The 66150-nt window shown below is 44.6% G+C and overlaps 1 protein-coding gene across 1 annotated transcript; it reads left to right on the top strand.

Moving 5' to 3' along the window:
• Positions 1-36483: 36483 nt before the first annotated feature.
• On the top strand, positions 36484-51678 carry Irf4 (interferon regulatory factor 4). The gene is made up of 9 exons (XM_021180706.3): positions 36484-36524; positions 37698-37945; positions 38883-39069; positions 39900-39988; positions 40659-40800; positions 42320-42427; positions 44730-45083; positions 48708-48820; positions 50855-51678. Exons 2-9 carry the CDS (start codon positions 37730-37732, stop codon positions 50993-50995), a joined length of 1350 nt encoding a protein of 449 aa, XP_021036365.1. The 5' UTR covers positions 36484-36524; positions 37698-37729; the 3' UTR covers positions 50996-51678.
• The last annotated feature ends 14472 nt before the right edge of the window (positions 51679-66150 follow it).

Genomic DNA, 66150 nt, shown 5'->3' with positions numbered 1-66150 from the left:
TTATTGTCAGCACATCTGTGTTTTGACTTTTGCTTGTCACTTGAGATATCAAGTATGGAATTTCTCATTTGTGGGAAATACCAGAGCTCAAAAAAAGTTGGATTTGGAAACAGTGTGGATTGCACGTATCAGGTTAAAAGCAATCTACCTACAGTGACAGCCAGTTGTCACTCACAGAGACCGCTGTGCATGTGTGCTCCTTGACTTCTCAGCCCAGTGTTTCTCACTGGTCTGTTCTCATCTCCTGTGGCTTGGTCCAGAGGCGAGAGTTTCTTCACGAGGAGCTAAGTGCTACAGATGCGTTCCTGATAATGGTGATGAGAACCACCAAGAGGGCAGGTAAACTGGAGTTGAGAGAAACTACAAGAAAAGGGAATTCAGTGACTGTTGGGAAAGTGAGGGTTAGGGTCACTCTCTGGGACCTTACTGCTTACTGCCAAAACTTACTGGGAGCTTACTGTCAAAACTTGTACTTTAGTATTCTACACTACCTGGTTGTGTGAGCTTCTGCCAGGTTCAGGCTAGATGTAAGGGAGATGCTGAAGAAGAAACTGGCAGATCTCCAAGGAGGCAAACAGCTTTGCAAAGCAAATACTCAAGCCTGCCTACTCACCTAGAACTCAGTCCCAGGAACCAGACTCACAAACCTTCCTGTACAAGTCGCTCTCCAATTTCCTCATCATTGAGAGAGATACTGGCTTTTTCCTTGCCAAGTTATTTGTCTCATTGTCAGAACTTCTGGGAGATCAACTTAGTCCTTGAGCTCCTGATTGTCAGCTTCACCCAAGATGAGGTCACCTGGGGAGAAAGTACCTCATTTGAGAAAATTCCTCCATCAGATTATCCTGTAGCTCTGTGGGGGCATTTTCTTGATTAATGATTGATGTGGGAGGGCCTGACTCACTATAGGTGATGCAAGCCCTGGGCACATGGTCCTGGGAAGTCTAAGAATGTAAGCTGAGCAAGCCACGGAGAGCAAGCTAGCAATATTCCTTCATTGGCTCTGCTTCAGTTCCTGCCTCCTGATAACCTACCAGCTCCTGCCCTAACTTCCTAGGATGATTAACTACAAGCTTTGAGATGCCATAAACCCTTTCCTCTCCAAGTTGCTTTTGGTCATGGCATTCGTCATGGTAATAGAAAACATTAGGACAGGGCTGTAGAGCAAGCATGGAGAATCAGAGCGTGAGCTTGTGAGCAGCAGCCCTTGCCCTACCTGATCTGTCTGCATACCCTGGCAAGAGTGCTGCTGACTCAGCCAGTACTGTGCACAGGGAAGACCTGCATGTTTCCTGAAGGCTCCATCTCCCCTTGCTAGGCAGGGCTGCTAGCTCCAGGAAGACATTGTTGGTGGGTTTCCGGCAGGTCACCTGTGTTTATACCACATGCTCTACCCAGGATGAGTTGACAGTAAGTCGTGTTTCTCAGAGTACTAACCTGAAACTTTGGCATTTGCAATTTTCCTTGAGGAAAAGATCCTCCTTATGGTTTAGTTGACTGTGCAGTGAAAAGTTCTTTCTTGTTTCTGTCTTGGCAGGAGACAGATGAACTCGGGTGATGGGGTTGGGGGAGAGCCTGCGTGCACTCAAGGTATTTGGGGTTTATTGGTACTTTTTGTTTATTCATGTCAAAGAAATTCTTAACCTCCAGGGGAGTAACACGTGCCAGGCAGATCTACGTCTCTTTTGCCAAGCTCAAATACCTGGACGTTCAGGCCCTCAGTTCCTTGGCACCTGGCAGTGGCTTGGGATGCCTATGAGTCCATATTCCACAGTCAGAGCTGGTTACCAACTATCACTTTGCATGCTAGCCTCTGATCATAGAAATAGGGAACACACAGAGAGTCACACCCTTGCCATCCCACATCAGCTGGCTCCTCCCATCCTGACCCTGAGTTATTAATAATTTTATTAAGAATGTGCTTTCAACACTCTTGTATATATATGTACTTAGCAAGAATTCACCAAGACTGCAAAGGGCGGTTCCGCTTCCCTTATTGCCAGAGAAAGGGAGAAACAAGAAGCACTGCCCTTGACTCCTTACATGGAAACATCTTTCCTTTTTTTTCCCATTCAGTGGCATTCACTGGTCCTCAGGTGCAGTGGAACACACCCAAAGGCGTGAACAGTGTTATAGACAGGCACCGTCTCTTGCCCTGAGGCCTGGTCACTTTCTTGTTTCCCTGTCCCAGCTCAAGACCTTGAGACCTGCGATGCCAAGAAACAGCATGAGATATGTCCATGTCAGGTCTGCCAGTATCACAAATTACCGTCACTTCTCTCTGCAACTCAGGCTCAAGGGGCTGCGGGAAACATCTGATGGTGCTCTAAGCACTGAGCCTGTGTCTTTCCATCATGGGAAAGACTTGCCAGCACATGTTCGAACATCTGCCAGCTGAGGTTTATTTTGGCTCCAGGTCTCTATGCAAACTATCGATCATAAGAGTTAGTAGCTCACAGTTAATTTTCCTGAAGGTTTTAGTTCAGGTATTAGAATCTGGCCACCAAAAGGGCTACTTAGCAGGTGTCTGAAAGTGTGGGCAGTTCAATATTCTAATTGCATGAGGTGGTGGCTCTTGACTTAGAAGCTGAGTGACTACAAGAGGAGTTTGGAATGAATTGTTCATGTATATACCCATGTGCAACGGTCTGTATTTTAAAATGGTGTCAAAGCCTGGGGAAGGAAGGGCCTTTCTGGAGCAATCCCTTCAAGGAATAATGCCCTTTGGGACCATTCTAGTTGGCCAGGCTGTCTGGCCCAAGGAACCAGAAAAAAAAGAAAGGACTGTGCCTTGCTGCTCAGCACACATCCAGTTATAAACTCCGTGTGCATGGGAACATGTCAGAAGCAGGACAGCTCACTATCTCTCCTCTCAGGATCCTCCTACGGTTTTCTCTGCTCTCAGCCTTCATTCTTGTCCCCAAGAGCTGCTAAGGTAGTACAAACAGGAACCAAGGGTTCTGGTAAGATGCTGCACCCTGGGGAAACCCAGGGCACCACTCAAAAGCCATGTTGGAAAATGAAAATCAGAAAGCTTTCTATGTGCATCAGAGAAATGCTACCTTCTGCTTTGCAAAGGGCATTGTCCATCATGGCTCCAAGCCTGAAGGGTACACATCTCCCTCAGACTTCAAGTGTAGGAAGAAACCTGTCATGTGCCTGGGCCCCTAGGCTAGGATCCTCTTCGGCCTTCTGTGAAGCCATCCTGAGGTGGAAGAGGGAAGATAAGTGTGAGAAGAGGGGAACTTTACTCAGCTATGGATGTTGGCCACTTGCAAATTGGGCTCTGTCTGACAGCATGGCATGCCATCCCACAAAATGCCCTGTTCTATGCATTCAGAGCCTCTTCCAGTCACCTACATTCCTCAGGAGGGAGAGGCAGGGGTCTGAGGAACACAGTTGTGGGAAAGTGCTTCCTTTGCAGGTGGTTCAAGGCTTTCAGTGTCTGACCAGATAGGTCTGGCAATCACAGACCAGCTTGGATGAGGCCCAGTTTGATCCAGTTCTCTAGAACATCTGGGGGAGTCCCAGAGCAGGCCACCCATTCATGTGAGGAAATTCTACCACAGACTGGTGCAGCAAAAATTCCTTATAAGACACAAGAGAGGGGAGGACCCAAACAGTATCCTAGCTACTGGACAATGATGTGGCCAGAACCAGCTTCCTGGGTACTATTTGTGTTTGTGAATTCTCTCATTACTAAGCACCTTCTCATTACTATGGCCAACTGTCACTGAACATTAAATGTGTGCCCTCAGAGCGATGGTTGAGACATTTTACTTTTGAAAAATTGTCATGCCCCTCTTGTGAGACAGGCCTTACTAGCATCCTCATTTAACAAATGAAATTGAATTGTAGTGACACCGCCAGAAGACAGTGAAGTCATAGTTGCTGGCTAGAAGTGCCCTAAATTCCTAGTCCATTTAAAATGCCAACATCATTTGGGGGTGGGGGAGAAGGTGACTCTTGCCAGCAATGTCCAGCTGCACAGGATGCCCCCTGCAGGAAGACAGCTGCCTTATGTGGGGAGGGGGGGCACTTAGCTCCAGACCATCACCAGAGGGCTTTTTCTATGACCCAAGTTCCATTATTTCTACAAAATAAGGAGTGGACTGCAGAAACTTGAAGACTCCTATCAGGAAGCAGGGACTGCTTGCTGCAGCAGCCAGGGTCTGCCAAGAATTCCTTCCACCCCTGTGTCCAAGGGTAGCGGCTAAGTGTCCCCAGAGAGAGATGGCCCTCATGTAGAAATATGCACAGGCTGCCCCTTAAGAAGTGCAGTGATTCCCGAGGACCTGGACGGGACGTCCACTGTGCCTTGCCCGCCTGTCTGTTTGGTCTGAGTGTGGTTAGCAAGTGCACGGATACGGCCAGAGATTCGGTAGTTGCTGCCAGCTTCCAAGAAACACCTTTAGAGTCAGCCAACCATTAAGCTAAAAGTGATCTGGGGTGGGGGTAGGGTAAGGGGCTTTGGTCTGCGACGACACATTTGCCCTAGAACGCTCCAGTCAGAGCTTTTCTTGTCACTGCTTTCTGCCTTCGAAAGCATTCTAGAAGCATCCTTAGTTGCCCCCCACAACCTGTGCATTTTTTTATAGCCTGTTTGGAGAAGTGGCGCTCTTCAAGCATGGGGCCATGCACTGCGCTGCATCTTCCCTAAGAGGCCACCCTTTTACAGAGTAGGGGAGAGGGCGGTCTGCTGTGTCTCCATCATCTCTCTAAGCCACACTAGGTACAGTCTGCCACAAGGGTAACAGACTTTGTAAACAGTCTGACTAGAGTGTTTTATCACATGAGCATACACTAAGCTCAGGATGTGAGCACAAGCCCAGGGCCCTTGGGACAGGTGCTGAACACGAAAGTGGAAAACTTGGAAGAAGGGTCAAAGGCGAGGATTGTGGGTGTGGATCATGTGAGCCAAGGGAGAACCCTGCATCCTTGGACTGCCCTTGGACCTGACAGGAAGTGACTGTGATCCACAGGCAAGAAGGAAGACAACCGAAGGGGATTTCTCTTCTGTCCTTTACCATCTTCCACTGTGACCGTTGTCATAGAGCAGAGCGTCAGATGTACCTGCCATATCTCTGTTCACAGGCTCCTTCTCGACAAACGAGAGAAGCTTGCATTGTACGTTACTTCCCTGTAAAGCCCCCTTTTGTGGGAACCCAGCTAATTAGTGATTTCCTGGGATGCCTACCTCCCTGTTTTTAAATTTACTTTTATTAGAGCTCTCCAGATCATGGAACTTGGCCAGCTGGCTCCATCTCATTGTTTCTACAGAGAGAAAATGCAGTCTCGACTTTTCATGTTTCTGACCCCTCAAAGACAACCGAATATCACTTTGGTTATTTTGGAGACCTTGGTGAGAGCGCTGCTGTTGCCCTTCGTGGCGCTCCTGTGGCTTCCCCTCCATGAAAAGAGCCGACAGAGGAAAGTCTAGCTGTCACAGGAAAGAAGGCTAGCCCTTAGCCTGCTCTTTTTCTCAAAGAATTCCTATTGGTGTGGTTGGATATTGTTGGTCCCTTGAACATTTTCAGAGCCATATTTAGAATCCTTCTGTGTGGATACAGTTTACTAAGACTACCACTCCCATCACAGAAATAGCTGATTTCTTTTTTTGTGATTCCCAATCATTAAACATTCCCTCTGAGCTGGGAACTGCCCTGCATATGCCTATGTTGTAAGGCTCCAGCCTTCTGGAAGACTTCATGCCCCATGATGGCAGGACCTGGGTCTTAATCACAACTTAGAGTGGCCCAGCACAGAAGAAGGGCTCAACAAGGAGTTCCAGGGGATCCATGCCCTGCCCCCTTCACCTATTGTCAGTTAGGGTCAATGGTGCCCCAATGGTGGAAGTGCACCGGATCCCCTGGACTGTTTTGGCTTAGTTGGTTGGTTGGTTGGTTGGTTGGTTGGTTGGTCAGTTGGTTGGTTAGGGGTGATTGTTGTTATTTGGGGTTCCATTTGTTTTATTAATTTGTTTGTTTTTATACTCCTGGGAGCATAAGAGAAAAGCCTGGTACCATTAGCTCTATTTTAGCAGCCACTCTGGCTGGGTCTTCCCCAGACCTTTGACCCAGACCTTTGACATTATTCTTGTCACTGTTTACTCGGATCCATGTGCTTATGAGTGAGAGCCTCTGCTTCCACTGTTCATTCACCACCTTTCCCACAATCTGCTCACAATTTGCTGTGGAGCTAGCTGTTGACAAAAGTTCACTGTGGTAGTTCCCAAGGTCCCTTGAAGCAGCTTTTCCTTTAGCAATACCAAGAGTTCTGCTCTGTTGAGGATCTGAACAGACATCACCCCAAAGCCAACACACTGACAGCCAGGACCAGACTGGCTCCTTGAAGATCATATAGCAGGGTCACTTGGCTCCCAGGTACAGAGCTGCTCACAGTATCTTTCACCCAGGGTTCTTTGGGGGGAGGGGGAGGGGAGAAGAACTTGCCTCACGGTTTCCTGACCTGAACTTTCTGGAACTACTCAGACAGGGACATTGGAATGTGACTTAGGTCAGGCTCATACCCCAGTAGACAGGATGGACTGGCCCCCACGCCACTGCCAGGGAGAACAATACCCTGGCTGTGTTTTAAGAATATAAAGCTATCCAACCTAAGGCAAAGCCTTCAAACTTAACTGAAAATAATTGTAAAACCACAGTGGATGTCCTCCAACCTCAGAGGTGACATCACTTTGCTCCAAAACATTGAAACCCAAAAGCTCTAGTACCTGAAAAAAAGGATGACCTTTTCAGAGAGATGCTTGGGTAGGAAAAGATCCCATATAAACCTCCCCTCCTCCCCCTCCCCCCCGCCGAAAGTGCCAACTCACAGGCCAGGAGGGGATCAATGTGGCACCTCACAACTCTCCATGTGAACGTCTTTCCAGGGCGACCTCTACAGCTTACAGTTATAAAGCTGACAGGGAGGCAGGAACATGAGCCTTGCTACTGGGCTTTATGAGAGAGACCTTTGCTTCTAAACCAGTGAATCCTGCCCAAGGACACAGGGCCAGGAAGTGAAGAAGCGTTTTTTTTCAGCAGTGCATGGGAGAAGCTGTACTGTGTGGCGCCCTCAGCACCTGTTGATCACTGCAAATCAAGATGTCTTTGTGGCCCTCCCCGAAAGCTGAAGAGATCCAGTGAATTAGCTGATATCCTCTAAGTCCAGATTTCCAAGTCAGGCCTAATCAGAAATGTTTACTTAATCGGCTTTTTCTAAAGTGGTACTAGGTGCTAGGTAGACTCTTAGCTGCTTCCCCCTCCTCAAACAGACCCAGAGCTTCAGGCCTCAGTTTGCTGAGCCAGGGAATGGGGCCAGCCTTCCTCAGTTTCAGTAACATCAGATGGATGATCCACAAGAGAAGAAAGTGTCTTTTCTGTGTGACTGTTAGGAGTCTAAACATCCTAACTTACCTCTTCTCTTCATTGACCACACAGTTTCCAACTAAAGAGATGAAATGAATTTGCCCCAGTAACCTTTTTTTAACCCCAGACTTTACCAAAATGAGGTCTTGGGAAAATTTGCCCCAAGCCCCGGTTTCTGAACTGTTTTTCGCTTTGTTTAGGGATTGGACTGAAGATTCTAAAATTGCTTCATGTTCCCTCTCACAGGGCTGTGTCTTCAGTCAGGTCAGTGTCTATAGCCAGGCTAGGGAAAAGACTCCAGGAAAAAACACAGACACACAGACAGACAGACAGACAGACACACACACAGACACGTGCACACTTGGAGACACACACACAGACACACACACCCCACCACTCTCCCACGTTGAATGTCTTTGTAGTGATCTTGACAGCAGCTAATGTTCTCCAAGGAGACTGCTGCTACACCATATTTAAGGGGAGTCCCTGGGATTTCTTTGAATAATGTCAGCAGCTGCCATTTAAACCAAAGGACAGAGAAAGAGAAAACTGTGTTTGGTGTTGTTTTTTTGTTTTTATCTTGCTATGGCAGAGGTTTGAATGGGGAATGGGGAATTCTGCATGGTTTCTAACATTTTTTCCCTCTAGATATCATGTTATATCAGATATACTGGACCACTGGTTCGAATTAATTCACATCCTCACAGAATACAGACTGCTTGTAAGACCCACCCATGCTGGTGGCTTGCCACCTTCCTGGCCATGTTGAACATGAGTGACCATGCATACAGACTATTTTCCATAGAAAGATACAGGCCAGGGCTAATTCAACAGCCTGTTGGGTTACATCAGGTGCTAACAGACACTGCAGCTGTCTGGCAGCAAAAATATTGTGAGCTTCTTGTAACCGTCTTTTGGGCAGGCAGAACACAGGGAATCTGACCTCTCACCATGAAGGGTATCCCTGTGTTGGCCCTCTCCTCCTTTTCTACATTGCCAACCACCGATTTTGCATACTTAAAAGAGAAAGACTGTTTAGCAGGATTTTAAATGCCATAAAACTCACCCACCCAAAGTGTAAATTCAGTGTCTGCAATGAGTCCACCAAGTTGCTTGGCCAGCTTCAGAGTCTGGTTTCTGAGTACGTTCATCACCTAGTGGGGACTGGCCTGCCCTCTGTCTGCACTTAGTTCCTGTTCCAACTGTCAGCTCTGCCCCACTCCAACTCCCTCTGTCCCTGTAGAGTTGCCGTTCAAGGACATTGCATTGACCCAGAATCGTACAGCACACACTGTGCAGTATTCCCTGTCTGGCATCGTGTCTCCTGTGTAAGACAGTTGAGATTTGCCCTGCTGTGGCCTGTAGCACCAAGTCTTTCCCCTTACTTGACTAGTCTGTTGTTGTTGTTGTTGTTGTTTGTTGTTGTTGTTGTTGTTGTTGTTGTACTGGGCTCAAGGGCTTACACTGAGCTGGGGGGAGGGGAAGACAACCATAGACTCCCTGCCTGAACTGGCTGTGCCCCTTTAGGGGAACATGTGGCATCATGTGGAGATCTGTTTGCTTGTCACACCTGGGTTAGAGGATGCTACTGGCATTTATCACAGAGGCCAGGTTGCTGTTGATGACAGAAACACAAAGAACAGCCTCTCAACTGAGATTCACTGGCTGGGGATCCTTCCCTGGAACTCCACTTGACCTTAGGGCTTCTCCTGTCAATTAGAGGGACATGGTGCCTACCTTCCCGTTGAGTGATTTGCAAGCCATTTGAACTGATATTTTGTCCAGTTTTGGTGTGTATCTAAAACATGGATGCTTGTGAAATTGATCTCTTTTCTTTTAACTGTTTGAATAATTTCTGGAATCCTCTGATGTATTATTGACTTGTATATACTTTTCACCCGAGGGAGAAGTGGGGGAGGGGGAGGGGTAACTCTAGTCTCCTGGTTGATATCTAATATATATCTGTTTAAAACATTTAGAAATGTTAAAAATAGGAAGTACTTGCTGGCACAGATAAACCCCCAAGATGACATGGAACAATCAGGAGTTTGGATCTGTGTTGCTCTTAATAAGAAGTGGTAGTCTGCACAGGGGTAGAGCTGGAAAGAAAAGAGGTCTAAGAAAACAAACCTAAATCCCTTATCACCCAGCCTTTGGCACAGCATAAAACCCTGCATTGGCAAGAAGATTTCAGCCAGGATTAAAATATTTCTTTTATCTCAGACCAGGGACTTGCCGGCTGCTTGAGTCTTCTCTCTAGGGTGGCCAGGATGCCAAGAGGCAGAATTCTGTCTCCCAGTCCTCCGTGGCTTTGTGCAATGATGAATTAGCAACAAAGGGCTCTGTCTGCAGCTCACTAACGTAAGAGGAGACTGATGCAGCAGAGGGACCTTTGGGAATTTATCAAGTAAACAGCAGCAGTTCAGTTAGCCTGGGGCAGCTTCTCCTCGCTCTGACCCCTCTTTTGCTCCAGTGGGCAGCTCTGCCTCCACCCTGTGAGGCTCCGTGGTGACAAGAAAACACAGGCAGCCTAGAGGAATGTCTGCCTGGAGAGACAACTCTGTGAACCAAAACAGAGGGCCGGAGCTTCCTTCCCAGTGATCATGCCAGGGGCTCGCACCTGCCTGTAACTCCAGGTCAAGAAGAATTTGAAGACACCTACATTGTGTATACACGTACACACACACCAGAGAGAAAAAGAAAGGGAGGGAGGGAAAGAGAGAAATATAAATACACATATATAAATATGAATGTATTTATATATTATATATGTATAAATATATATCATACATGTGTATGCATATATAATATACATATACATATATATCCATCAATAGTGCAAAAACACTCTAGCTCTGGCCTTCAAGAAACTTCCAGACCTCCTTGTTCTCACTGCACAATTGGATGATGACTTAATCTACCATCTTCAAATAATAGCAGATGCATATGATCTGAGTGGTGTGTGTGCCTCTGAAATACGAGAAGCAAGCAAGCATTGCCTCCATCCTTCCCGAGAGAGAAGCAATCCCAACAGCTGGCCAGCCTTCCTCCAGCAGATTGTCAGGCAGTGCTGGAACAGATGGACAGATGGACAGGTGGACACAGACCATACTCTTGATGGACAGTGACCTATGGTGGGTTGTCCTCGTTCACTGATGCATGTTAACATTCTGTGTCAACATGTCTAATTCTATGTCATTATAATGGCCATACGAATTTAAACTAGTATCTGCTTGATATGGTCTCTCCCTCTTCTTCTCCCTGTACTCTCCCCTCTGAATTTGGAGCCATGTTCAAGCCCCATGGATTCTTCCAGCAAGTAGTGGCCGGATGTCTGTGCTGTAGTGTGTAGTCTTCTTCCTTTTGTGGATGTGCCAGCTGGTCCCTCACCCTGGGAGCACCTACACACTAGTGAAAAAAGGGATGAATCAAGGCACAAGGAATAAGAGACAAAGGGGAGCACACTGCCTGCACCCTTCTTTCGAATATTTGGGAAAACATCTTTTGCTCTTTAAAGCAACTTTCCAGAAATACCACAGAGTCACAGGAACTGAATGTTTAACTGTCCTCCAGAGACACAGGACGGGATGAAACTGCAATTAGTGTGTGTACAACAGAGCCCAACAGGACTGTTCCCCCCTCCCCCACGATGCTCTTGCTCTCACTCCCCTTCTGTCCTCCCATTGAAAGAAAGAAATGCAAATTTTTACCCTCCTTCTATACTTTTTCTAGGAATCTGTGTTCTGATTTGTGAGGGCTGGCCACAGGTGTTAGCAGGCAGGACTGGTCTGGGCATCCTCAGCGCCCATCTTCTCCCGCCAGAGTGGATGGGCAGGTGAACCTCAGAGAGCCCCGAATAAGAGTCCCATTCTCTGCGTTACTCCTTCCCTCCCTCAAGAACTCTGTCCCTCTGTGGCTGATGGGGACAGCTGAGAACAGCCTATCTCCTTGGAAGTTGTTTCTGCCTGGAGACTGAGTGGATCTCTGAGCTGAAGCCCACCTCAGCTTCCTATAGGAAGACAATTATCTTTTAAACTCTTACCACAAAACCATGTTCCATCCCCTAACCGAATTCATAAACGAAGCTGGTAATATATTCCACTTCTTAACCATTCCTTCCAATGTGTGCCTTCCTCATTCACATCCTAGAGACATTTTACTTTGTAGATAAGAGGGTTTGGCTACTATTATTTTTTTAATGTGACTGTGGCACCCATAAAATGTTTTCCCCAGCTTTGAAAGAGGCCTGCACTGACCTAAAGTACAGAGAGAGAGAGAGAGAGAGAGAGAGAGAGAGAGAGAGAGAGAGAGAGAGAGAGAGAGAGAATTGGCAAATTCGCATCAGCCCTGGCAAACTCCTATCTGGCTATCTGGCTTTAGCCCTTGGCTACAGCTGATTCCCAAACTGCCAAGTGAGGATACACTGTCCTGTGTTTATAAACAATCTCTCCTTCTGAAGAGCACAGTACATGTTAATCTGTGATTTAATCTGTTTTTTTTAATTTGACCAAAATATTGCGTCTGAAATGTTTTGAAATATGTACACGCCATGCAGTTAAAGAGATTGATCACACAGCATGTGACTATCGTTACATACTACAGTACTGCAGAGCTGAAAACAGTAAGTAGGTGAGACGCCGTGTATGCCAATTAGCTGGAGTTGCCACCGCACAGAGCATTCAGAGGGGTTTTGAGTTTTTGTTCCTGTCCTGGGAGGTGCTTTCCATACCTTTGGAAAGAGAAAGAGGTCGGTCTTATTTTCACTGAATCAGAAGGAGGGCGTGACCATGAAGGAAGGCGGGGCCTCGTCTCACTCCCTGCAGCTCCCCGCCAACTGCAGAATGAGGATTTAAACCTTGAATCATCTGGTCTGGTTCTCCATCTCTTTCTATTCTCTAACCAGTGGGAAACCTACTCAGTTTAAAATGATGGAGCAGGGACTCCACTCGAGCTTTTACAAAGTAGCTGCCAGTGAGGTCCTGCATCACAGCCCACGGTTCCCTTGCCCATGGAAGGGACCCCAGGAAGTCCCAGAAGACAAACTGAGGAGTTCTGCGTGCTGCTGTCTCCAAAAAGTCAATGGAGCGGCTGGAGGGCCTGAGCGGTCTGCCATCTGGATCCTCCAGTTTTATCTGTATGTGTGTGTATATACCACATGTATTTCTGATGACCTGGAGAGGGAGTCAAATGCCCTGAGACTGGAGTTATGGACAGTTTTGTTTTTTGGTTTTTTTGTTTTGTTTTGGTTTTTGGTTTTTTGTATTTGTATTTGTTTTTGTTTTTTGAGACAGGGTTTCTCTGTGTAGCCTTGGCTGTCCTGGAACTTACTTTGTAGACCAGGCTGGCCTCGAACTCAGAAATCCGCCTGCCTCTGCCTCCCGAGTGCTGGGATTAAAGGAGTGTGCCACCATGCCTGGCGAAGTTATGGGCAGTTTTGAGCCACCATGAGTGTGTTGAGAACCAAACCCATGTCCTCGACAAGAGCATCAACTGCCCTGAAACCACTGAGCTACCCAGCCCCCTTTCTGCTTTTTGTGAAGACAAGAAATATAAAGTCTGCAATATAAATGAAATTTATATAATGCAATATAAATAATAAATAAATAAATAAATTATAAATAAATAAAAAATAAATAAATAATGCAATATAAATGAAATATAAAGTCTGCAAAGTAGACTATTACAGCCACTTTGATTGATCCTACTGTAACCACTGATAACATTTTGTTATGTTTGCTCTTTTTGTAAAAGTAAATGTATATAATACATAATAAAATATATGATATATAATAAAAGTATAGTTACTGTCCATTTCAAATATATTCTCTACAACCTTGTCTGTTTTTGTTTGTTTCTTGTTTTGTGCTGTGTTTTTGAGGCAAGTCTTGCTATGTAGCTATGGCTGGCTTCAGGAACAGCATCCCCCTACCATGGTCCCCTAAGTGCTGCTGGGATTACAGGGATGTACCACCAAGTCCAGGAAATGTCCATAGCCTTTTTAAAATAAGAAAAAGAAAGTTAGATCTAGTTTATAGGTGCATATATAAAGATTGAAAACAATGGGCCAAAATCACTGTGGTTGCCTCTTGGGAAGCAAGAGCATAGCCCAGGCTAGGCTAAAAGCAGGAAGAGGCCTGCTTGCTAGTACACCTTCATGAGACCTGGCTTGAAAATGCACACAGACTGTGAGACACAGCATGTCCTCAAGTCTGTGTGAGATTCAATTATAAACCACAAAGTCTGCAGGTAACTATTTAAATGAGTTGTCTGGTGCTGGCTATAGTCTTTCAGTTCCTTGACACTGGCTGCGTAGGCCAGGACAACAAGCTGTATTGTGGCATGATGTAGCAAAGCCTGGAGCCCAGCTTGCTAGGCCCCAGGCTGCTAGTATCTGTGCTGAAATTCTTGCCATTCCTTTAGAGTGATTTACCCACTTGGATTCAGCTTGGGCAGGCCCTTGGTTTGGTGAGCTGTCTCATAGGAAGCCTACCACCTCCCTCTTCTCCAAGGCTGAGCTTTTCAGAACCTTTCCTCATCCCCCAGACACATTCTTTGTTGCCCCACAGACCTTCATATGTGCAGATGTGATGCATGGTACATTGCCACACCGAGGGGGGCGGGGAGGATTCGGTATTTGAAGTAAGGGATGGCGTCTTACTCATCAATGCCAACCTCCCCAGAGATGTCTGTTGTAAATTCTATTGAATAAATCATTCATTCAGTGACTGTGGGGTTTTCCTAAGTCCACGTGCTCTAAACTTCTACAGAGAGCAGACAGTAAGTGTGTGTTTGTGTGTGTGTGTGTGTGTGTGTGTGTGTGTGTGTGTGTGTATTTGTGTGTCTGTCTGTCTGTCTCTCTGGGAGGATGGGGGTGGGGCCAAGGTATGCCCCACCTCCTTCCTGTGAAACAGAGTCAGTATTAAGCAGCCTAGGGTTTAATCTCAAGCATAATGATTGATTTCTCTTGGTTTTCTTGAGGGTTCTCTGCTTAAAACTGGAACCCACAACTCCACTGAAGGAGGATACTTATGGTGAGTCACAGTTGTCCCCAAGGAAGGATCTACAACCACCTGCAGGCCTTTAGAGACCACCTCTCTGTAGAACGTTCTCTTAGGTCATGCAGTACCTTACAGGTGCCCATGTGAGGTCTCTGTCTCTGTCTAGGCTAAGGATTTCTTCAGTTTACCTTTTAGCACTTAACGTTGAAATAGGACTAAGCAGCTGTGTGTGCAAGCTCTGAGGGGCTGGTCCTAGAATAATACCTGGCATGGCACAGATACTTGGCACCTGCCTGTCGAAGAAGTGAAGGCTTGGAGCGCAAACCGCCTTTCCATAAAGCCCAGGCTGATGTACTTAGTGATGGCTGACAAAGGTTTATGTGGAATCGCTGCCTCCTAGTCACTCTTGATCTCCAAAGGGAAGCTTCCTAAGGCCAGGAGACAAGCTCCCTGAACCTGGGTCCAAGTACTTTCCCTTTAAATTGTCAGCAGTGTTGAGGAGTGTCTGGGGTTTAGTCTTGAGACATGGAGAAGAAGGATCAAGGTAAAGGACAGGACTTTGCTTACAGTCTCTTGGGTGGAGATTAATGCAGAAGGCAGAAGAGATGGTGGCCAATAGCCATTGTGTCAGAGGACAGCAGCCATAGCAGCAGGAGTACTAACAGTAGCCACAGCAAAGCAGGAAGATACATAGTACCAGTGGGCAGCACCAGCAATCCCTGTAGCAGCAGAAGCAATGACAACAGTAGCAGTGGCAGTGACAAACAGCAACATCCCTGTATCAACACCATCTATGTGGCGATTGATGCTCCAACAGTAGATGTTATCACTGTTACATCCTAAATCAGCCCATCCCAAAGCCCATCCAGCCTTCAATTCCCTTGAAAGCCATCTGAGCGCCTTCCCTTGCACCAGCCTCCTGCAGCAGTAACCACTGAGCCCTACCTCCTCAGTGCTTGCCCACCAGCTCAGCCTGCAGCTCTTTCAGTTCCTCAAAGGCAGCACCCTCTCCCCTTTGCAACCCTCTTCCACCCTACAAGCCTCTCTCCTCTCCCCTGCGGGCCTTTCCCATATCAGTCCCCTTAGGTCAAGCTTGAAGATTCCCTGCCTCTCTGTAGAACCATCAGGGAAGGTGTGGTCACTGGAGGTTGAGAGGAGGCCTGTAGGAGCTCCCACTGGCAAGAACCAAGCCAAGTCAAAATGGTGCCGTCACACTTGAATCTGGACTTGGTGGCCTAGAAGTTCTAAAAGAGCATGTTGCTAGGGAGCAACAAATAAGCTGGGGTGTGGCTCTGTGGTAGAGCACTTGTCTAGCATCTTCCACAAGAAAAAGTGCAAAGCCTGTTGGGTAGGGTGGGGGTGAGGATGGGGGGTACTCATCGGTCTCAAGGGCTGCTCTCGACGGTATCTCCACTTAATAGAGAAGTGAGTTGCACAGTTGGATTAGCATCATGTGTGACAGATGACGAATGAAGGCGGAGGCAGTGCAGCAGAAGCTAGAGCAGACTGCACCTTCAAAGTCTGGGTTCCTGCAAGCTTCCAAAGGTAACCCCAAGTCTCCACAGGCTCCCTAGTTCTTGCACTCTGGAATGACTTGGAGTATTTGACGATCTTGTATGACCCTGGAAACCTATGACTTTTCTTGTAAAACATAAATTATTAACACTTTACTGTGCCACTCTGGAATTACTGTGACTGCAGCCCTGTGTCTCCTAATGCCAGCCATGAAGTGGCAGTGAACGGAGAAAAGTATTCAAACCAAGAAAAGCCCCGGATGCTGATTTCAAGTACTTAGCTCTAGACTGAGCAGTACCCTAACACGCAGTCAGCGGGCTACAGTGTTTATCGTCCTCAGCCTGCTGAGTGGTTCTTTATATGGCTGTCGGTAACCTGTGCATATCCGCTGATAAATTCTTACACACATATGTCCACTAATGTCACTGCCCGGAGTTCCCATCTTCGGGCCGCCTGTGCTATGTTGGGTAGCTTTGCGCCGTCCGGGATCCTTTCTCCTTAAAAACTATTTTTAGAAAAATGAGGACAGAGGTTTGATTCCGAGTTCCAGGCTCCACAGGCTGGCAGGAGCTGGAATTGCTTCAGGGTCCGGTCTCTCTGGCCACTCAACAGGACGGTTTGCTGAGTGACCAAGGGCTACTAAAGGAGATAGGAGTGGCTGATCTTGGCTTGTTCTTCCTGAGTGCGTCCACCCGTGAGCTGCTTAGGATGTGTGGGAGCTACTCTAGGTGGTAAGGATCGTGGCTGAATCCCAGCAGCCAGCTCCTCGTCCTTTGGTTGTCAGCAGCTCCAAAAGAAGGAATTGATTGAAATCAGGGAGGATTTGGAAAAAGCTCCAACACAGGGTGGGGCTCAGGGAGAAGTGGTCGGTGCCCAGACTCAAACGGGAGAGCTTATGTGAGGAGCCTGAGACATTTGTGCAGCCAGGAAACAAGGAGGTACTTGAAAAAGAAAGGAACAAGCCAAGAGGCTACTGAGCCAATCAAAAACAAAAACAAAAACAAAAACAAAAACAAACAAACAAACAAAACCTCCTGATGGACCAAACTGGTATAATTTGAATTTGAACAGCAAATTATGAGAACATTAGCATCCAACCCATGGAATAAAACAAACACACACATTTGAAGTATAAATAAAGAAAATAGCCAATAAAAAAGGAAAATGTTTATATGATATAAAATAAAATAAAATAAGTACAGGAGTCCAAACTGACATAGAATTGAATGAATCAGTAAACAGAAGGCTGGGGCATTCTTGCTTGTAGAAGAATTCAGGCAAATAAATGGGGACCGGACAAGAAAAGTACAAAATCGCCATTACCTAGGACAGTACTAACTCTGGGCTGACTACCCAGTCACTGAGTCACCAGGCACAGCACGTGGGAGAGGCTGTATTTGCATAGTCTGGACTTATCTCTCCCAAGAGAGACACCAACCAGAAAGAAAACCTGATCGGTGATCAGAGGGGAAACCCTTTACTTAGAGCCCTACTTGGACTATCAAGGGTAACGGGGACATTAATAAGTCCATTACGTTCACATGACCGTTAATGTCACGCACTGAAGACACAGTGTCACCTCTGTGGGACTTTTACCAAAACTGCACTGACCTCAACATAACCAGAACAAACATCGGGCAATGGAGAGACATTCCGCAAAATCGCTGACTAGCGGTACCAAAAAACGTTACAGCACAGATGACAGAGAGGTCCCCAAACTACCAGAGGGACTAGCTGTTAAAAAAATTATACTGCTCCCCTCAAAACCAAAATGAGAGCCATGCAAAGTGATACTCAGGGGATTGGGGCAGAATGCGCGCCACGAGTTCAGTGAGGCTAGCCTGGGCTACATATCAAGGCGCTCCTCTCTCTCTCTCTCTCTCTCTCTCTCTCTCTCTCTCTCTCACACACACACACACACACACACACACACACACACACACACACACACACTAAATAAATAGATGATAGATAGATAGATAGATAGATAGATAGATAGATAGATAGATAGATAAAAATAGAATCACCAAAATGTCCAATGCCCTGGCAGAAGCTAAGCAACATGTACCTCTGGGTTGATGTAGGGGAAAAAAATACAAAAAGAGATGGAACTCAGTGCAAGCCACTGTATAATAATGAAACCATTCAACTTATCTTTATTTATTCATCCACACAGCTACAGACACTTGATCTTCAAAAAAATGTCATATGTATATATATATATACATATATATGTGTATATATATGTGTGTGTGTGTATGTGTGTATATATATATACATATATATATATGTATATGTATATGTATATATATATATATATGTATATATATATATATATGAGAAACGACAGCTATTGGGTTCTAATTGGAAGCCAAGAAAAACTCACTTCAGAGACAGAAGTTTAAAAATTAAAGCTTTATTTTCTAGTCTTTCAAAGAGGCAGCCAGTTCTACCTCTGAAACTGCACCCCCCAAAGGGAAATTGTACAACATTTTTATAGGATGGGAACACAAAGCAGGAGGTGGGGGGGGGTGGCGGAGGACTGAGTGGACTGTTGCATTGACCAATCATATTTTGACACAAGGAGTTAATCAAAAACTTAATGTTGGTGGCTGGGTCTTATCCAGGTCACCTTGTTTCAGGGTCCTGATTCAGCTTTTACAGTCAGGTCCTCTCCTGGACTCTGGTCTGGAATTTAGAATAATGATGGAACAAAGGAGTCGACAAACTGCATATAGTCAATTAAATTAAGACAGGCAATTGCCTATTTGTGTGCCTTAGTTCAGATAACGGGATAGACAACTTCCTTCTTTGCATCCTTTACTTATTAACAGACTAACATGAAATGCCCGAAGAAGCAGATATAATAAGAGTTGGTTCTGGAGCCTGGGAACGTGAACTCAGTTTGGTCCCACCAGCAAGATGGAACTTGTCCCTGAGATAGGAGGACTCGGGAAACTGTCTCCTAACAACAGCCTCTTCAACAAAGTTTGCTAAAAAAAAAAAATGAACGGTCTACATGTATAAGAATGAAACTGGAGCCCTCACGCTCGACTGGATGTTTGCGGACACCAGGACTGCAAGATGGCGGTGCTTGTGCCACTGAAGGAGAAGAAGCTCGTGGAGGTTAAAGTTGGAGTGGCCGAGTTGGATATTGATGCGGGATTTCATCCCCAGTGGCACTGCAGGAGCCTTTCCAGAGAGGGTATGATCAATACGTACAAGTACACCAGCATTCGGAAAGGCAGCATCTCGGGGATTAATATGGTACTGGCAGCCTACGTGGCTTTCAACTACTGCATTTCTTACGAGGAACAGGAGCATCGAGGCAAGAACCCCTGAAGAGGAGTCACTATGGAGGGCACTGACTGCATGGCTGACCATAACCGCCTGCCCCACTCCGATCTAGGAAGAATTAAACTGGCTGAACCTTCATACCCTGACTGAGAACTAGTGTCCAATCAAAGGTAACTGATTGGTAAAAAAGAAAAAAATAGGAAACTGGATCTGCTCTCCCTCTGTACCATATATTACAATAATAACAACATTTATTATTATATTTATATTATGTGTTTATATTATTTATATATTATATAGTGCATATAATCATATAGTAATAATTGTTATTGTTAATAATTAAAAACGGATCAAAGATCTTAATGTAGACCTTAAAAACTTTCAGAGGGAAACACTGAAGAAAGAGTCACAGGCAAGGAGTTTTCCAAAAAGGACTCTGGTTGTATAGGAAGTAAGCCCAAGAATTGACAAACGGGCTTGAATTAAGAGCTCCCCCACAGCAAAGGAAACAATGAACAGAATGAATAGGCAGCCAAAGGGCAGCAGGACATCTTTGTCAGCTAAGCATCTGACACAGATTACTATCTGGAATCAGTAAAGAAGTCAAACACCTAAGGAGAAAAAAAAATTCAAAAAAGCAATTATCTAGTTGATGACTGAGCAAATGAATTGAAGAATTGTTCTCAAAGAAGTGTGAAAGACCATAAAGTGCAACTTCACTTGACCGTTTTTTTTTTTTTTCAGCCATCATGTAAATGCAGATCAAAACTTCACTGGGGATCTATCTTATGTCCCATCGGATAGCTTTCCCAAGAAACCAATAGCACCGGATGTCTGAGGCTAGGAGGAACGGGAAACCTCTGTGCATTACTGGTAGACATGTAAACTGGAACTCTAGAAATACTCTAGAAATGAGTATGCAGTTCTGAAAAAGAAAATGTAACCGTCATATAATCTAGCTATACTACTCCAGGCTATGCATCTGAAGGAGTCTAAGTCAATACACCACAAAAGTCCTTCACAGCCATGTTTATTGCTGCATTAGTCACAACAGCCACGATAAGGAACCAGCCTTGATGCCTGTCAGCAACACACAGTGGGGTTTTGTTCAGCCATAAACAAAAACTAAATACATTATTTGCAGGAAAATGAATGAAACCGGAGATCATCCTCTTAAGGAAATGAAACAGACAAGTATTACATATGTAGAATCTAGATTTCACACACACACACACACACACACACACACACATGAGCAAGCGTGCACACAGGCATGGGAAACAGATCAGAGGGTGCCCGTGAGTGGGTGATAGTGAGTGACTGTTTTGATCTATGCGATCTACATGCATCAAGATGTTATAATGAAACCCATCACTGTCGATGCTATTTAAGAAACAAAACAAAGCAGAATTTTAAAAATTAGTCTTATTTTTAAAATATTCTACAACACTGTAATTTTTTTTTGACAAGTAGTTTACTCTGTGCATGACACTATTTCCAGTGTGCTGAAAAATAAGAAATAAAAAGTATGGTCCTTACCCTTGGAAGTTCCTAGGGGAGATGAAAGATAAAATATAGCAAGAAAAATTAAAAAGGAGGACGAGAAGAAGAAGAAGAAGAAGAAGAAGAAGAAGAAGAAGAAGAAGAAGAAGAAGAAGAAGAAGAAGAAGAAGAAGAAGAAGAGGAAGAGGAGGAGGAGGAGGAGGAGGAGGAGGAGGAGGAGGAGGAGGTGGAGGAGGAGGAGGAAGGAGAGAGAGAAAAAAGAGGAGGAGGAGGAAGAAGAGGAAGGAGAGAGAGAGAAGGTGCCTGGGGCTGGAGAGAGAGAGCTCAGTGGTCAAGAGCACCTGCTGCTTCTACAGCAAACCTCGGTTTAGGTCCCAGCACCCACATAACAGCTTACAACCACCTGTAACTGCAGTTCCATAAGATCTAACTCCCTCTTCTGGCTTCTGTAGGTACCTGGCATGGCACATGGTTCACTTACATCTGTGTAAGCAAACACACGAATAAAATATAAATAAAGAAATCTTTAAGAAAATAAAAAGAATGCCCATAGGGGAAAAAGAAACCCTAGTCCACTGATGATGGAAAGTTAAATTAATACAACCACTATGGGAAATAGGGTAGCAATTCCTCAATAAAGAAATTAAAATACATAAAGCATCAACAATCCTACTACTCAATATATGCCCAAAATTTAAATGAACACGTCAAAGACATTTTTTAGAACCACTCACTCTTGATAGCCAAGATATCAAGTCAAATTCTATGTCCACCAATAGAAAGGACTAGCTGGAGAAAGCAGTGGACCTGCACAATAGAATAATATATAACCTTCAAAGGGAAAGAAATCTGGCCATTTGCGGTGACATGTATGAATCTGGGGGACATCATGTTAAATGCCCAGGGCTAGAAACATAAATTTTAGACTCTTAGAAACAAGCAGCAGATGGTGGATATAAAGGTTCATGGGGGAAGGAAAGGTAGGCCAATGAATACAGAATTCCAGCCAGACCCAAAAAAATATGGATTTCTGGGGTCCTATGCACAGTATGATAAATATGGTTAATGGTATGCAAATCAAGAAGAGGGAAGTCATGCTGTTTGTAACAACAGGGAATGTGGAAGCCACAATGTGAAATAGACCAGGCCCAGAAAGATACCACTGTGGAACCTCGTTGTATGTGGAATCTAAAGACATCCAACTTAGAAGCAAAGACTAGAATGGTTAACAGAGACTGGAGAGGAGAGGAATGGGAGAGATGTTTGTTAAAGGACATGGAATGTCAGTCAGAAAAGAAGAGCAATTCTGTGGGATCTCATGGTGACTATGGTTAAAGACAATGAATTCTGCACTTGAAAATTACTGGCTAAGTAGATTCATGAATGAGGAAATGCAGATCAGTCTGTTTAATCCAGTCCCTCCACAATCTATCCAGACACCAGATTATACTACTGTGCACGGTACATCGGTGGTTTGGAATGTCCCCCAAGGGCTCTGCCACCATCTATTTAACCACTGTAGGACCTTAAAAGGTGGAGTCTAGTGGAGAGAAGCTGGGCCAGTTGTAGTTACTACAGGAAGGGGCTATGGGCACAGAACTCATTGTCTCTCTTGCTTCCCAGCTGCCATGATGGGACAGCCTTCTCTCTCCGTACCTTTGACGTGACATGCTTTGCTGTCACAGAACCAAAGTGGGACCAGGAGTTATGGGATAATTCATAACCCAAGACAAGATTGTCTTCCATTTCAATTAATTGGATCACATGTTTTGTCACAGAAATGGAAAATGAACTAAACAATACATTTGTATGGTTTTTTATTTGTTGGTTCAAATTGAGGGAAAGAAAGAAGGGATGGACGGGGAGGGGAAAGCAAAAAAGAAAGGGAGGGAGAGAGGGAGGAAAGGAGAAAGGGAAGGAGAGAGAAAGTCAGAACACAATAAATGGCATGTTTTGCTCATTTTCAATTCCATACTACAAAAAAATTATACAAATTAAAACTACATCTACAGTCTTGTCCTAGCCAGAATGTCTAATATTATCAAGAAAATAATAACAAGTGCTGTTGATGATGTAAGGGAAGAGAGATCTTTTACGTGGCCAGTAGAGACACAAATCTTTCCGCCACTATGAAAAATCAGTACAGAAGTTTATTAAAGGAAAAAAATTCTTCAAGTTCTTAAAATAGAACTACCACATATGTGACTTTGCTATAACACAGCCCTAGAAACATAACTGAAGAACACCAGGGGGCCACTTCCATACTGACTACAGCACTATTCACAATAGCCCCCATATGGAGTCGCCTCAACACCCACAAAGAGATGAGTAGACGTGTATTTGTATATATGCAGATGCCACATTTAAACTTGACACGGGAGATAGAGAAAAAACACTTACATAAATACCGTGTGGTCCCCCACTATGTTGGTAACATGTTGGGGCTTCCCCTAACTCACACTCACACACACACACACACACCAGAAAGGAGAATAAAATCCAGTCAGTGAGTGGAACTGTAGAGAGACAATTTTCTCTCGAACCTCATCTAGGTAATATTAATAACTATCTATGGTTGGAGATAGAGGGGTACTGTGTGAAGATGGAAGATTCTAAAGGGAGAGAACAGGATAGGATGATGTAGAGGAGGAAGAAAGACAAACATCACGTGTTTTTAATTCATATGGAGAACAGACATACAAGCAAACACACATGATCATGTGAAGGTAGAAGGAGGATTTGAGGGAAGCCATCAGGAGGGAAGAAGGGCCTGGCAAGGGAAATGTTATACACAAAAATCAATAATGGAATCCATTATTTTGTACAACAAATTTTAAAAAACAAAGTTCAGTTTGGCTAGCAAATAGTTCTCAAAGTCCCCATAGACACTACACATCCTATAAACATTAACTTCTGGTGGCCCTTGCAGGTGAGTGGCTCAGGGAATGGAGTCTAGGTAAAGGAAGCCATGGTAAAGCCAGAGTTGGGTGTTCAGAAGCCTGCTCTGCAGAGAACATGGACTCTTCAGGAGGTGGAATGGCTATAGGTGAGGGGCAGCAGTGAGGTTCTGAGGGGCAACAGCACACAGCCGAGGCCAACGGACACTAGTGGAGACAGAGTGGTGGAGATAGAAACCCTTCAGGTCCTGACTCACCCCACTGAGGCTAACTGGGTGGTGTGGTGAGGCATAGGGAGGTTTGAGGAGGTAGGAGTGTTGCCTGGTGCTCAGTGGATCATGACGTGAGCACTGCAAAACACCCCCAGTGACCACAGTGGAGAGATGTCACGAGGGGGCTGGTCACCTCAGCAGAAGTGCTGAGAGGCCCAGGGTTTAGAAAAGGGATGAGGCCCCTGGAATTTTGCCAGGAGAATGTCACTGGTGGTTTTTGGTAAATGCAGTTCCTTCAAGGTAAAGACCAGAGATGAAGAGCCACTCATCTGACAGCGTGCTTTGGACAGGAACCACGGTCCACTGTGTCTGTATTTCCCCTAACATGTAGCACAGGGCAGGACAGTGGATTCAGCAAAGTTTCAGCCAAGCCAGATTTCAGGTAATCCAGAAAAAGGCATTCTGGTATCAATGTTATACTTCAGGAATAAATGCTCTAACAAAAAGGAATAAGGTCTGCCATAAAAGGCGCTGGAAAGCAAAGGTAGAGAGATGTGGCCTTTGGTTTGCTGTAAATCATGATTAGTTAAGTTTGCTGAGAACTAATTTTCTGATCTTAAGAAATATCTTTATGGGTTTAAGATTATTGTGTGTTTAATCACCAAAGAGCGTTAAACTTGGGGTGGCGGGGGGGAGATAGAGAAAAAACATTTATATAAATACTGTGTGGTCCCTCACTATGTTGGTAACACGGTGGGGATTCCCCTAACTGCCATATCTTTTTCTCAGAGTTAAGATCACATCATGCATGCAATTTTGCATCTGCTATCTTCCCTTAGCTCTGAATCACAAGCTTTTCCCCCAAATTGATGAAAATTTTCATAAATACCAGTTTCCAACTGTGCAGATGTACCAATGCATATTTAATTGCCGCCCCCCCCCCATGATTCAATATTTAAAATATTTCCTAGTGTCACCTCAGTTGGTGCTAAGATGAGTGTCTCTGAAGACACTGGAAGAAATTTTTAGCCATGTGGTTGTTAACAGCTCCCATTCTAATGCATGTGAATTCGCTATTCCTTTTCCATGATGAGTCAATTGTTCATTTATTCAGAAAATATCCTCTGCGCATCTGGGTGAGAGATGCATTCTGGTGGAGGTGACATCAGAGAGCAGGACAATCGTAGAGCCACTGTGTGGTGGTCAGAGGAGGCAGGCTGTGGAGCAAACTTGGACTGACTGCGGCCTATGGGGCCAGCAGCCAGGGCTCCGTGGATAAATCATTGTGTGAGTTCCTTAGAAAGTGGCCTTTGAGTAAGGCCTGGAGGTGGGCAGAGGGCAGACAGCATTCCAAGGAAGTGATGGCTAATGAGGGTAGGTGCGTTTCCCTTTATTGTTTATATGGGGAATTTCTCAATGAGGCATGTGCCTGGCAGACGCTGCCCTCACTCCCCAGATGGTTCTTTTGATTCCGGAGAGCTTGACTCCAGTCTCTCTTTACCTCACTGTATTCTCTAGAATAGAATTACAAGGATCCGTTGTATGAGAAATTACTTGGGTTCAGTGAAGATAGTCCCACAGCCTCAGACCAGACATCAGGTTGTTTCTTGATCATGTTGATGCCCAAGGCTGACCCAAAATCCAAAGTGGCAAAGGCTCTTACATGGCATTGTCCTACCTCCCAAGACCTTTCTCACTAATGGATGGAACCAGGTCCCTCTAGGAAGAACACCAGCTCTGGGGTCTGTTTCCAGAGCTCATTATCTCAAAGCCATCTCAGGGCAAGAATATTCAAGTCACTCCCTTCCAAGAAAGTTTCCCTAGACTGTGTCCCACACCATGCACACCCAATGAGGGTCAGTTTCCCTTTCCCTTTCTTCAGGCAGCTACCCTTGTGCCTTCCAGACAGGCCAGCATTCCCTTCCTGTGTTCAGAAGCCTGCTACAGGCTTCAAAGAGAAGTGACCATGACTGTTCCCACCCAGAGTGACTCCAAATCCATGCTGAATAGACCTGCAGCCAGGGAAGGAAGTGATCACTGCCCATGGTCATAAGGAACCTAGTTCCTCCTGACCTCCCCCTGGCCCCAATCTAACCAGTTAGAGGCAGGAAAATAGAGAAGCCAGCTACTCACCACAGTTTCCACTGCGTTCAAGATACTTCAGCATCCCTGTGTTCCTTCTGAATGTCCAGATGAATCTTAGATGTGAGTGCCCAGGCTCATAGTTTCAGGGTATTGTGGGAAGTCATGGTGGCAAAAGCATGAGGCGCTGGTCATATTGTATCAGTGGCAAGGATGTAGACTAATGATAGTTAAGGCTGGGCTCTCTCTCTCTCTCTCTCTCTCTCTCTCTCTCTCTCTCTCTCTCTATCTCTCTCTCCCTGTTTCTGTCTCTCTCCTTTTTGTACAGTTCAGGACTCTAACTCATGGAATAATGCCATTCACAGTCAAGGTGGGTCATTAGATCTCAATTAATCTCCATCTAGAAACTTGTCATGATTGTTTCCATGGTGATTCTTTCTCCATTTCCTTTGGTTGACCATCAGTATTAACTTTCCCACTTCCAACTTTCCATCCTAAATATCATCTTTGTCATTGTTTCCTTTCTCTGGTGAGGACACCACAGTCCCGGATGCTCACATCCTTGAGGGCACACCTCCCTTGCTTTTGCCCACTGAATCACAGCCTCGTCCTCCTTCAGCTTGTCCTATTTTTCCATATTTTGCACCTCTATCCAGGCTGGTTTTGCAAATTTGCCTTCCTAAAATTCCAGTAGAGTTGTAAGGATAAACTATTAACATATATGCCTTGCCTGTTCTCTTTCGCCCATGAATGAATGGTCTTCACACTCCTACCCCCCTAATATCTAACAGAGATGCAGCTCCCAAGCTCTACAGCCTGAATCCCAGAGTCTGAGCTAGCCCACGAATGCATCCAATCCCTGTGGTGCAGAAGAACACATGCTCTGTCCAAAACAATCACCTTAATGGTTTAGAATTTCTCTACGGTCTTCTCTTTCCAGTGCCTAGGTCTCCACCCCTAGCTCTGACTGTTTTTTCTTCTACTAGCATGCCCTGTTATACTCTTAAGATTTCTCAACCATTCTAGTCACAACCTAGCCTGTTCTTTTCCTTCGTGTCTTATATTGAAATTCTGTGACTCCGAGGTTCAGAACCGAAGTCTTGCTGGGGTTGCCTATGGTTCTCTCAATCATTTCCACTCCTTCCCTACTTGGTACTTTCCCAGAGAATGATACCTTTTGGGCAGTGAGTGATATATACCCAGTACTAAGCTGAGTCACTGTCAGCATACTCTTTTGGGCAACCCTGGGTCTTGGCCATACCTCATTGCTTTATCCTGTGCCTCACAGGAGCTAGAATAAATCACAGGACTTTGGAGAACGTCACGGTGGTCCATGCAGTTGGCCCTTGTAGCTTGAGCTTTGGGTCTCAGAGTGCCAGAGCAAGGGAAGATAGAGCTCAAAGATGTGGAGATGTGGAGTCACAGCAACAGTGTCACCAATTCTAGAACTATATTTGCAAGCACTACCTCTGCTGAAGGCAGTTGAATAAGAGACAACATATCATTGGCTTATGGAGCAATACTCAACACCACCCACGGCAAGACATTCTGCAGAGCAGGGACATGGAGAAGCAGAGAGGTGTTTGCTGGCCCTTGGAAAGGATGCCTCGTGGCACAAAAGAGAAAGGAAGAGCAAGGAAGGGCAAGCTGGATCTTCCAACACAAGAGTAGGGGCCCCAGCTTACTTGTCTTTTAAAGGCCTGCCAACATAGTGAGTCCACATGCACTGGAAAGCCATGTTTCCTCTTAGGTTATATTGTGGCATGCTGGGATGCTTTCTCCTGCTGGGCAGATGGAAAAGACAGTAGATGGTTCTCCTTGTCATTTTTAAGTTTCATCTGATGTTGAATTATCCCCCCCACCCACCCCCAGGATACCTGAGTTCTACTCAATAAAGGAGGCAGTACACAATTTAAAAAATATTAAAAGTCAACACATTAAGTTTCCAACATTCTGTGTAGCTCATTCCCTCTAAGCATGCCTATCTGCAACCCAGAAGAATCCATTGTTTTGCATCTGAACACACTGTGAGAGACTATAGTGCACCATGACTGTTCTAGGTCTAGCAGAGTGTATCTGGTAAAGAAGCCTGCTAAGAATACTCGCTGCTGGCCCTCAGGGGCTTTTCTTCTGTGTGGACTGGTTTCTTTTATGCTTAGTGGATATATCAAATGGGAACAAAACATTCTGTAATCACAAGTAGTCAAGCCTGTGTACTTATGCAGAAGAAACTGCCTTTGGATCATGAGTTTGTAAAGAGTCGAGGGAGAGGCACAGTGTTTAGATCAGAAGGTGATTTCCAGATGAAGTTTTACATATCCCTGGTTAGTCTGAGCTGATGAGGGGCCAGGTTTCCTTCAGTCACGCTGAAGACTTCAAACAGCCTGGGCAAAGAGACCCTTACAAGAAGATACTTGCCAAGGCACATGAGAGAAATAGTACAAGGAGTCCTGGAAGGTAGAGAGAGAGAGGAAAGGAGCATGAACTGGCTCACATGCTCAGAAGTGAGGAGGACTCCGCCTCACAGGGGAGCACAGGACATTTCTGAACAAGTTTGTGCCATTCATACTCCTTGTGGTGGCTACCTGATATGAAACAACAACACATTTTATATAAAATAATCTAAATCACGTGTTCCTTTAGAGATTGCCAAAATGTTTTGTATAGTGTCCAAAACTAAAAGTTGAATGTCCACAACATGACCTTTGTCCATGCCTACAACTCCATTAGTACTTTCACTCTGTCTTTAATGTTTTGTATACTGTAAAAACGGTTCCTAAAATTTGAATGCCCCAAACATGAGCTCTGCCTGTGCCCACAGCACCATTAACACTGCCACTCTGTCTTTCCAGAATTCAAAAACTTGAGACAGAGTGCCTGAGCAACATCAAAATGTGAAACTTGATGAGTACCTGGCCTTACTCCGTAGTGGCTTTAAGGGAGACAAAACAAGCATCCTTTGATGGACTCCATAATTATTCTTTTATTTACTCTTGGACCATGGGAACAAACCACAGATGGGGCCTGAAACCTCCTCTGAGAAGGGACAAGTGGAAGAGGAGACACGAGATGCTCGAATATCACGTTAGTTTCTCTGTGAAAGAAGGTGGTCAATGTGGGTTGCAGGTAGGGCAAGGGCATTGGTAATTGTGAACCGTGAGGTATAAAACCAAGGGGACATAATACTTCTAAGCCTGGCTGCGTCTACTTGGCTGGGCCTCTCAAGAACCAAGATGAGTCTGAGGAGAGGAACAAATGGAGGTAGACAAGGGGATCCATCCTGGAGGGTTATCCCAGGGAGGTTACATCAGCAGGCCAAAGCCTAAAAACACAGGACATCCTCTAAGTGTGCGTTCAGGCTGTCCTCAACCCCAACTGGTTTCATTGCCATCTGGGCAAGTCCAGGTGACCTCCCTGATGTCACCATATCCTTTTCTGAAATAAGACCATCGTTTTAGTCTGGTACAGCACAAGTTCTCTTTGGAGTAGCAGACATGAGGCCCATTGTCTGCAGGCTGCCACTGAGCTGAGGGCTGGGCTAACCTGGTATTTTCCTCTACCTTGCCCAGCCTGGAGGAGTTCAGTACTTCTAACAGAGTTCCACTCATAAGTGGTTTCTCATATGATAGTTCCTTTGCCCTCTCTGACTAGCCTCATGCCTGTGTCCACTGTGGAGAGTATCTGCCAAAATCTCAGGGAGGTGCAATGATCTCACCCAAGTCACATGTCATTTGCTGACACTCACTGGCTTATTGCATTATGGATAAAAGCACATGGGACACGCATGCATCAAAACATTGTACAGCTCCCCAGTAGTACACACCATTGTTATGCGTGGGTTTTTTTTTTAATCACCTAAAAGATAAGTTTAAAATGAAAAACGTTGATCCCCTAATGTGGGAAAGAGCTTGTGTCTATTTGAATGACATGAGAGCTAAGACTGCTTTGGATCAGAAACCACATCCTTTGCCTCTCTCTCTGCCTCAGCAGAACCAAAGAAGCTCAAGAGACCTGTTTCTGTGTGCTCACGGTCATCAGATACAAGCAACGGAAGTTGTAATGCAACTGTAAAAGTTTCTCTTTTTGTCCCTGGTTGTAGAATAATCTGCATTAACAAACTGTCACGAGCCGGGCGTGGTGGCGCACGCCTTTAATCCCAGCACTCGGGAGGCAGAGGCAGGCGGATTTCCGAGTTCGAGGCCAGCCTGGTCTACAAAGTGAGTTCCAGGACAGCCAGGGCTACACAGAGAAACCCTGTCTCGAAAAACCAAAAAAAAAAAAAAAAAAAAAAAAAAACTGTCACGATGTTGAAAAGGAGAAGTGGAGGAGAAGGGGAGCGAGACAGGACAGGGAGGGAAAGCAAGCAGGTGAACTCTACACAGAAAATAAGAAAGGTAGAAATTCTCTGCACTGCACTGCTCTGTGTGGATGCACTGTCCTGCATGGATGCAGGAGAAACAACCCAGGTGGCCCTGGGGATGAAGAGCTCTTCCTTTGCCTGCAGAGGGAACTGCCATTCTCAGGGTCCTTCAGCTCTTTCTATGATGAAAAGGATAGTAAGGCTTTCCTTCTGCAAGTCACCAGTGCTCAGATTATCTGCACCTCTCCCACCCCATCGTCTGGCTGTCCAGAGAGCAACAGGCAGGAGGGTCAAGAGACTAGATGGCCTGGCTGGGGCTATACTGTGCATAGTAGAGGCTTCTACCAAAAGGACTAACAGCACAGATGTCTCCAAATTACCTTAGTTAGACTTTATGTCTTTAAAAAAAACTACAATGCCATGAAAATGATACACATCCATTAAAATTATCCTTCAAATTCTGAAGACAGGCAGTTATTGTTCATACAATGCAGAGAGCCATGGGGACCCACTTGGAGACCCTTAGTTCTTGTTTGGCAGTGGTGATGGGCAACTCTAAAGGTAAGTATGGAATCTTTTGAACAAGGGTTTGATGGACAGCAATTCAGGTTCATCATGGCAAAAAGCTTGTTTTGTGATGTCCTTGGTTGAGCAAAGGGAGAGGCAATCTACTAGCCCAGTTTTCATGGCCTCCTTAAATGCCTGAAACAGGAGAGAGAGAGAGAGAGAGAGAGAGAGAGAGAGAGAGAACACAAATATTTAAAGCTACTTTGTCTGAGATCTATATGCAAATCTGGTGCTGTGATTTGAATATCATATACATATATATATGATATTCAAATCACATATACATATATAATTTATATATGTATATACGTATATACATATATGTGTATATTCGTGTATGCATATATGTGTATATATGTATATATGTATATGGGCTGGGAGCATGATGCTCACAACTACTGAAGAGGTTGCTTTGCTGAATCATAGCATGACACAGGACACCGTGTGCTGGTACAAAACAAGCAGCTAGCTAAAGCCTTTCTTTTTTATAATGCCTCTTCTACTAAGAAGCTTGCTTAGGACTCCAGCCAATTCTGAAGACCCCACCCCTACCAAATGCATTTTCACTGAGGAATTAAATTGCTAACCCACAACTGTGAGGGAGGAAACATTCAAACTACAGTATCTGATAAACATTTGATCCTCAGACAAAAGAGTTTCACATATTACTTGGAGCATACTTAAACTGAACAGTTACACCCATTTTATCAGAAAAAAATCCAAATTTAATTCTGAATTACACGCTTTTATATACCACAACTGGCAAACCTACTCTAGGCATAGAGGTAGGCAGGATGCCTAAGGGCACTGCCCCTGGAAGGTGTAAGCAGAAGTGGATGAAAGCAGAACAAGGCACAACACTATCTCATGATAGCCAGATTTGTTTCAAGAGAATGATAGCTCAAACCTTTTAGATATAAGACACTCAACCCATCATGTGAGCCTCCAACTCTGAGTCACACTTCCTCTGTAAGAGTCTGGGAAGTAGATTCCCCATGGTACCATTTCCTAATTTCTGCACCTGGATCTGTCCACCCATCATTTGGCCTCAAGGCCTCTTCCTTACCATTCTGTTTCCATCTGCCTGCTCTATCTGAGAACTTGTCTCTCTCTGTAGACTCCTCCCAGGACTCCTGATCATTCCTCTCTGTCTGACATGGCCAACCATGGCTAGATAATTCCTCCTTGGCTGGGGCTTTCATCTTCTAACAGTGGATGTGTGTCGTGGCACTGTGAATAACTGATAATTGCCTGCACAATAAGCCAGGGCATGTTTCTTCCTGAATCCCTTCTCTTTGCCTGTGATCAAGCATGTGCCAGACTAACTGCTCCTGAGTAGCCCATAGGAACAAGAAGGAACTCACACCCTGAGCTGCAGGTTGACCATAAGCAATGCAACCTTTTCCTGAGAGAGAATCTCTACCGCGCCGTGCGCCCTAGCATCACTCCTATGTTTTACAGTGTTCTGCTGAAAAGAAACATAGCAGATACAGTTTAGAATAATCCAGAGCCAAGCCACGTTGCCAATGGGTGAAATGAGACAGTGCCATTTGCCTTTCACCTCTTGCTTCAGTTTTGGAAAAACTGTCCCCAGCGATTACAGGGTATTTGCTTTTTGCTGGCTTGGGGACGGGAATTGGCAGCATCAAGTGTTTCCTTGCTTAGAGCCACGTCACTATTTACGTAGCAAACATTACAAGTCGGAGAAAGGAGCACTACAGGGAAACTTCTTAGAATGCGCACAATCAAAGGAGACAAAAAGGGAACAGTTGGTTGTTTATAAACATGACGAAAGAAGAAAGGGACGATGTTGCTCTGGAGTCACAGACTTTGTGACTCCTTATTACATAATTGATTAAAATGACAAGTCTCATCTTCTATAGGATTGAATGTGTGTTTTTTTTTTCTACCATATGCATTGACTCCTGGTATTAAATGTGTTCCCAACAACTTCTCCTCAATGGCTGATGATCCGGGGATGTTTGATACTGGAATTGTCTGAAGTCACAAAACACTTAAAGGATTTTTGTAATTTCAGTTAATAAGGTATATTCAGGACCTTATATAAAATAAATAGTTGTATTGTTGCCCACAGATACATCACTTTACTTATAATGTTCAGATTAGCTCTTGGAATCCACCTGTCTCAGCCTTTTAGATTATATATATATATATATATATATATATATATATATATATATAGTATATATATATCTACTAAGCCATGCCCAGCTTTTTTTACATGGATGCTAAGAATTTGAACTCAGGTCTTTATGCTTGCAGAGTAAGCACTCTTACCAACTAAGCCATCTCCCCATGCCCCTGACTTTAACCCAAAGTGGAACAAACAGATGCATGCATGGGTAAGACGGGTTCACAAAAGCTTAGTTCTTGGGCAAGTCACAGTGATGGCTGGTGGCCTCTCTGGATCTCTCTTCTTATGTGCACAATTGGACTAAAATGCGTTGACCTGAACACCATGCAGGTACACTTGAAGGGTGCATATCATTATGTCTGTGACAGTTCCCAAGTGCTAATGTAGGATATGCATAATCATAGTCCAAGTGGGTGAGCACTTGTGATGCACATAATGTTGTTGTCAGAGCACTGCAGAAAGCAGGGTCACCGCCACTCTAGAACGTGGGAAAGTTAACTCACCACCCACGCCTTCACTCCTGTCAACTCTAGACACCTCCTCTCGTCCATTTATCATGAAGTGGTTGTCAGGGCTCACAGTGGGCGTTAGTCCATGCACCTGGAATCAAAGCATTAGAGGTTTTGTCTTCGTTTTAAATCAGAGGCAATGCATTAAAACAACAAAGGTTTTTTTTCTTTCCTGTTTTATTTTTTATTGTTTTTTTAAAATAATTTTTCCCAAAGATAGAATTTTACTATTTTTTTTAAAACAAAACAAAACAAAAACAAATGTAGTTCTCTTTTAAAGAGTGAGGTCATCAGAAAATACACTTATCCAAAACAAGGTCTCCGTCTCTTGGAAGGGAGATTACTGGGAATTGAACCCAGTACCTTCCACGCACAAGACAAGCATTCTACTGCCACGGTACACCCTAGGCTGAATAATGTCTTTTTGAGTGTCTAACACTGACTGGCTCTATAAACCACTTGTTCTTACTTGTGAATGTATAATTTTAAAAGGTCAATTCTCAAAATACTGAGCTGCGGTCTAGCTTTTCTTACTGTCTTTTTATGGGAAGTATGAATGAAAAGTTTGCCCCATTCAGACCTCGATCGCTGCTCAGTGGCTCCTTAGCCCAATAACATAAGTAATCTCCTCGGGGAGTATGGAGCTCTGCCTTTGGGATGGATGCTCAATTCACTAATTTCCTGTGACATTTTTCGAGCAACAGTCCGCCATCTCACTGTGACACGTATCGCTTTTCTTAAGTGTCAGTGCGAAAGAGGATGGGAAATCGCCTACTGGCAAAATTGTCCCCAATCTTTCATGTCTGACTGTGATTTAAGAAGTTCTTAGTGGTCAGCTAGAAGGGCCCACCTGGCCATTCCTTCCTCTCCACCAGCAACAATGTGAGCATGGAGAACATCAGTGATTCACAAGGAAATCTCATTCAACTAAAAAGAGAAACCGGGGTATGCTGTTTGCAAGGAACGGTTGAAACCGGAACTCAATGTGTCGTGTGGTGTGAAATAAACATGTGTCTCGAATGTTTTCCCATGTTGGGGTCAGGGGTAAGAAAGTAAAAGGCAGACTGGTTAAAGACATGGGGTGGGGAGGGCTGGAGGGACGAGTGGTAAGAAATGGCGACAGAGGAGATGAAGGTAATGTCATAATGAAACCCATCACTGCTGTGTGCAACTAATAGATGCTAATAAAGTAGGAAGTTTTAATGATTTAGGTAGCTTATTGCTTGCATTCACCTCACTGTTAAACCATCACTTCTAGGGGATCCACACAACGAGCGAGTAAACCAGAAGATGGCGTTGAAGATTAGTAATCATATCTTTTAAATAAGATAGCCATGTGAAGTCTCAAAAGGTTTCTTGTAATGACTGTTGTTTAAACTTCTGAAAACAGGGGATGTTGATTGGCTGAGGAAAATGTTGAAACCGTCTAAGTCAAGGTAGAAGACACTTGTGTCTAAGTGAAAGAAAAAAACAAAAACAAAAACCAAAAAAAAAAAAAAACCAAAAAAACCTCGGGTTGGCTGCTTCTGTCCTTAGTCTGTGCACGCTTTGAAGAAACGTAATTCCTCAGCAGCAAGGCTGTGCTATCTGAAGCTGCAATCTCTGTTTTGCTCCAAGGTGTGCCTCTGGTGACCGGGATAGTTCCCGACAGACAGAAGGTATTCAAAGAATATTTTTGAATGAATGAAACCCCAAAGGAAGAAGAGGGGAAAATGGGTGTGACCAAAATTTTCTTTGAACGAAACTCTGTTGTTTACTACCAGGGCTCTGACAATGGAAAACTTATTGGGGTGAAAGAACGACATGGCATCCTGTTAATTTCTGAGAAAGCCTATTGATGTTAGGAAAAAACATGCCGTTTGGGCATCTCTGCACCAGTTTTCCTGTGGCCGAAATCAGATGTTTCTCCTAAAGTCCAAAACCCAGGATAGAAGATTAAAAGAAAAACTGAGAAATGTGTGAAATGAAAAAGCGGTAAAAAGCTTTACAAACCCTCCAAGTTGACCTGTGGTCGTGGCAATCTAAAGTGATACAGAAACTGGTAGTCTGCCTACTTACCTGAAAACACCAAGATAACATATAAGCTCCAGGCATCCAAGCTGAGCTGATTAAAGTAAGCAGTGAAAGCTCATGGAGTTTAAATATGAAGGTCAAAGAAAACACGAAAATAAAGTAAAACCTTCAGTCAGCTTATCTGTTCTTTCTATTTGGGGCATTGGTACCTCACCGGCAACTGCCTCCCACGAGGTTAAAATTATCATTTTAAGGTGAATTGACATCCGGAAGCTCGCTAACTACCTGAGTACTCAGGGATCCCCCATCTCTTTTATGTTGCCATGATTGAAACTTTGGGGACTGTGCTTGTCTGAGTCATCTCAATTCGTCGGTTTCATTCACCCAACGTGTATAAGCGTTTCAAACACAGTATTTGGGCCACGGTTTATAAACTTGTCTTTCTATTTTTCTTTTTAGTGAGCGTGATATTCTCTAACCGCTCAGAGAAACAGGACTCCGCTTTGCCCAAGGATGCTCCCCACCTCTCTCAGTCTATCTCTTCTGTCACATGCTGTGAGAACCAAGTTCCCTGTGCTCCAGACTCTCCATCACTTCCCAACCTGGCCTCGCCAGTGAACTTGAGCTGTTACTAGTTATCAGCTATGCTCAGTGCAGATTCCAGTATCCTCTTTGCATGCCTCCACCTTCACAGGAACCGGCCATACCGACTTGTCCCATCAGGTTGAGGATTTCTGAGGACGTCAGAGTCCCCAGCCCCCTCCACAGGAGGGCTGAAGAAAGCCAGGGCTTGTCTGAAGGGGGATAGCCCTTGACCCGGTGGGCTCTAGTCCGAAGCTCCTGTTCCTGCGGGACACCCAGGCACAAGGCAGAGGTGGGGGGCGGTCCTGGGTATGGGCAAGCCACGCCCTCTCAGGCGGGGCCCGCAGCGCCCGCCCAGCACTCCGCCTCCGGCTCTATAAAGTTCCTCTTTCTCACCTCACTTTCCTAGTTTCACCACTTGAACTTGGGACCCTTTGCTGCCCTCAGCTAAGAGTGCGGGTGAGGTAAGGCCTGTAGTCGGGCAGAAGGAGGAGTGTGAGGCTGGTGGCAGAGGAAGCCTGGCTTCCATCTCTGAGCCTGAGGGAGCATGCGGAGATAGCGGACCCAGGCTCCGCTCATCTATGCTGCCCTAGGACCTGTGCACTTCGGGTTCTGCATGAAGCTGCTTGGGCGGGAGTTCCAGAACATCCCCCACGGGCTGGGCGGGACGAGCTAACGGGGACTGTGGTGTCATCAAAGGATCGCACTGGCCACAGCTTGTCCTCAGAGGGACAGCCTCTGACTCTCTCTGCTCCAGTGGAAAGCTCCTTTCCAGCCCTGGTTCCTAAAGGACCCAAACTCATCTAGGGCTCCAGCGCATGATTCCTAGGCGGGACGGCCCAGGAGAGCTGAGAGTTCCAAACTTGGGGTGCTCAGAGCCTCTTTTCCCCCATTCCCCTTCTTCACTTCTCTGGCAAGAGTGCTGGTGCTGCTGTCCGCAGCACCCCTTATTCCCAGCCTTGCCTTCACTCCTGCCAGGGTTCACGCTGACATTCTGCAAGTTGGAATCTTCTGTTTCTTGGCTGCGCTGCTTGCCCCATAACCAGACTTCCACTTGTTGCTTCCAGGACCCACGTAATGGTCTCTGGTTGGGTAGGCTTGGCGTTATTCCGAGGACAAAGTAAGGGTGTCATAGAAGAAAGTCAAGAGAGCGAGCTAGGTACTGCAAACCTGCATGGCAGGGACACTGGACCTGGACAAGTGCTAGTCCACGTGCCAGGTCCTTCTCCTCTGGGGCCGCCAGGGCAACCTGAACCCAGGAAGGGGCGAGCATAGAAACAGAGTGAGGGAAAGGTGGGATGAAAGCTACTTGGATCCGGCACAGAGGGGCGAGTGAGCAAAGTGGGCGCCCCAGCGTGGCGCAAGACTTGGGGTCTGCAGAGAAGCTGTGTAGCTAGGAGCTTTCAACGGAGCGCGGAGCGCGTTAAGAAGGATGGTGCGCGCCAAGGGATGCTCTCTATACCTTCCTCAAAGTACCTTCTCTTGGGGGACTTCGGAGACTCTGGCACTGCACGCGAGCACCTTACAGCCTCAGAGACTCGGGGCCTCGTGGGCACCGCAAGAGTTTGGGACGGGGCTTCCCTCCACCCCCGAAAATGATGCGACGGTGGTTGCAGGGAATGTGTGTCTCTCCGCAGCGCACAAGCCCAGGAGGAGGTCCGCACGCGTCATGAACTTGGAGACAGGCAGCCGGGGCTCAGAGTTCGGCATGAGCGCAGTGAGCTGCGGCAATGGGAAACTCCGACAGTGGTTGATCGACCAGATCGACAGCGGCAAGTACCCCGGGCTGGTGTGGGAGAACGAGGAGAAGAGCGTCTTCCGCATCCCGTGGAAACATGCTGGCAAGCAGGACTACAACCGTGAGGAGGACGCTGCCCTCTTCAAGGTTAGCAGCATTCAGGGATCCCTGGGCAGGGGCGGGGTGGGGATGGGGAATCTGAAAGCTCTGAATGTCTGTGGCTCCTGGGCAAAGGACTAAGAGGTGGGCTCCCGCAAGGAGTAGGCCAGGGAATCAAGCCTTGGATCCTGCTTAGGCAAAGTCCCCAGGAGAAGGGGAAGAGGTTGCAAACTCTCCGGGGATTGCATACACAGGAAACCAGGTCCCAATACTCAGTTTGTGTGGAGGAAAGAACTTCCAGCTTCAGGAGCATCTCTGGGGGACCAAGGTTCCCTTTGCATAGCCCATTCGCTGTTTCCTGCCACCACCGCCACCACCACCACCACCACCACCGACTGCTAGGACTACTCTCTGCTTCCCTGTCTCTCTGTGTTTTGTTATTTTTCTGAGTTTCTCTCTCTGTGTTTTGTTATTTTTCTGAGTTTCTCTCTCTGGGTTTTGTTTCTTTGATTGGGCTCTTCTACTGTCTGGTTCTAGTTCTGGAAGCTGCGATCTCTGATTTTCTTTCTTTGAGTAGCTTTGACTATTCCAAATCTTTCTCTGGTATCCCCCTCCCACCCCGTGTGAGTCCCTTAGGACTGATGTCCCCAGAGAACTGACTGGCTCACTGAACTGTGAAGCCCCCAGCCTCCACCTGCCAGCAGGCCGAGGAAGGGGACTTCCTGCGGGAATTTGTTCAAAGTACCTCTGTGATTTTGTAGATGTCCTCTCTGGGGCCTGCCCCCTCCACAGCTCTGTCCCCAGTCTTGCCCACACTTGATTCAGGCACTGGGCGTGTACAGCCCATACTAGGGGTCTCAGGACCCCACTAACATCATGTTCCACATTTCAGGCAACAGCAAATTTGAAACAGTAGCCTTCCTTGCTGAAATGCAATCCATAGAATTCTTTTGACACTCTGGGCTTGACTTCTCATTGTTCTTAGGCTTGGGCATTGTTTAAAGGCAAGTTCCGAGAAGGGATCGACAAGCCAGATCCTCCTACTTGGAAGACAAGATTACGATGTGCTCTGAACAAGAGCAATGACTTTGAGGAACTGGTAGAAAGGAGCCAGCTGGATATCTCTGACCCATACAAGGTGTACAGGATTGTTCCAGAGGGAGCCAAAAAAGGTAAGGGGTTTTCCCAGCCCAGGTCGCAGGATAGAGGCATTATAGCACTCAGAGAGCTGTTCTTCCTAGAGACGGTCAAGTCCTACCTCTGCCATAGGTTAAGCCCAAATGTCCCTTTGCCCATGTTCTCTCCGTTATAAGTGACAACCCTGTGGTATTAGTATAGGATGACCTGGCAGACTTTAAGCCCCATGAGTGTGTGGGTATGCACTTGAAGGCATTATGTTCAGTTACTCCATTCAGTTAGAATCTGGATCAAATTTCCAAACAAAATCTGGAAAATTCATTAAATGTTTACTTACCTAATATCCTCTAGTAAGCATTTTCAAGAGGAGAAAGCACATCCCACACCCCATACCTATTCACATTTCTTGTAATAAAACTACTAGAGTTTCTGGTTTAACATGGCCTGCTAGGATGGTTATGAATATTCAGATCTTGAGTTCCCTCTCTTCCAACTAGTCTACCTCAAGCAGTGCCCAGGAATTTGCATTTGGTTCCAGCCATACAGGATGCCTTAACTAGGTACCATCTCACGACCAGAAACCTCTTGGTGGATCACAGGGATCTGGTTTCCTTCCCTGGCTGCTGCTGACAAGTCAGAGCATGTTTAATCAGTTTAATGGCAAAGACAAATATCTCTCTGAGAGAATTGCTTGAACAACAAACAAACAAACAAACAAACAAAACAAAACAAAACAAACCTAAAATACCTGATTGGTTAATAGGGCTATGCATTCTAAGAATTAAGTGCTTAGGTCCTTTTATAAGATTTAAGTCAGTTCCTTGTTTTACTCTGTGTTCTCTCTTCCTTTTCCCCAAACACACAGGAGCAAAGCAGCTCACTTTGGATGACACACAGATGGCCATGGGCCACCCCTACCCCATGACAGCACCTTATGGCTCTCTGCCAGCCCAGGTATGTGGTAGACTCTTGGTCTTGTGGAAGGCTGGTCCATGCCCTTTTGACTAGCTCCACACAGAGAGGCAAACACAAATGAAAACTGTAGGGCTGACGTCTTATTTGCTATGGCTAGTACACACGCTGAACAAAAACTTGGTCAGAGAAGGATGTTTCAGTTCCAGTATGGTGTCACTGTCCCTGACGCCACAGTTTTGTTGGGGAGTTTGATGGGTCCCACCTGTGGAGAGAGGCTTCCACGGATGGTCAGATCTTCTGGGAATCAGACCTTCTGTGGAAGTCAAAGGTTTTGGAAGTAGTACTTTTATCATGTGAAACCGCAGAGCAGCTGACTTCTCTAGGCTTCCCTGATGTGAATTACAGTACTGTTTTATTCACTTTGGTGGCTTAAAAAGGGCAGATTTCACTGCGGTATTCTTGGTGCCATGTTCAGCCATATGATGAAGCCTTACAAAAATCACGGCTTTACACAATGTCCCCATTGTGCTTTCAGACCCTCTATGGCTGTTTTCTACCTAGTGTGATAGACAGTCCATGTTACTTTTGGGGCAAAATGACTTGTCTGCTGGACAAAAAAAGGGGGTTCCCTGAGGAGTTTGGGTAATATGAAAGGACTCCGACACCCACTGATGTCTTCCTCTTAGCAATCCCTGTGCTCTGTCAGCAGGTTCATAACTACATGATGCCACCCCATGACAGGAGCTGGAGGGATTATGCCCCTGACCAGTCACACCCAGAAATCCCATATCAATGTCCTGTGACGTTTGGCCCACGAGGCCACCACTGGCAAGGCCCATCTTGTGAAAATGGTAAGGATTGTGCCAGGGCAGCAGACAGTAGAACAACCTGGGCTCGGGGTGTGGGCAGCACCACAGGGCTTTTCCCTACCATTGAGATACCAGAGACACATCACATGAAGCTGCTACTGTTGTTGTTGCTGCTGCTGCTGGGGTGGTGGGGTGGTGGGGTGGTGGTGGTGGGTGTTGGGGTATGTTGCCTTGTCCTGTGAAATGTTGAAGTCCTCAGATCCATGATAGCCCTTAGTCTGTGTGGGGACTTAACTAGAAGACCCCAGAGATCATTCCAAGTAGCTGAAAAGTGCCCCATTTTTAATACATAGAGAAAAACATGGATGATGACAAACTCTCAATGACAGTAATGTCAATTATAAAACTTGTCTATATTTTGTTTTAACTGAGTTGTCCCTTATTACCAATGGTGATTAAGTTGGGGGGGTTTGCTGTGTCCCACCTATCTCCCTAGTCTGTATCTTTCTACTCTCCTGTTAAGTAGAGAGTTGTGCCCAGTCCACCTCAGCAGGAAATCATTGCTAGTTCATGTCTCTTGAATAATAATGAGTCATCTATAGCTGTTCTTAGTACTAAGGAAGGAAGGATCAGAGCGAAAGTAATCCACAAAGTATCTCTACAAATGAGTGCCCTGCCCCAAAAGACCCACAGGGGTCCCCCAGATGCTAGCTGAGCTCTCACAGAAGAAACACCCATTAACCAGACACAAAAAATTTCACAAACTATGCTCAGTGAGACTTGGGTCCTTTAGTGTTTATTTAGGTGAGTGCACAGAGCTCCACCTCGGGTCCTTTTTGGACTGTCTTTAAGGTAGAGTCTTGCTAAATTACCAAGGCTAGATTGCTCTTTGATCTTCCTGCCTTCAACTCTTGAGTGGCTGGGACTACAATCTTGTTCTAATGGACTGAACATAAAACAAATTTTTAGGACTTTCAAGTTCACTTTTTAAATATAAGTCTTGACATGGGTCACTGTGCGAGTAGTCCTTTTATATTGTTCTGGAAATAGTTTCCTTGTCACAATTTCGTCAACATCCCCACTCAGTCTGTGCATGCTTATTACACTAATCTTGCTTTAATGTGACATAACTTCTCTGCTGTCAGAGAACACGGTTCAGCCACTCCCCCTAGCTAACAAACAGTAAGCAGAATAAATGAGGGTTGAAAAATTAATTCATCTTTGAACCAGTCTTATAGAAGTTTGAACTCTGACCCTGCTGGTAACTTGCTATGTGGGCTGGTGCAAGTCCCTCTCCTTCTGGGCCTCAGTTTCCCTATAGATTTGGAGTGAGCTCTAGGTTTCCATCCAGAGCTGTGCTGTGGCTCCTTCCTTCATCACCCTAATTTTTACCACTGGATGTGGACTTTGGCCTTTGTCCCATAATCACACATTCTGCTGCTAGCAGGTGCTTAGAGGCTGTCAGGCTTGGGTTGGAAGCCATGGCCTCTCCCAACTCAAGAGCCTCCCTGCACTCAGACTCGATACTTAGACATCATCTGATTTTTATTTGCAAATGCAGGTTGCCAGGTGACAGGAACCTTTTATGCTTGTGCCCCACCTGAGTCCCAGGCTCCTGGAATCCCCATTGAGCCAAGCATAAGGTCTGCTGAAGCCTTGGCGCTCTCAGGTGAGTGTGACGCTTCCTGCAAAGCTCTGAGGGAGGTAGCATCTTTTCTCTACTGAGGTTGGGTGAGGATTTAGACTCTCACCTTGCAGGCCCCAGGGTCTGGAGTAGGCATGGTCCAGGCTATATGGACATCACACTGAATCAAGTACACTATTAGAAATATCCCAGCACTCGGGAGGCAGAGGCAGGCGGATTTCTGAGTTCGAGGCCAGCCTGGTCTACAAAGTGAGCTCCAGGACAGCCAGAGCTATAAAGAGAAACCCTGTCTCGAAAAACCAAAAAAAAAAAAAAAAAAAAAGAAATCTCCACAGCAGTACCAGCTAGCCAAATACTATTTGGACGATGTCTTTAACCTTCTACATCATTACCTGCCCGGTTTTCCAGGAATGTGTAACCAGGCTCCTCCTCCAGCATACATTCTCCATTCTCACAGTGTGGAAAGGCTTTATAGGCACAAAAGAATGCTGTTTGTCCTTTTAGGGTTTAGGGTTGGCCACAAACAGGTGGTCTGGGTTGCTTCCAAGGAACACTGTTTCTGAACCCTGGTCTCTGAGAAGTTCTTATGCCCCCTAAAGGATCATATAGGTCTGACTCCCTCACAACTTTGACAGAATTGCTGAGCATGTGTGGATTTGATCTGATTTTAAAGTTCTGTTACTAAGGAAACCTGCACTTGGAGAGACGGACCAGTATTTTAAAAGCCCACACTCAGTCGAAGCAGACATCCTATGTCCATTTAGTCTTTAGGTGATTTTTTTTGGGATGTTTTCAAATGGAATTATTAGAATTCTCATCATGTCCTCGGCTACCTTAAAAGTCTCTGACTGAAGACATCAACTGCATTTTGACAATTTTAAACACTCCCCTTGTTCTCGAGGGAGGAAGAAGTTTTAAAATCTAGTTCCTTCCAGCTCTGATGTTCAGGGAGACTTTGTGAGCCACTCAAGAACAGCCGAGGGGCGCGTCTGAGCATCAGGGTTTATCACAGACACTAGAAAGCTCCAGATCCTCTTCTGGAGCACCTAAGACTTGTGTGGGTGCCCCAAGAGTAGGAAATAAACAGTTATTTATATCTCTGCAATCTTGTGATTTGGGTGACATTAAATGAAATGAAACCTGCCCTACCAGTCACCTCAGATGGCCAACGCCCCCTCTCTTTGGGTGCACCACTTGTTGTGCTCTTCATAGCTGCAGCCATGGAAGACACCATGATGTGGGCTGTCAGAACTTGCCATTGAAGAATACGAGGCTTTTGTGGGTTTCTTCTTCTGGTTTGCATAATTAATTATCAACCCTGAGTGCACTTTTCAGAAAGCTATTCTTTCCAGGCATTGTTGGGGCTCCAACCACCAGCACGGGTATCTATCTCTGCCTGGGGAGCCCTTTGCACACCCAGCTTGCCCTTTCGGCCCGTGGGTGGTATTTTAAAGTGGCTTCTGAAATCAACAAAATCATGTGTCAATAAATTCCTGTCTTAAAGCTGTAGAAACCCAACCTAGTTGTTGGGTTCTTTTCAGAGTTGAACACGAAGCTTAGAGGGATTTCAGGGGGGTTTTACATTAACCACTGGCTTTTAGAGCATTTCTCATCAATTCCTTCCCCTACTCCAAGAAAGCTGACTTAAAAATAAGAAAATAAAAGTATCATTTTTCAGAGCCCAGAAATTGTTATTTAAGTGTCCGTCTCTAACATATCTATGTGGGTTTTGTTGTTGTTGTTTGTTTTACTTAATGACATCATGGTAACACCTTAGGGGAGTTCCAGAGCTGAAGACACTATTTGCTTTTCTTCTAAGATGTTTCTGTATTTCTTTTACTAATAGAAATCTGTCCCAGAGGTCAACTCCAAAATCAAAATTGAGTTGCTGGAAGATGAATTCCAATTCATATTGTAGACAAAAATGCCACCACTGTTAACACCATCATCCAAAAAGCCCTCATAACAGGGGTGCTTTCTAATAAAATTTGGCTGAAAATTCAAGAAATATATACCCCTCCCCAAGATAAGTAAATGCCACAGCAACATTTGAAAATGATCATGTCAGAGAGATCAGTTTCTTTCCACAAGCTTCTCTTAGTATTGAATGTGCTTGAGGTCTAAGAATCTACAGGGAATAAGAACAGCTAACATCTCCAAGACTTCCTTGGTCCTAGGATCTTTCACTTGTTTGTGGAGCATCTTGACACTCAAGTGTTCTACCTGCTGTCCTTTGTATCAGCCTAGTCACTGAGTCTTTGGGGCTCTGAGCAAGGTGGCACCTTTCTCAAATCCATCAGCACTGACTCCAGAGTTTTGTTCACAGACTGCCGGCTGCATATCTGCCTATATTACCGGGACATCCTCGTGAAAGAGCTGACCACGTCGAGCCCTGAAGGCTGCCGGATCTCCCACGGACACACCTATGATGTTAGCAACCTGGACCAGGTCCTGTTTCCCTACCCGGACGACAATGGACAGAGGAAGAACATTGAGAAGTTGCTGAGCCACCTGGAGAGGGGACTGGTCCTCTGGATGGCTCCAGATGGGCTTTATGCCAAAAGACTCTGCCAGAGCAGGATCTACTGGGATGGGCCCCTGGCGCTGTGCAGTGATCGTCCCAACAAGCTAGAAAGAGACCAGACTTGCAAGCTCTTTGACACACAGCAGTTTCTGTCAGGTAACACACCTCACAGTCTGTTAGAATGGAGGTGGTGGTGGGTGCTGGCTGTGAAGGTCTCAAATGGCAGTGTCTGCCTACCCTAGACAGAGGTCTTCCTCCTGAGATCTCTGAGCTCATGCAGAAATAGAATTCCTGCCTGATTTATGCCTAGCCTTTGTCTGTTGTGTACTCCCCTTATTAGCAGAGGGCCAGAAAGAGGATCCATATTTGCTGGCCAGGATAGACACTGGTGTAGGTTGATCTCTTAATTTATCATCATTATTTTCACTCTAGGTTTTTGTTTTGTTTCTTTTGTCAGAATATATGTAGCTCAGGCTGGTCTAGAACTAGAGGTCCTCCTGCCTCGGGATTGTATCTGTACACCAGCACATCTGGCCAATGAATTAAAATGTGGGCTTTCAGCGGCATGTGCCCCACCCCCAGGGAGGTTTCACTGTGTTGGCTCTCTGCTCTCAGCAAGTTTATCTGCTGACACTTCAGCTCTTTAGGGGTTTCTAGAAAAATCAAGAAGGTTAGAAACACCATCTTAACATTTTTGGTTATGAGATGTGTCACCCTTATAAAATTGTCACACTGCGAGGCAGGACCAAAGCTGAGAATGTAAGGAATAGATTCAGCGAGGGGGAAATTCAGAGAAGAATTTGGTCTTATCTCTGGCATACGAAGGCTTCTAATCATATTTTCCAGAACCTGTACTTCTTATGGTATGATTTTTGACTTTGGGTAGTTACGTTAGACCAGGGCTGGCTTATATGAAGTCATTAGTCTTGCCACTGGTGGGTACCACCCAGAGGCCTCCCCTAGAAACATAGCAGAGGATGCCTTTAAGGAAGCAGGCTGCTCTGCTGACTGCTGATTGTCATTCCCCCACCCCCATCATATCCTAAGCTTGCTTTCTTCCCAATGCCCTTCCCAAGCAGCTCACACCTCTGGCTTTCCTGTGCTTTCCTTTTCATGAACCGGGACTTGCCTTGCTCTCTCTCATCCATGCACACTGTGATGCTTTAAAATTCGTGCACACTAGGATCTGGCTAAATCCACTAATTAGCATACATATCACCTTGCCTGTCTATCTTTTTTAATTTGGTAAGAACATTACCTGAAACCTACTCTCAATATTTTTTTAAGCACATGGTCTGTTCATTATTAGTCATGAGGATATACCATCCTTGAACTTGTGTTCAGCAAACTCCTCTTGTCTTAGTGACAGTTTTTATTCTTTGACCCACAGCTTCCTAGCCACTTCCCACTTGTGGTGACTGCCATTTGGCGCTACTTTTATGAGCTCAACTATTTTGGAGTTCGCAATGGAGCGTCGCAATCTTTGTCTTTGTGTGCATGGCTAATTTCACTTGGCATGATGTTCTCCAGGCTCATTTGTGTCATTACTAATGACAGGCCTTCCTTCTTTATAAAGGCTAGGGATATTCCACTGGGGTATCTGTATCGTGTCACTTTCTCTTTATCTGTGTATCACTGTGGGTACTTGGGATGATGCCTTGTCTAAGCAGGTCTGATGGGTACTGCTGAGTGGGGGAGTGTAGCTGTCTCTCCAAAACCAATTTGCTCTGCCTTGGTTACGTTAGACCAGGGCTGGCTTCTATGAAGTCATTAGCCTTGGGTATGCACACAGAAGGGGACTGCTGAGTCCTAAATGTGCTGCTTCCTTCTGTTCATTTACAAAGAAGACAAAAAGCCCCAGTGTGCTTGGTACTAGTGGTGTTTCCTCAGCCCTTTGAGTTCCAGTGGCCAATATTTGTTTAGGCTCATCCAAATCCTCTTTCGTTTCCAAAAACAAACATATTCCTTGCTAAATATCCTCCCCTGAGAGGTGGGACACAGAAAAGAGAATCATCTCAGGCTCCAACGCGTCTCAGGCTCCAAGGCGTCTCTGGCTCCAAGGCCTGATGAAGATCTTTGGAGCTGGGTGTGATCTAAGCCTTGGTCAGACAGCCTTTGCCTCTCTTAGAGTGAGTTCTAGTGTTTGTGGTTCAAGGCAAAGAAAAATAACTTCTGGAGATGGATAGGTACACACATCCTATGTCTGCCCTGGGGTCTGGAAGTCCTATGTGCCCTCCAGAAGGCTACCACTCACTCCCTGCTTGATTAAGGTAGCTCAGAATAGTGACAATTGCCAGCGACAGGGCTTTGAGGTACACTAAGTCTTGGTGTGCCAAAGAGGATCCAATTTGGCAGGAGACAAATGCCAAAACAGAGTGGACACCTTGGACTAGAAATTTGCTTCCTAGGACTTATTAGTTATTAATGAGTAAAGACTATTTCCCTTTGTTCCCTTCTTCTCTAGTGGGGCCTGTTGTTTTTGCTGTCCACAGTCCCCAAGCCGCACAGAGGCTCAGGGAAGATGACATTGCTGCAGAAAGGCCCAACAACCTCTGAACCTAAGGATGCCCACCCAATGGTCCGGGAAGAGCAGGCTGAGGTGGACTTTCTTAGAGAGTCGTATCCCTTGCTTGCTACTCTGACCTAGCCCCACGTAGGTCCCGGCCACAGTGCTATGCACTTTATACAGTGTTCCTAAACCTACTGGGTTTGATTTAAATTCTGGAAGAAGAAAGAGAAAGAAATGCAGGAAGTCAGTTCTGTGAGCTTCTAGAAGCTCTTCAGTTGCAGAGAGCAGTGGAAATCTTTGATGTCTACCCATTCTGGATTTGCACCCCACTAGGGACAGTCCCCATAGGCACAGTTGAGAATTCATATCTGATCAGGGCAGAGTCTTCATGCCTGCTCTGTGGAGGCAGCTTTTTAATGTCAGTTCTTTCATGCAGACAAGACCTGGGAACCTAGCTCTGGGAGGAGGAATAAAGGTTAATGCCAGTGAGTGGATGTGGCTTTCTGCTTGTGCTGGGGGAGGAAGCCAAGGCCTTGCACATACAAGGCAAGTGTTCTGCTCCAAGTGGTGATGCCCCCAGCCATGGGCAGGTTTCTTTTCAGCAATCTTCTTGTCTGTTTCATGTCTCTCAGGCAGGACTAGCCTCAGCATGACATCCTTGTCAGAGGGGCTTCATTGGTCCCCTTCTCCCTGTATCATTCTGTCCCCAAAGTGAGATTGAAGCCTACTCTGGTTCTCCAGTTTTGGAGTTTTAGACCTAGTGCCAAGTAGGACCCAGCTGCCAACAGCTGGTGAGAGAGACAGATGCTCTTGGTGCCCAAACACCACGTGGCCTCCATGGTTAGCTAGTGGGGTTAAAAAATAACTCTGGGCCATCAGAACATTTTGACTCTTTACATTAAAATGTCTCCTTTGCCTGTGCTGATTGTTTGACTCAGCGTGGCTACTTTTCTTTTTCTTCTTTGTCGCCTTCTTTTTGACCTTGTGCATTTCCGTGAGTGTAGTGCTGCAGACCCAAGTTCTTAAGGTTGGGTCATGTTCCTTACGAGTAATGAAGTAAAACCAGTGCCAAGTCAGGAAATCATATGTGAACTTGACCATGTGATTTTGTGTCTAGGGTCTGCTCTAAGGGCTGGACTTAGGGGAACAGAACCCGGGCTCTCCCAAAGCAGACTCCCACGTGACTCTGGCTTTCCGTTCACCCGCTTTACCAGGTGTCTGAACAGTTTGGTTTTTTTTTTTTTTTTTCTTTCTTTCTTGTGGGTTTTCAGAGCTGCAAGTGTTTGCTCACCATGGCCGGCCAGCACCGAGATTCCAGGTGACTCTGTGCTTTGGTGAGGAGTTTCCAGACCCTCAGAGACAGAGGAAGCTCATCACAGCTCATGTGAGTACCTGGTTACATCACCCGTAAATCACACACTGTGGAGCTGTCCCTTTTAGAGAAGTGGCAAGTGACGAGTAAATGTCAGCTCACCTGGGAAAATAGATGTAGACCTTAAAATAGTGCAGGAGGAAGCAGGCTCCAGTGAACACCACAGCTCAGGGAGGCACCCGCAACCTACTTCCAGACAAATTCTGTCACCACTGAATCAGCAGGGCACATGACTTGGACCCAAGGCTCTCTTTGTTCTGTATGCTTTATTGTTTCATACAGACAGTTACCTTCCCTTTTATAGGAATTTTCAATAGTTGGGACCAAGTACTGCCCTCTGACATCTCTGTTTCTTGTGTGGTTTTAAAGATGCTGTCCTTTCGAGTAGAGTAGCACTTTCCTCCTGGGAGGCTGCCTGTTATGTATTATGCTTCATAGTGCCTCCTAACTTCAGATAGTTCCCAGACCCTCGTTTTGTTGCTGGACTTTAGGGAGCTATTTAACAGTTGGACAAGGGAGGTGGAGGAGGCTGAGTCTTCCCAGGAATCCAGGTAGGTCAGTCTATCCTCACAGCTAGGGTTTATTTAGATAATGTTCATCACTCACTTAATAATTAAAAAGTAATTCTGAATACATATTTTTAATTAGAAAATTTTACTTAATTACATATCTTGAAAAGTATGCAGTATGGAGTAAAGGTTATGTCCCAGATAGCCACAATATCTCAGTGCAAATGGGATATTAGCTCTGATAATATCTCTTAGTGGAAATTGAAGACTGGGCATACAGCTCAGTGGAAGGCATTTGCTAGGCATTGGTAAAGCCCTGGGTTCTGAACCCCTCCCATGATGGGGGTTGGGCACTGATGTTGAACATCCAGCCTCCCTTCTTGGTTGCAAAAAGTAAAATCCAAGAAGCAACAAACGGGCTGGTGAGATGGCTCAGTTGTTAAGAGCACCAGCCGTTCTTCCAGAGGTCCCGAGTTTAATTCCTAGAAACCACAAGTGCCTCACAACCATCTGCAGTGAGATCTAATGCCATCTTCTGGTGTGTTTGAAGACTGCTACAGTGAACTCACATACATATAAATCTTAAAAAAAATAAAAGGCAACGAAACTATGATCCTGGCCTTGAGCATTTTCTCAGTTCTAACTGGTGGTTGATATCAAATGACACTGCAGATGTGTGAATGAATCTAGCATAGATAAGCAGTAATTTTTTTTAAGGTAGTCAGTAAATTCTAGCATAGATCTCATTTTAAGGACTTTGGGTGCAGTGGGGCTCCGCAGAAAAGGGAGCAACAATAGTCGTATAGGCAAAGGGCCTCAAAATGCTGCCCTGTGGTCCACAGATGGAAAACATACATGGTCACCCATGAACTCTCCTGGTCTCCTTATTACAGACTTAATTCATATGGGTGCTTACAGAGTAATCCTACCAGACATCACATATCAAATAACAAATAGGCTTGATTTATTGATGATTGGTTGTTACAGAGCACTCAGCCTGACTTGGTGAGGCTGGCTTTGACTGGGGAGGCAATCGATGCTTATAAACAAACTAGCTCTATCAGAGCCAGTGAGCTGCTGTCTTGTTGCTGGCCAGCTCTGTCTTCTACTTGTAGTTCAGAGTTGTGTCTATTGCAGTCATCTGGTTCTTCAGGATGAGCCCCTCTGTCAGACTCATGAACCTCACTTACCCAGCATGTTACTTAGCCTTTTAACTTGGTCATCTCATTCAATAATGTCCAGTTAACTCATTCACTAAATGCCAAATCCAAGAGGCAATTGGTTTCAAAATGCCATATTTATCTTCAATTATAGAATCAAGAGTTCTATTTCTAGGGTTTTTTATTCTAGGTATTGTAAGAGCAAATGAAACTGGTTTTTCAAATGGCTCTGAATGTGAACTGCTTCACTGTGTTATGTTATCCTGTGCAGCTTGTAGGTTTACTTAGAGTCCTAGGGTCATTTCATGATGTCCCAATTGTATGGTGTTAAGAAGAATATTCTAATGATGTCTTTTTTTTTTAATGTCTTATTAAAGGTGGAACCTCTGCTAGCCAGACAACTGTATTACTTTGCTCAACAAAACACTGGACATTTCCTGAGGGGCTACGAGTTACCTGAGCACATCAGCACTCCAGATTACCACCGCTCCCTCCGTCATTCTTCCATCCAAGAGTGAGAAGAAATACTCTGACAGGGCAGCCGGTTGCTGCCCTTTCTCTTTGGAAGAGCTAAGAAGTGGGTTTCCACTTGAAGACAACAACAGGGCTTTGTGAGGAAAAACAGCTGTATCTGCTCAACAGAGGAGCTTCCCCCAGAAGAGTGCCTGCCATCCAGGTTTTGACAAGTGCCAGGACTTGGGTGACTGTGCCCTGGCTTATAACTGTGAAACTTGATCAGTGTTGTGTTTACATGTACTTGAATGCTGGCTTTAGCCTGGTATCGATGGACTTTTGCTTGAAGACTGAAAACCTGTGCCAGCATGAATCCCTGACAAGAGAAGACATTTGTATTATTGGTCCATTTCTCAGGGAAGTAAAGTCTAGACTAGAGACTACTCTATTCACTCACAGAGAAACGCATTCCTGGATAGAGGAGCTGTAGGCTGCCCAGATCATGTCCACTGAGTGAAGGGACTTGGTTCTTAGGTCCAGTCTAGGCTATCATGTCCTGATCCTGCACTCTCTCTGAGTGGACCCTACATCCTGTTTGCTCCCTCTTCTTGCCCTTCCCTAAAAGTCAGCTGGTGGACTCTTGTTGCCACATACTTGAGCCAAAAAATCATCAGGGACATCTAAGATGAGACATGTTTGCATCTCCTCTGATCTAACAATGGCTACAAACTTTTTTGTTGTTATTGTCTCCCCTTTCTGTTTTGCCTCTCATTCTTTAGAATTGTTGCGGTTTTTGTAAAGAAAGGAAGAGAGAGAGAGACCGAATATACTAGAGATAGATTTTTAAAATTCTGTGCCATTTCCCCTTCTATTTGTTTTGTTGGCCATCAGTGGTCTCCATGGCAACACTGGGAGGGCGGAGCCTTTGAGCAGGTTGGGAAGTGTCCCGGACACCAGTGGTTCAGTGTACAGCTGCAGACTCAGTGGGCTGTTTCTGCTTATTTTGTATATTAGATGCTTCCTTGTGCCAATAATAGTTTGACAGAGTCTCAAAATTACCGGGCTTCTTTTCCAACAACACATTCTTTCACAGAATCCCAAAGAGTCTCACTTGCCTTCATAACCGTCTGATCCCTTATTGTTACTGTTTTGTTTAGGTGGCTTTGCCATGCTCTGGGATTTTTCTGCTACCACAACATCATTTCTGACTCTTTCGGGCTCAGAAAGAGTTAAGTGCTCTTGCACACTCGGCACTTACTTCTTTTTAATTTTTTTTTTTAACATGCCACTCTTAATATTTCTTCTTAAGTCTTTCAGCAGCATACATTCAATAAGCAATGGACCATTGGTTGTCTTATTTTATTGTTTTATTTTTAAAAAGGAACCTTTGATAAATAATACACATTACAGAAAATGGAAGCATTTTTCATAGAGAAGGTAAAAACTGAAATGCATTTTATGTTCGGATCCTCCTGTATTAGCTCCAAGAGTTCAGTCTGTCCTTTAAGCATGTTTTAGTTTTCAATACATATATATGAAGTTGCCCTTTCTTAGAGAGAGAGAGAGGTGATGACACTCTTATGTAACCAACTATACAGACTTACCTCATCTTTTGAGTGGCATGTGGACTTCCACTGCTATGTGCCTAGGTGCAGTTTAGACATCTTCTTAGCTACCCATCCCAGCAGCCCACTGAGTCTCGTGAACTGAAGTCACTTATACATCTTATAGATGCAAAACATTCTGGGGTATATTATCCCAAGGGAAGATGAAGGCAAAATCGGGAAGCACTCTTCCTGAGGCCCCAAGCCACAGCTGTCCTCCTGGAGTGTCTTAACCATATCTGGCACTTCACCAAGGTTCCTTGCCTGGTCCTGTATGACCATGACTCTTCATTCCATAAGCAGATGCTTTGTCTCAATTGCCATGTGAATTCTTATGTTTTTTGTTTTTTCCTTAATATTATGCTGTTTCATCAGTGAAGCTGAATTTTCTGGAAAATGCTGTATGGTTCAGGCCCCAGTTCATGTTTCACTTTACAGCCATGCATGCTGATGCCTTTCATCTTGACGAATGGAATGATGGGCAAACACTCCTGACACAGAGAAGAACACCTCCCTCATCCCTTGCTGAAACAAAGTGCAATGCACACAGTAGAATTTAGTTTGCTCGCACTGGAAGATGCCATTGAAGAGGTAGGCTGAGGAACACTGTATCCTAGGGAGAAAATATGCAAGTCTCACAGGTGTTTTCTGTTGGCTTGTTTCTGGTCCTTGAGCAGGCTTAGTATCTAGTTTCAAACTAGAAACCCCAAAGCCCTCAGTCATTGTCCTGGACAGAGTTAGTAGACCCCACCTGTAGAAATCCAGATGCAATCTGGGATTGGAGCACAGAGAGGCTTGCTCTATCGTGAGAATGCCCAGCCTGCAGAGGTCCGGGTGTGGTGCCTGAGTGGCTGTATGCCAGACACAGGAACGCCAGCAGGCTGAGTGTGGTGACTGATATGTGAGGTGCCCTTGCCCTGCAGACAGGCCGAGTGTGAGCCCCAGCAGCAGAGGGTTCTGAGAGTCAGGGTGGTGTCATGTCCTACACAGGAAGAGCCTTCAATATTACTTTTTAAGCGAACTTTCCCATTGCTGATATTTTGATAAAAATCCACACAAGGTTTAAATGCCCCCTCATCCCTCTCCAGACAGTCTTGCCCATCCCACTGATGAGTTGTTGTTGTTGTTGTTGTTGTTGTTGTTATTGGTGAAAATTGTGAAATTGTTAAGGTCTCTGTTTTTGTTATTTATCTCCCTAAATCACATGGCTGCTGCATACATTGCAATGTTGCCCTACCACACGCATCTTTTTGCAAGTTGCTTCTTCACTCATTGAAGAAGCCTGCACCGTAAGTGAAACTCACTCAGTCCTTGCTAATTGCTGCTCACTGTCACGTGAACACAGAGAAGGCTGGTTTTCCTGGACCCATTTTCAGTGCTTTGAGGAATATGAGTCCAGAGTATATTGAAGTAGAAGACAATGTTTGGCAAGCCAGTTCTTATTAGACACTGCTACAGGCTTCACAATCTTCAAGGTGGACCCACCTCATGTGGAAGAGCATCATTGCCCCTCTGCTCCCATGCGTTGTGCATCCCCTTCACAGTGAAAGACCTGCTGGGGACCAGGACTCAGAGATCTCTGGCTTTGAGCTCATATCTTGGCTTCCTGTCATGTCTAAGCCCGACAGGAAAGTGTGGCACCATCCTGCCTGCGGCATTGGGTGGATAAACCATGGATTTTGCTGTAAACTTGCTTCACAAGGGAAACTGTGTGTTTTAAAATATTTGATAAATAAAGGATTTCTAGAAAGATTGACTGTGGAGCATATTTAATACCATCCTCACAGCCCTTGAAACACTTCCTCTATCTGCTGGGTTCTTGGTGAGGCTGTCAGTGGCCTACTTCCTTCCTGGCTGCCTGTGAGTCCCTGAAATCAGATCTCTAAAGTGTTCAGCAGAGAGAGAGAGAGAGAGAGAGAGAGAGAGAGAGAGAGAGAGAGAGAGAGAGAGAGAGAGAGAGAGAGAGAGAGAGAGAGAGAGAAAAGGAAGAGGAGTAGGAGGAGGGAAGAAGAGGGGAGGGGGAGAGAGGGAGAAGAAGCAAGCTAGTTCTACAACCATGTCATTACTAGCCCAAGTCTCCTCAGCTGTGTCTGAGGGGAATAACTACTCACACTGGGCTCCTTTTGTTCTGCCTCCTCCTCCTCAGACCTATGTTCTGAAAGGCCTGGTAGACTTGTTTGTTTGTTGTGTATTTTTCATTTATAGAAAAAATTTTAATATCCAGTGTGTGAGTTTACCTACTTGTAGGTACGTGCGCATGCAGTACTTGTAGGGCCAGGGAGGGGTTCTGATCCCCTGTAACTGTAGGTACAGGTGGTTGTTAGCCACATACGTGGGAACCTGGAACTCCAGTCCTATGGAAGAGCAACAAGGACTATTACCCAAGTTGAGTCATCTCTCCAATTAGGGAAAATATTTTTAAACTTGTTTTAATGGTTTGTTTTATACTTCGATTTCCTCTGAGTTTGTTGTCATGGGGGTAACATATAGTGAGCCTGCATTCAGATAGGAGAGATTCTGGGGGAGAGGCACAGGGTGTAGGTAGAATCTTGGGTATCCCCAGGAGAACCTTGGCTGAAATTCCTCTCTGAGAAGCCAAGTCAGAGAATGCCGTTCTCAGCTGTATCACACTTCCTGACATGGCTGTGAACTTCCGTATCTTCCAGTGTCATAGGAAGACTGTCAGCCCAGGATAGGACCTTGGCCTGTGAAAAGCTCAGAGATTCAGAGATCTGAGAAAAGCATTTAGCAAGGATCTAAACAGGGCAATATTGAATTTACTAAATAATAACCAATTGCTCTACTATTCCTACTTTGGGAGCTCTGTGTGTCCCATAAGTATAGATGGGCACAGGCCAGCATGCACAGCCAGGATTTCACCAGAAAGTTCTACTATTTGAACCTGAGCTTGTTTGAAGGGATTTTGCTGACTTTTGAGTTCTTACATGATATTCCTATTCCCACAAGGCTTCTGGTCTTAGACTTTTCTTTCCAGTTACAACTTTGGCTGTTGGATTTGGTTTTCTGTAATTAGTTGGTAGCATTAAGACAAATACAGGGTTTTTCACATGGGCAACATTCATCCATCCCAGAAAAAAACAAAAACAACAAACAAACAATCAAAAACAAAAAAGACATGGCGTCTCCTACATGCCTTATTTCTGGGAAGGGACTGTAGGGTTGGTTGTAATATCTCATATTTTCTAGCAGAAATGTCTTTCAATAAATGTCTAGTTAGGAATTATAGGGCACCCAAGGATGTTTCTTCTACAGCCTAAGCCAGTGGCCAGAGGATGTCAACACAAGTACCCTGCTCTTCCCTGGAAGGCTTCTGTCCACCTGCTCACCTGGCCAGCTCTCTCTCATGATGATAGAACATCCTTTCTTTCTAATCACTTCACCTTTCAGTGGCATCTCTGTGCCACTGAGAAAGGATTTCATACTTTCTCTTGCTTTGCCTCCTCTCCTTTGGGACTAAGGATCAAAACAGCCAGAACATTGAGGGATAGCGATCTGAGAAAAGTATGCTGGAAGGAATGGTGAGAGCCATGAATTAGAAAGAACTGTAGCTGCAAGATGAGAGAACAACTCCATGGTTAACGGGTGTGGATCAACACCTGAAAATGATAGAGATGCTGAGATGGGTCTGATCAGAGCTGACTGTAGGCCAGAACTCTCTCTCTCTCTCTCTCTCTCTCTCTCTCTCTCTCTCTCTCTCTCTCACACACACACACACACACACACACACACACACACACACACACACATATGCGAGAACCCCTCACACACACAGGATGGTGGGGCAGAGTTGAGGTACTAGAAGCTCCTTCAAGGGTGCATCTTCAATTATCTAACTTTTCTTACACTAGACCCCACCTATCAAAGGTTGTACTTAAGGTTGTATCACATTCATTTCTTATTTCTTCCTTATTTTTTAACTTTTTATTGATTGTTTATGAATTTCACATCATATACCTCAGTCCCACTCATCTCCCATCTCTTCATATCCACCCTCCACCCTTGTCACCTACCTGCCTCTGAAAATTTTTGTTTTGGAAGCTGCAGTGTGTCACAGTGTGTCCCACAGTATACCCTTTTGTCCACACTTCCTTACATGCAAGTGTTCATTGCAATGAGAAATTGGTCTGGTTCTAGGCCTCTGGCTTCTGTTACACTGTCAATACTGGATCCTCACCAGGGCTCTTCTCATATAGAATCTCCTCCTGTTGTCCTATGTCATGGAGATCCTGAAGCTTTGGGCCCGTAGTACCCTCTCCTTCACACACACCAGCAGTTCATAGATGGTATAGAGCCAACTCAAAGCCCTGGACCTGGGCCTGGGTGGTAGCTAAATTGGTCAGCATGCCAACTCTCCTGCACCCTCACCATCAGGGCTAGCTCTCCAGCAGTACCCTGGCTAGCTCACCCAATGCCACAGGCATCTAGAGCCAGAGCAAGCTTTCCAGCTCTGCCGTTGAAGCAGGCTCACCCACACCAACACCAGCAGAGCCAACTCTATTCTGCTGCTCAGGCAAGGGGCAGGGCTCACTTTCTTTAGTGTTATAGCTAGTGAGGAGCAGGGCCAGTTCTCCTGTTCTCATGGCCTTGTGGCCAGCTTCCCCTTCTACCTTAGGTGGAGAGGGGTAAGGTGGAAGAGGAGGACATCTCCTTCTTGCCCATGCCACCCCACAATAGACAAGTTGTGGGGCCAGCTCTCCCATGCTCATACCCACGGGGCTGGCTCACTTGCACCTCTGCTGCCAGGGTTGACTGTACTGTGCTGCCCTGGTGAGGTGCAGGGCCCACTTTCCCAAGTCCTACAGCCAGTAATTGTCAGGGAACAATGGCCATTCTAAGAAACACACATCACTGGCAAAGTCATCCACTGTGACATCAACAGGATACAACCTAGAGTCGTTAGGTAGAGGAAACCTCAGTTAAGAAAATGCCTCCATGATACTGGCTTGAAAGCAAGTCTGTAGTGCATTTTCCTAATTAGTGATTGAAGTGGGGAGGGAGTTAAGGTCGTGAGGTCCTGGGTGCTATGGAAATCAGGCTGATCAAGCCATGGAGAGAACAAGGCAATAAGCAGCACTCCTCCACAGCCTCTGCTTCAGTTCCTGTCTCCAGGTTCCTGCCTTGAGTTCCTGCCCTGACTTCCCTGGAAAATGAACTACAAGCTATAAGCTGATATAAAACCTGTCTTTCCCAAGTTGTTTTATCTGTCATGTTTTATCACAGCAATAGAAACCCTAAGACTTCACAAAGGATAGAAATCAGTCTACTAAGCAAATGAAAGCTAAAACAAAACTGTTGGAACCAACTTCATACCCGATAAAATTGAGTTGAAACCTTCAAACCAAAAATAGCTAGAAGAGATAAATCAGATCACTGTAAGGACAATTCTTCAGGAGCAAATAATAGAGACACTAACACAATACTCTTTGATCTGATAAACATTTTTAGCAAAATAACTGTATACAAAAGCAACATGCAAAAACCAAAAAACAAGAACACCATAGCTTTTTAAACATATAAAAACAAGGGATGGCCTAAGAAAGAAGAAAATAGGATAACTACACAAAAATACTAGGGCTCATGTTCATTAAGAAACCTTAAAATGCACAAAACCACCCGATTCATGTACAACAATAATGGAAGATGTCAATAATTCCCACTCAAATCTATTTTGTTTTGCTTTGTTTTGTTTTGTTTTGTTTTGTTTTGTTTTGCCAGATAGGGTTTCACCATGAAGTCTTGCTGGACTATACTTGCTATTCGATCAGACTGGCCTCAAACTCACAAAGGTCCACAGGTTAGGGTTAGGGATAAGTTCTCCTGCCTCTGCCTCTGGGATGCTGAGATTAAAGACTGTGACACCATGCCTACCTAGTCTCATCCTTAGATAGGTCTCTGGGATGGTCAGCTTTAATTGGCAACCTAATAAAGTCTCAACATGACTTGAGAGGAGAGTCCAGATGAGTGACTGTCAACATGGACTGTCAACAACTTTGGGCAAGCCTGTAGAGAATATCTTATGTAAGTTAATTGATGTAGGAAGACCCAGCCCACCGTAAGTGGTACCATCCCCTAGGCAGGGTTCCTGATCTGTTTAAGAGTGGGAAAATGCGCTGAGCACCAGCAGGTATGTGAGCATTCATTTCTCTCTCCCCTCAACTGTAGTTTTGATTTGAATTGCTGTTTGAGTTTTTGTCTTGACTCTCCCAAAATGATGGACTGCAACCTAGAATTTTAAGCTGAAATACAAACCCTTTTCTCTCTAAGTGGTTGTGTGTGAGAGAGGGAGAGAGACAGAGATAGAGATACACACACACACTCAGAGGGCGGGGGAGAGAGGGAGGGAGAAAGAGAGGGGGGAGAGAGGGAGAGATGGGGGAGAGGGAGAAAGAGGGGGGGTATTTTTTAAATTACAGGAACAAAAATGAAACTAGGAGTTTCCAAACTAAAAGTAAGCAAAGAAACTTCACAATTAAACCATGCCAGGTACCCACTGGACTTAAGAGGTATCAAACAGACTGGTCTATCTAAAAGATACAAAGTATACATTATTCTCCTTTAGCCATAGAATCTTTTTCAAAACTAACCCGAATCTGTTGCCTACCTGTGGATCCTGTTCTCCTAACCGAGCTGCCTTGTCTTGCCTCAGAGGGAGAGGATGTGCCTAGTCCTGCAGTAACTTGATGTGCCAGGGTGGGGTGATATTCAGAGGGGCTCTCCCTATTCAGAGGAGGAATAGGGAAGGGGCTATGTGGGGGGGGGGGGCTGGGAGGAAGGGAGGCTGTGGTCAGAATGTAAAGTGAATGAATAAATTATTTAATGAAAAATAAAACAAAACAAGACAACTCACATTATAAACCACAAAGCAATCCTTATCCATCAAAGGAACATTTGAAAACGCTTGCACTTCATTATACCATAATAGAATAAAACTAAAATTAAAAAGTAACAGCAACAACAACAAAAAAAAAGTAACAGCAACAAAACCAACACACATTCTAGGAAAGTGAGCAATGAGTCATTGAAGAAGCAAGGGAAGAAAAATTTCAATCCCTAAAGTCAGATGAAAACAACTGCTCAACTTACCAGAACTTCTGGGGTACATCTAAGGCATTCTGCAAGGAAGGTGATGGTCATATGTGTTTACACTAACAAAAAGTATCAGGTAGACCTCAAATACATAATTAAATAATGGAGAGAGAGAGAGAGAGACTGAGAGACCAAATTTGTATGTATAAGATAGCAAGAAAAATAAAGAGACGGTCAGAGATCAATTAAATGGAGACTAAGAGAGCAATATGTACAGCCAATCAGAGAGTTGGTATTTGAAAAGATAAACAAGTTTGATAATCCTTGCAGAGCAAAAAGGAGAAAACTCTCGGATGAAGAAAGTAAGAGACAAAGCAGGGGATCATTAGGAAATACTTTGAAAATTAATTTAAAAACCTCAGAAGTCCAGAAGAAATGGATACATTTCTAAACACATATGATCTACTAGAGTTAAATCAAGAAAATATAAGCAGCGTAATTGGACTCAAAATAACCAAAATAAGAACCAGTTGTTGAAGCAGTAACTAAAAATCTCCACACAAAGAAAAGTCTCAAACTAGATAGATTCACTGCTTAATTCTACCAACCTCTTAATGAAGATTTAACAGAATACTCTTAAATAGATTGACCAAATAAAAAGAGAAGGAACAAGACCAAAGTCAATACACAAAGCCAATAAAACCCTGATTCCAGAGCCAAATAAGGATACAACAACAAAAGCTGAAAACTGTAGACCAACTTCCTTTAAGAATTCACAGCAAGCTCTTTAAGCACTCACCTTTCTTACTCTCTAGCTCTCCTTCTCTCTCTCCCTTCCCCCCTCTCTCCACGTGGCTATGGCTGGCCTCTCCCTATCTTCTCTCCTTCCCCCTGCCTTTCTACAATAAAGCTCTAAAACAAAAACAAAAAAACAAAAAACAAAACATTCACAACGAAATACTTGCAAACCAAATTCAGAATCCAATAGACAATGCATCTTAATCGAGTTACTTTCATCTCAGGGAAGCATGATTAGTCTAACATATGCAAACCAATACATGTAATTATAGTGAGCTTAAGGACAGAAATCAGAAGATTATCTCAAGAGATGCAGAAAAGGCATTTGAAAATGCTCAACATCACTCGACATCCCGAAGAAACTCGGAATAGAAGAAACATTATAAAGACCTTGTAAAAGCTTACAGCTGACTAAATGGGGATTTCATCTAAAATCTAGAACAAGACAAGGTCCTCACTGTGTCTATTATTATTCAATATACTGCTTAAAGTCTTAGCTAGAGCAACAAAGGAAGCAGAAAAATAATGGGGATATAAATAAGGAAGAAGTCCAGGTATCTTTATTTGCATATAGAGCTATCCCTATTTGCAGACAGCATGCATACATTTAAACTCTACTCAAGATTCCACCAAAAACCTCTTAGATATGATTAAATAGTTTCTGCAAAGTAATAGGATACAAAAACCATACAAAATCAGTAGCTTTTCTATGTCGAAATATGAAACCACCTAAGAAAGATAAGTTAAAAAAAAAAAAAACAAACTATTCACAAGAGCTTCAAAAAGAGTTAGATGTGAACCTAATAAAGAATATGGATGCCTCTAAAGTAAGGCCTTTAAGACACTGAAGAAAGAATTAAAATTGATATTAGAAGATGCAAATGTCTTCCATGCTTATAGAATGGCATAAGCTAATATTGTAAAACTAACTGGACCACTGAAAGGGAATATAGTTCAATTCAGTGTCCAACAAAAGTCTAATGTTTTTGACAGAAATTCTAAAGTTCATATGGAACCACAAAAGTCATTAAAAAGCTAAAGCAGTCCTGAGAAGAAAACAATGGTGAAGGGATCGAACTAGCTGACTTCAAATTGTACCACAGCACTACAGTGACAAAGATGTTGGTACTGAACAGATTAAACCAGACTAAACCAACGGACTGGATTAGAGTAACCAGAAATTAGAGCCCACACAACTGTAGCCAAATAATTTTTGATAAAGGGGTCAAAAACATGCATATATACATTAGAAAAAAGATAGCTTCTTTAAATAATACTAAAAGACCCAGATAGCCACATGTCAAAGGGTGGAATTAGATTAGTGTGTATCGTACTGCACAAAAATAAATTTGTAATTGATCAAAATCCTCAATATAAGGTCTGAAACACGGAAACTGCTAGAGGTAATTCACTCAAGACACAAGCATAGACAGTGAGTCTCTGAAAAGGACACTCGTGCCACAGAACATAACCCCAAGGATTGACAAACAAGATTAAATAAAATAAATAAAGGAAATAAAAAAGCCTTCACACAAGAAGGAAACTTTCACTAGAGTTGGGATTCAGACTATATAGAAAAAGAGGGTTTTGTTTGCTAACTATACTTTCAACAAAAGGTTAATATCTAGCTGGGAAAAAATATATATGACAAAAATAAAATTTCTAGTCAATTAATGTGGATAAAGGGCTAAACAGGCAGTTCTCAAAAGAAGAAACACAAGTGACTAATAAACTTTAAAAGAAGATTTCAACACCATTTGCCATCAGGAAAATGCAAGTTAAAACTGTCCCCAGACTCAGAAAACAATCACCAACAAACCCTGGCAAGGACAGGGGTGGAGCAGGGGCTGACTCCTTGTCAGTGTTAGGGCAAGTGTGAACCCATATGGCCTCTATGGAGATCAGCATGGAGGTTTCTCAAAAACACTAAAAATAGAACTACCAATGACCCAGCCTTTTTAATCCTGGAATAGACCTAAGGATCCTAAGTGCGATCAAGAGATGTTTGCCCATCCATGTTTATTGCCGACCTATTCACAAAGGGATATCCTGAGTGACACAAAGAGGAGACTCAAAGGAATAAAGAAGAGGTAACTACATGGTAGACATAGAAGAGTTTTAATGGGTTGAACAAGTTATGAGGTGGTCAGGGAATGGGCCAAAGTTTATGGCCAAGGCATTAATAATAAACAATTAGTCTCAGAGATGTCTTTCTGAGAGCTGGGACTAGGAAGAAAAACCAGATTTTTTTTTTAACAAGGAGAATCTCAGAGCTCCCTTCTCTACAGGTCTAATCTCAGGGATTTGTCCTAGGGATGGACCACAACGGTGGCTGCCTACATCTGCCTAGGTCTCATTGGCCCTCCATCCTTGTTCCCTGCATTTTATGTGACACTGTGACCAAGGAGATGTCCACACACTCATTAAAGACTTCACATAGAAACAAGGATCAGAGTTGAGTGGCCCAACTTTGAAGACCTGGGGAAGGTTTTAGAGCTCAAGTCTTTAGTCCAAGAGAATGGATGGATAGATGCATGCTGACTAAGGAGGAGATAGATGGCTACCCTTTTTTTCTTACATTGTTCCTGAGATTCCCAGAATGGCATCTCACCCCAGAGGTAACTGAGTCCAACAGGCAGGGAGCCCCCATCACTTGATATTTTCCAGATTTGCTGTATGCTACCAAGAGAGCACACATAGTGACAAAGGACTGTATAGCCCAGGGCACCAGCTTTGGAAAGTGTGTGATGGGAATGAATGGAAAACGTTGCTGTGGGTGAACTTTGTTGTTCTGGGTCTTTATTCTGGTGATGCTGTTGTCTTTGTTCAGACATCTTAAACTCAGTTGTTATGTCAGTATTAGTAATTCCAATTTCTTCTTTAATTTCCATGCAAGATAGGGCTTGCCTGTAAAGTGCACTGACAGAGGCAGCGTTCTATATTTAGTGAGGCAGATGCTATCTGCAAATTACAGGGAAATGATTGCATCAAGGTCCCTGGTTGGTGAAATAAACCACAATAAAGAAATGAGGAGCCAGCGAGGGGCAACGTTCTAGAAGTCACTAAGAACCAAAGTTGCTTGGCTCTGACTGGTAATGATTTCTTGGTCCCCAAGTGTCCCCCCCCCATGCCCAAGCACCATGGCCTTCATGCCCTTGGGGTTAGAGGAAGAACAATCAACATTAAACAATTTCCTCTACACCCTGGGAACATGATTATCTTCTTCACCGGACAGTTAAGTGTCTAAACCTCAAACCACCAGGGCAACTGTGTGATTTTAGGAAGGACGAGAAACAGGGCATCTATCTTGTGACTTACCTAAACCCAGGAGCTATCAGAGGGCTTCCTGACACTTTTAAAAGAAAAGAAAGTGTAAGCACAAGGCACGTATAGGGCCTTCCTGGGCCATGATGGAGCCGAGGGTTCAAGTTTGTAGTGACGGTGCCATTTTCTCCCCATCCTGAATACAGAATTCACTTTGGGATTTTCATCATAGACAAACACAGTACAGGTCACCAGAGTGAACTGCTTCTGTGATGGTAAATTTCCCAGCAGGTCTTTAAATAAATACATACATACATACATACATACATACATACATACATACACAACATACACACACACATACACATATATTTTATAATAGTCTGTGCAACCTAATGTTATTTTTCAGCTCACATTTATTTAATTATTAGGAATCTAAGTTACCTTAATTTTTTGTGCTTGCTACACACTTTCATGCATACCAGGTGCTTGTCAAGTCGTCACTAATCACATGTGACCAGTGGCTATCACTATCCTGTGAAGGTTAGGATTCAGTGTGTAGTCAGACTTGTAGTCTGACTTGTGTGTCCTATGGACACTTAAGATCACATCCTATCTTTGTGTCCAGGTCTTCTCGGTGAGAAGGCAGCCCTGTAAACCCCACAAGACCAGATGCCCAGCAGCAGGCCTACAGGTGCCTGGCCCTCCACAGGACCCTGAAGTCCTCTGTTGTAGAGAGTCACTAACCTGGAAGCTTCAGGACACATCCTTTCTTAGCTTGCCATTCAATTATTCAGGACTCACAGTGACGGAGATCACCAGTGTTCTGTAACTCCAGTAAAGTAAACTGGACAGAAGCACCGAACACTTCTCTATGCAAGAGACATTGGCTCGACTATCCCAGCTTGATCATTAAGCAGCCAGATCTGCAGTGTGTAGAGAGGATGAGCATTCTGTACTGTGAATAATTGTTCTGAAACTCTGACACTGCTCTAAAACAGAAAGCCTGCTCTCTACACTTCTTGCTGATAGTAATTAAGGCAGTTATTAGCCTAGCTGAACGAGTATAGAAAGAAGACACTCCTTAAATCAGTTGTATAGCCAGTCAGCACAAAGTTGTACCGAATACATACACAAGTATTAGTAGATGTGTGTATGTATTAATATTCATACAATGATTACGATGTGAGGACATCCCTAGAGTTGTACAGTATAGACCTGCAAAATACTGTGCAGTAGCCCTGTCTTTACAGGAAGGAAGCAGATCCATGAATCAGCTACTAAAGTCAAGGTCAAAGAAACAATCCACGAACAGGAGGAAAATTCAAATAAACCAAACTCACGGGTAGGCTGAGAATTAATAAAGAAGGAAATAAGATTGGGAAGAAAAAAACAAGGAGAAGATTAGGAACAAAATTGGGGCCCTAGGCAAGCGAGCAGCCGTGCTGTGTGTCTTACACTAGCTTCACTCTGCCCGGGCCTCCTGATATTTCCTGTTCTGTTCTTACTGTTCTCAGCGAGGTGAAAATCTTCTGAGGTACCCTTGGCCTGCTTCAGTGTAGGGGACATCCCCAGGAGCCCCACACGTTATAAAGATTAGATACTAACTAACTTCAGCCTCCTGAGCTCCTGGGGCCACACTTACCCAGCACGTGAGTTGGCTCCCCAAAGAGTATCACTACCATGATTGACACCCGAGAAACAGGCTGGCACAGGGAGGCTGGACACAAGTAGTGTGCCTGTCCCAGGATGTCTGTGTCACAGCCCCTTTGACTCTAACCTAGATGGCCATAAACATGCTTTAGAGATGTTCCACTCCTCATTAGTGTCCACTGGACTCTATATTATGACTTTAGCCTTAGCCCTATTCACTAGACAAAGAAGTTAACTCCTCCTCAGAGCCAGAGGGAATTTCCACCACAAGTAGTTTCAGGTGGCTTCTTCCCAGTGAGTTACCGTAACTCCAGCAAGACACAGTCACTGGTGCAATGAGGGCATGAAGACATGGGAGTAACCAATCACTTTGAAATGGATTTAAATCCAGCTCCACAAGATGAAATCCATATCTAGCACAACAATCCTACCAAGAGCCTATGGCACCAGAGGTAACCTACTATTATTGCTCTGAAACATGGATATAGAATTAAACCAACTCCTAATGACAACATTATATGCATAGATTGGTGCATCCCTCAACTTCTATCTGAGAAGTTTCTATTTTCAGTAGATAGTGACTAACACAGAGACTAACACAGCTGGTCAGGATGCAGAGAATGAGACCGCAGAATTCTCAGCATTATAGAAAATATGAATATATGTATATATTCGTATATTTATATATGAGTATATTCATATATATATTTCATTTACCCCTCCCAAGGCTCACAGATCATTTTGGTAGAAGTGATTGGAAGATTGTAATAGCCATATGATAATTACAAGAAAACAGTGTATTATAAAAGCAGTTGGACATATATGAACTCACAGGATTACAACAGTATGCATGC

This window comes from Mus caroli, unplaced genomic scaffold (genome assembly GCF_978045245.1).
Source record: "Mus caroli unplaced genomic scaffold, Mus_caroli_1 scaffold_15, whole genome shotgun sequence".
NCBI classification, from domain to species: Eukaryota; Metazoa; Chordata; class Mammalia; order Rodentia; family Muridae; genus Mus; species Mus caroli.
Note: the sequence above shows the minus strand (reverse complement) of the source record. Positions and strands in the feature narration are given on the sequence as shown.

Bases quoted from the DNA above. Each gene is read 5' to 3' on its own strand.
- Irf4 (XM_021180706.3), top strand. From the start codon at position 37,730: ATGAACTTGGAGACAGGCAGCCGGGGCTCAGAGTTCGGCATGAGCGCA. The intron at 39,070-39,899 runs GTAAGGGGTTTT...CCAAACACACAG, and splicing joins TCCAGAGGGAGCCAAAAAAG to GAGCAAAGCAGCTCACTTTG. The intron at 42,428-44,729 runs GTGAGTGTGACG...TTTTGTTCACAG, and splicing joins TGAAGCCTTGGCGCTCTCAG to ACTGCCGGCTGCATATCTGC.